Source organism: Maylandia zebra, linkage group LG23 (assembly GCF_041146795.1).
Source record: "Maylandia zebra isolate NMK-2024a linkage group LG23, Mzebra_GT3a, whole genome shotgun sequence".
In the NCBI taxonomy this organism is placed as follows: Eukaryota; Metazoa; Chordata; class Actinopteri; order Cichliformes; family Cichlidae; genus Maylandia; species Maylandia zebra.
The window spans coordinates 48,343,141-48,408,020 of NC_135188.1; the positions used below are offsets into that span (position 1 = coordinate 48,343,141).

A 64,880-nucleotide genomic window follows, 5' to 3' on the forward strand; every position below is an offset into this window, starting at 1 on the left:
GATTGTGCAAGTTCCCCCACCTAAAATGATGACAGAGGTCAGTAATTTGCACCAGAGGTACACTTCAACTGTGAGAGACAGAATGTGAAAGAAAAATCCATGAATCCACATGGTAGGATTTGTAAAGAATTTATTCGTAAATGAAACACACGTGAGCCTTCTGCCGATATGCAGTGTTTCACATGGTTACAGCTGCTGCTGAAATTCTTCATCGCTCACTAGCTTCTCTGTAAAATGGTGTGTTTAGACACTAGAGCCAAAATCTGGATAATCGCCCATATTATGCTGATTGTGTTATTTTTCTGACACCACATTCTGCTTGTGTGACTCTTTCATGTTGTAATGAATCACATTTAACTGGGGAAATACTAGATTTCTCTAAACCCTGACACAATCTCTGGACCAAGCCAGCTAATAAAAAACCCAAGGGAGGCTGGCAGAGCATCCCTGTATCCTATTCACATCTTTGTATTTGTTCTCATGCTTTCCTCTTTCAGACATTCAGTTTGGGAGCTTCTTTTTCATTGTATTCTTGTTGTTTTCATGTTTCATGATGATTTTTCTTTTTAATTTTGCTTCTTCCTTGGTTTGCTTAAAGCTTGCTTGGTATCATATCTGATATTCTTGTTGACTTTGTACGGCTATAAAATTCCAAATGAAATTGGGAGTATTTAAAGTAAAATTTTCTATGCTCGGCGTCTTTTATGAAATGAAGGTGTAAATGATGTATTTCACATTTTCTGTCACAGCCCTCTGTGTCTTTGGTCCATCCTGAGGTCTCTGCCATCAAACAGATGAATTCTCTGCACCGTTCAACATGGATTGTTTAACTGGTATTCAAATAGCTAGCGAGTAGTGTCAACAAAGGGACACTGTGGATCAGTGTGAGTCTTACAAACTCTCCTGATCTCTGCCTGGTGACAGTGGCATGAGGTGAGGTCCGGAACAAGAAGTAGTCAGGTAAATGGAGAGCTTTGCCTCGAGCCCCCAAAGCCATGTGATCATGTGTTATGATAAATAAGTAGGGTAGTATTGTGCTTACATTTTTTTGCATATGTAGTTTTCTTTCCAGACCTATTACAAGTCAGATGCTTGAACAGAAAAACATTTACAAACTGAAGGAAACGGTTTCCAGGGCCTAATCCGTGGATCGACTTCCTCTGAGGCGTGGACGTCTATCAGCAGAGAATGTACCTTAGTCTGTAACACAGTCAAATATATTCTCGGGAGCAGCTTGGGAGAACAAGAAAACAGAGACTGCTTCAGGTTGTCTTCCCAAATTGACTCAACTTTATTCACAAGTACAACAGTTTATATAGAGGGAAAAATTCATGAGTCAGCAGATTCTCAGTTTAAACCAGTACAGACCAAGATAAGGGAGCGTCTTCCTGCCCTTGGGTGAAGAAGCATCCTTTGTATAGTTTATCAGTTCAGCTACAATTGTGATTATCTCAGCGACATATTTTCAAGGCACGAAATAAAGAGTTCTTTCATTAGTGAATTCTGAAACAAACCATTTGGCCTTCAACAGGCGTCTCCTAAAAGATTAAGAAACTAATGTAGCTGAGGGAGTGATCTCTGTGGTATTTCAACCTTGTACCAGCCTGTGATTCTCACACATCAATTCTTGGGTCAAAGAGAAAAATAACTAAAACAAAGGGGCCTTATTGAATGACAGAGTTTTCCTGCATAATGTCACTATAAAACAATATCCAGTAAATGCTCCCATGGTACTAAAATACCTAACACCAACCATCTGAGCGGTGCTTTGTAAAAACAGTTTATACATCACATTAGATGCAGAGATCTATTATTATCTTTTGGATAATCAGATTTCTTCTATGTGAAATTATTAGTTTGTTATAAGCATTCAAAGATGAACTGAAGGTTGCAGAGCCATGTCCTGCTTCAGCTTTGCATTCATTTAGTTAAAGATGTTCATTTGTTTGGACCTTGCCAATATGCTTTCTATTCATGTTCATACTCTGTATTATATATTGTGGTACTTTATGTCCTAATGCCAGTGACGCAGTATTAGTTCAAAGGGCTTTGCCATAACTGGATCGTATCAGCATGCATTTGATGCCTCTCAGTTCCTTAGGTGTTTAGTAGACAGCCTGCAGGAGGATGGTGCGCTGTGTTCTCCACCCTTTGTGTAGGAGGCTGACAATGAAACAGTCTTTGAAGAGAATAAAAATTCTTTAATGCATCAGATAGCACAGACAAGAGGGGAGTGTTTTTAAGAGCTTTGCACAGTGGGGGCTGCAGAAACCTGCAGGGATGTGAATTGACTGTTCATGACGATGCTTAATAGCTGGGTTTTGAGGCAGATCAATAGTGGTGTAGTCAAGTGCTGATGGTTTATTATCTTCACTGCAAGCTACAAGATGGTCCACCTGGCCACAAAGCACTGCTTCAAGAAAGAGATGTACATGTGCACAGGCAACAGTGAACAAAACTATCCGCACGCACACTTTCTGCATATGCAGAAACGTTACTATTCCTCGTGTTAGATAAAATTCAAGATACTTTAAAACACAAACAAGTTAAATGTGTGGAGGTTGTTTAACTTAGTGAATCCTCAGAATATTAAGTGAATGTTATTTTACTAGCTTTTTGCACAATGGCAAGGTATGCCACATGGGTCAGAGATCTTAGTCTTTGAATTCAGATGTTTTCAGTCCTAATGCCACAGTTGTATAAAATCAGGCACTTAGCCACGCCTCCTCCCTTTACGGACATTCGTTTGAATGGGTCAGTATTTCCCAAATGTTTGAATGCGGGAGTGTAATGAGATGCCATTATTGCAACTAGTCAGGTTATGAATTTGCACACCTAAATATCCCACGATCAACAGTAAATGGTTTCACTGCATATTGGGAGAGTTAAAGAATCAAAGAAACTCAGACAGCCTGAGTTGGGGGGTGGCTGTGGCTCAGGTGGTAACCCCAAGTTGCCCTTCGATGCATCTATCAGACTGTGTTTATTAGTTTGCACTTGAGAAGAAGTGCATGTGTGAATGAGTCACGTTGTATAGAGCGCTTTGAAGTACTCCAGGAGAGTAGAAAAGTGCTATATAAGAATCAGTCCATTTACACAGTGGCAGACCAAGTAACGTTACAGAATTAGGTCACTGATTTGTGCACGTGTTAAGGTGCACAGTGCGTAAATGTTGCCAACTGCAGAGCTCCAAACCTACTGTGGCACTGACATCTGTGTGCCAGCAGCTGCAGGGTTTCCATGTCCACATAGTGTAGATGCAGTGATCAGAGTTTTTGTAGGCTGAGTTTCTTGTGGGCTGTACAGGTGTCGTACTGGTAAATAGGATAGTGATTATTTGGAGGGATCAGACTTGACTCATAGCTCCCCCTCTTCAGTTAGTCGTGCTGTGACAGAGCTTTGGCCGGCACTGTTTGGCTCCTCTTAGACGTAAGGTTCAAAACAAATTTGTTGGCTAACTTTAATCTTGTAATGAAAAATAATTCTATCCTGGTTGATCTTCCCACATCCATAGAGCACAAAGGCTCACTGAACAGGGCCATCTCACCCACAGGCAAATAGGAATAATGAAGAGGTGGCCAGGAAAGCTGCAGCCACTAAATAGCTCCAGGCAGTCAGGCAAGTCTGGACAACTCAGCTGAATGGGAAGAACAAGATCCAGGCAGTTAACACCTATGCCCTGCCTGCGATCAGATCCCATGCAGGGATAATAACCTGGCCAAAGGAGGAGATAGAAGAACATCAGATATCTCTGTCCAGAAGAGCGCAGTCGTAGGAACAGCTAAGATACTGCGCAGGAAGCTCAAACTCCCACACCTCTGGTAGAGGACCTCAGCTTGAAGGTTAAAGACTGCCTGCAGGGGCCAGAGGGTAATTTTACATATACCAATCAAAAGTTTTAGAACACCTCAATTTTTCCAGTTTTTATTGAAAATTATTCAGTTTAATGTCTCATTGAACTCTGAAAGGAAAGCATAGTACAAATAAGAAAGCAGAATTCATGGAATCCGTTTATAGACCAGAATGTATTCTAACCTTTGACTCATCAGGAGCCCCCTTTGACAGATATAACAGCTGAACACAGCCGTGGCTTCTTTCTACAATAGAAATCAAATATTGTCCCATATCTGTTGCAGAAGTTCCCATAAATGTGGACCTTGTAGGTTGCTTTGCTCTTCTGTCCAGTTGAAACCAGCTCGATGGGGTTTCAGTCTGGAGGCTGTGCTGGACACTCCATGTTTTCAAGTTCACCATCTTGTTCTTTTTCCTGAGGTAGTTCTGGCACAGCTTGGACTGATGTTTTGGGTCATCGTGCTGTAGGATGAACCCCTGACTAACTAGCCTCATACCAGAGGGTCCTGCACGGTGCTGCATGAATGCTGTGGTAGCTGTTTTGGTTCAAGGAGCCTCTCACTCTGTACAAGTACCCCTGAGCAAGGTACCGTCCCTACACACTGCTCCCCGGGCGCTGCATTGGTGGCTGCCCACTGCTTCACTGGGTGAATGGGTTAAATGCAGAGGAACTATTTCCCTATGGGGACTAACACATACACACCCAGCTGTATAGAAACTCCGTCATGCTAGCTAGCACGCAGTACGAAAAAGTCAGCACAACGAAAATAAACTCCACCTAAACTTGGTTCATATCTGACCCAGAGAGACTGCAGGTCATAACTTCTTACCTGAAGTTCAGTTCACACTTGGACCGGCGGCCGCTTCGGGTCTCTCCTCCTGCGTCCCTTTTCCTTCATCCACCTGCTGCCTCCATCACTTGCTAATGTTACTGAATCTGTGGAAGCTCCACGATGCCACCACACGAAGTAACGAGTAACGAGCCTATCTAAATCCCAGTAACGAGTAACGCGTTCCTGGTTTTGGCATAATAACTAGTTACCGTGCTCGTTACCACAATAATAACGTAGTTACTGTAACGCGTTACTTAATAACGTGTTACGGGGTACAGGTGTGTCACTGCGGTTCAGGGGAGGCATTCCTCCTCTGTCCCCTCTTGGCCACCTGTCTCAGTTTTATTCCACACCTTAGGCACTCACATTACTTACACTCTCATGACACACACACATAGGGCCTTGGGGGTGGGCACGCTAAACTGCGACCAGAGGACAGGCTGTTTATTCAGCCTCACCTCAGGTGCTGGTGCCCACCTCTCAATTTTAAATACATGCAGATATTGAGGATTCTTGGGAGGGGCCATGCTGACACCAGCTGTTATCTGGCAGAGGCTCGTTGGTACCACTTTAGGACAGCATGCATCAACACCACATATGAGCGGGCAGAGTGAGGTATGGGGTCTTCACACCGTTGTATATACTGTAGAATGATGTAACCGGTGATGTAACGGAGGGAAGGTGTTTATATTTCCACAGTGTTTTTTCTAAAGGGAGGAAACCTTCCTCCAAACGGACAGAGCAGTGGAGCCGCCAAGGGAAAGCACACGATTAAAAAACTGTATAATTAAAATATAATTTATTATATTTAAATAGTTAAAAATGTAAAATGAATTAAAACAACCCTGGCCAAGGGGTAACACAATAAAAATCAATAAAACACAACATTAAAAGTCCAGTGGCATCCGCCACGGTATAAAAGTCACAAAGAACTAAGAAATCCAGCGAAGTGATATAAAAGGGAAACCCAGCGGAGTCCTCGCCTTCCTCCCCTCGTTCCGCGTCCTGGTACGCTGAAGAAAGGGAGGGAGCGGCAGTCACTATTCTTTTCGGCAGTTTTCATTCAATAAAAGGGGATAAGTCGAAGACTTACCCCGGGTGGGCAGAGCTCTCGACTCCGCCCGCCGCTTCTTTAAAACTGCAAATCGGCACCAGCTGTCTCGCCGCCTCTGCTCTCCCGCAGTGCACAAGCTGGGCTCTTGTTGCTACTGCCGTCCGACTGTTCGCTCCGCGTCCCTAGTCGCTGGTGCTGTATCGTGCCCTGGAACGCCAAGCTCCAACCCGTCTTATGTGTCACTCTTTTCGTGTTGCTCTCAAACCTCATGTCAGGCCTCATGTCCCACGCCATGTGTCACGCCTCTGTGACTTCACCCTGAAGCCTCACGTCAGGCCTCTCAGGCCTCATCTCCTAAGCCTCCGTGTCACTTCAGGCTCTCGTGGGTTCCCGTGACACTCATGGGTGCCTTCATGCTTCGGTCCTCTCTTGCCTCTCGGTCGAACTGCTTCCTGTGGTCTGCCAGGCCCTCTTATTGGCCTCTCTGGGATCTCTCGCAGGTGTGATCCGTTTATTATCAGGTAGGGGCGGAGTCTTTCCAGGACAAGTCAACAAATAAATACCATTAAAACATGCAGTAAAACTCATAAAAATAACCCAATGTACAATATTAAAACATTAAAAAGATAAAACACAACAAAAACATGCACAGTAAAAAAACTTAGATAACTTGTCCCTTTCCACCCCGTGACAGTGACATAACACTCTCCACAGATTCTCCAGACCCTTTCATGTCTGTCATGTGTGCTCAGGGTGGAGCTGCTCTCATCTGTAAAAGCACAGGGTGCCAGTGATGGACCTGCCAATTCCGGTATTCTACGGCTAATACCAGTCTGGGTCCATGGTGCCAGGCTGGAGTATGTCGGGCCCTCATGAAGTCTGTTCCTGTTTGTTTGGTCAGAGACGTTCACACCAGTGGCCTGCTGGGGGTAATTTTGTAGGGTTGTGGCAGTCCTGGCATCCTGTTCTTCCTTGCACAAAGGAGGAGATCCTGGTCCTGCTGGTGGGTGAACGACCTCCTAAGGCTCTTTCCAGCTCTGATAGAGTCACTGCCTGTCCCCAGGATTCTCCTCTATGCTCTTAAGACTGTGCTGGGAGACACAGCATACCTGCCAAAGTTGCGTATTGATGTGCTATTTTGGAGTAACTGGACTACTTATGCAACCTCATTAGGGTCCAAGTCTCACCTCATGTTACCAGTAGTGATGGTGGCCTTAGCCAAATGGAAATCCAGTAAAAAAAACCCCAGAAAAGATGAGAAAATGTGACGGGCCTCCACCTGTAAAACCATTCCTATTTTAGGGAATTGTTGCCCCTTTAGTGCATCTACTGTCATTAACACTAAAGCAGTTGACACTGATTAACAACCCCCTCTGTACAATGTATTATAGTACAAGTTAATTGTCAAATGTACAACAAATGTGTGCACTTTGAGTAAATAATAAAAATATTGGTGTTTTCTTGTTTAAATGACAGGTGGTCTAATACATGTATAACAGCTGTAGGTAATTTGGTGGTTGCAGGTCTTGTCTTTCTGTATACGGAGTCAGACAGGAACACAAAGAGTCGCAGTAACCTACCTGCATGTAAAAGTATCAATTTATGTTTCATATTCATTTATTTTGCTTAAACGATGTAAAGAAACACATGAGTAGATACATTTACTACAGGGAAGAGGTAAAGCACCTAGCTATGTGGTGCTGACAATAACCTGCTCCTGAATATCAGCATAACCAAAGAGCTCATTGTGGACTTCAAGAGGGAGAAGACAGTAACCCATGTCCCCATCTACATAAATGGCAGAGCAGTTGAACGGGTCTCCGGCTTCAAGTTCTTGGGGACCCACATCTCTGAGAATCTGCCCTGGTCAACTACCACCTGCAGCCTGGTCAAGAAGGCCCATCAGAGCCCTTTTTTTTCTTGGGGACTCTGAAGAAGAATCACTTGATCCTTGGACACTCCTCCTCCCACCATCCCTCCCAATGACCATGATCATGACTGTCATTCATTCTCAACATTCACCATATGCTCAAATTGGGTACGGCTATAGTTTAGGAAGGCGGTCCCCAACGCCCGGGCCACGGGCCGGTACCAGTACTGGTACCGGCCCGTGGCCCGGGCCGGTACTGGGCCGCGAGAGTTGAGGCTCAGGTGTGAAATTTATGGTTTTCGGGTTTTTTATCAGTTTTTATTGTTATCATTTTTATCGTTAACTCGGTTTCCCTGGGTCTTTTCCCGTGTGTTATGAATAAATCTTCTTTTTTTTGGTGCCGGTACTGGTTTGTGTCATGGTCCTGGGCCGGGTTGGCCCAGTATTCTTAGTTCTCTTGTATTTTTGTATTCAGTTCCCTGTTTAGGTTCTGTTTCCGGAGTTGCCCTGTTATGTTGTTCCCTGTGTGCTTTCCCTTTGTGACTCTCACCCCCTGTGTGCCCCTCTATGTATTCATGAGCCCTTGTCCCCTTTCGTGTTTTATTCCATGTTTTCCCCAGCCTGTTATGTCTGTGTTCTCCCCGTGCTCTCTCCTCCTGTCTGAACCTCTGTGTACTTCCTGTTTGACTCTGCCCGTCTCCCGTCAGTGTTATGTTCACCCCGCCCTGTCTCGTTATGGTTATCTGTGTCAGCTGTGTTCCCCGTGTGTTCCCACTTTCCTCGTTAACCCTCTGTGTATTTCTGTCTGCGTCTCCCTCTGTTCGGCGTCGCGTTCTCCCTCATGTTGTGTGTTATTCTCCCCGTGGTTCCTGGTACATCTCATGTTTAGATTTTCCAGTTTAGTTCAGTACTGTTTTGTGTTTCACCTTTAAGCCAGCATTAAAACTGTGATCTTTAAGTTTATCCCCGTGTCTGTGAGTCTGCATCTTGGGTCCTTCTCCTGCCTGCCACACAACGAATCATGACAGAAGAACGCGACCCCGAACTGGACCCAGCAGCTCACAACCCCTCCGCGGACCTCCAGGAAGACTTGGTCTACACGGTGGAATACCACTGTGAGGAATGGGCGACGCTGCCTAGAGGCGAATACCGGGAGACCGTAGCCGTCCGTCTTCAGTGGATGGTGTCTGGGCTCCCGTGGCTATTCGGCGCGCTGCGCCCCCACATCCGGGACTTTCTTGTGTCCGCCGTGGGCATCCACCCGGGGCAGCTGTCCCAGAAAGAACCGGAAACGGTCAGGATCGGGACCATGGGGCTCACCACCGTTACGCCGCCGGTTCGCTTCTCTTCAGCTTCTACATCTTCGCCACCGCCTGTCTACACTACGTGGCGCACGGAGATGCCAGAGGCCAGCGACTTCGGTGAAGAGGAGCGGCAGCAGGTGTTACGGGCGTATCGGGAGGACGAGCTCCGTTGGAAGCCCTGGCTTATCACCGAGGAGGAGCTCTCGTCAGCTGTCCCACCACAGATCGACCACCCACCCTCGCCGCCGCGATCGGGCTACTCGTCTCCTGCTTCCTGCCTGGCACGGATGTGGTCTGAGGGCGAGGAGCCGGTCGCCACGGAAGGCCAGGCTGAGCCCACGGCCGCCCCTAAGAGGAAACGGCGTTCCCGCCGCTGTCGCGCACCGCCATGGCCCGTTTTGCCCTCCACTGAGCAACACGAGGTGGCTGTGGGGGGCGCGGATTCCGACCTCGAGGAGCGGCAGCGCACCGTATGCGCGCAACTGGAGGAAGAGCTACGAGAGGAGCCATGGCTCGCTCCCCCCTACGATGAGGTTTTCCGCGGGACACGGCTAGCCCTTGGGGGCACACGGAGTTGCCTGGGACTCCCGCCTGCCACTCCGCTTACTACCGCCTCCTCAGCCGCTGCGACGCCTCAGGAGCCTCCATCTCCCACGTCTACGGGGCCCACGGCCAAAAGAAAACGGCGTTCGCGTCGCCACCGCATCGCCCGACGCTCGGAGGTGAGTGAAACTGTCCAGTCGCTCCAAGTTACCTCTGAGCGGAAGGCATGTGAGGAGGCTACGGACTTAGCCGGTGAGGTGGCTAGCAATGAGCCATTCACCGAGCCGCAGGCCAGAGACAGTTCCGCTCCCGCTTCACTCAACCCGGCAGGGACCACAGACTCGATTCACAGACTGACAAGGTTTCCCACCGCCTTTGGTTTTAATAGCAGTAGGGAGGTGTTTCCTTTGGTGTCTCTTTCCGTGTCTGCAGTTCCAACTAAACCTGAGTTGCCTGTGGTTTCTCTCTTCCCTCCTGAGCCGGCCCTGCTCCTCCATCAGTCACTGAATGAAGGCAACGAAAGCATAGCTAGTGCTCCGGTGTGCCCAGCTACACTTGCTTTTCACGAACCAGAGACTGTGAACACTGGTCATGAACCCCTAGCATGTTACCAAGATGCACACATAACAGCAGATCATGGTGACCAGGACACTGTAATGTCACAACACGTCTCCTGTCTCCCCATAGATAACAAACCAGGTGGTTCTGAACTGTTTTGCTCCAGCACCATAACCACCACTCAGGAGATGGAAGCTGGGGTCAGGATTTATGTGACACCATTTTCTCCTGCCTCTATGAACTCGTCACTAGATAGGGTTTTGGCCCCGAACAATGTCGTAACCACCCTCTCTCAGCCTGAAGTGTCACCTGCTTCAGTTAATGGTTCACGTACCGTTTCACCTGTATCTGTCTCTCCACTCAATAGGGTTAGCACTCTGAAACCACAGATCACTGCGGGTACGGGTTCCAACAAACACATCCATCCAACACACCACAGTCATGCTACCACGGTGCCATTAGTTAGGTCCATATCTGTGTATTTACTGTTTTTCCAGGAGTCAGCTCCTGATGATCTAAGCTTTGTTTTTGTGGATCGAGTGGCGGTTCTTGTTTTCCGTATGGTCGAACCAGCTCCTCTGAGCCGCACACTACCACCGGTTGAGTCCAACCAGCTTATGTTGACCTCTCCTAGGACTACACAGACTGGGCTAGTAACCTCTGAGCCACTTTGGACTGATGCAGACTTTGGGAACCTAATGATTGCTGGCTCAGAACTGGTGGTCCCTACCACTGTCCACTTCATGGTTTCTTGTGTTAAGCTGTTAAGCCCTATGGACTGTTTTTTACCTGCTCTCTCTCTCTCTGGGTTTGTGCCTCAGCAGCCTGTGTTTCCTCAGCTCCTAGTCCAGCCAGGGGCCTTCATAACAGTTTGTCCTGCGTCTGCTGTTGGACTCCCAGGTGTGCCTATCCGGCACCCTGCGGCGACGCCACCGCTTCGCGTCACGTCAGCTGGAGGGTCCGAGGGGTCCGTTCAGCCCCCTGTCTCCGCTGGAGGGTCCGAGGGGCCCGTTCAACCTCCATCAGCCTCTGCAGCTCCGCCTGGTCCAGCCTCAGAGTCTTCGTCCTCGTCTGGCCCAGCCTCAGAGACTTCGTCCTCGTCTGGCCCAGCCTCAGAGTCTCCTGCCTCGACTGGTCCTGTGCCCACCGGGCCTCGGCCAGTACGCCTGACACTGGAGAGCCGCCGCTGCCTTCCGCGCGGCCGGCCTCCTGAACTGCTCCATCTCCTTCGCCGCCGCCGCTGCCTTCCGCGCAGCCGGCCTCCTGAACTGCTTAGTCGTCTCCTTCGCCGCCGCCGCTGCCTTCCGCGCAGCCGGCCCCCTGAACTGCTCCGTCGTCTCCTTCGTTGCCGCCGTTGCCCTCCGCGCGGCTGGCCTCCGGACCAGCTCTGTCACCTGTGCCACCCGCCCGGTCGGCCCCCCGACCGTGTGACCCGTGAACTTTTGTGCCGGTGGGCTCTGGGTCGGCCCCCTGAACTTTATTTGAACTATGGTCTTGTGCTCCTGTGTTTTCTGTTGTTCGTTTTTGTTTTTTGTTCCGGGCCCTCCGTCCTGGGCCCCCGCCACCCGCCCTGGGTCGTTTTCTGTTTGGTTTTTGTTTTCCTGTGTTTGGGCTGTCTGGAGCCAGCCCTTGTGGGGGGGGTGATGTCATGGTCCTGGGCCGGGTTGGCCCAGTATTCTTAGTTCTCTTGTATTTTTGTATTCAGTTCCCTGTTTAGGTTCTGTTTCCGGAGTTGCCCTGTTATGTTGTTCCCTGTGTGCTTTCCCTTTGTGACTCTCACCCCCTGTGTGCCCCTCTATGTATTCATGAGCCCTTGTCCCCTTTCGTGTTTTATTCCATGTTTTCCCCAGCCTGTTATGTCTGTGTTCTCCCCGTGCTCTCTCCTCCTGTCTGAACCTCTGTGTACTTCCTGTTTGACTCTGCCCGTCTCCCGTCAGTGTTATGTTCACCCCGCCCTGTCTCGTTATGGTTATCTGTGTCAGCTGTGTTCCCCGTGTGTTCCCACTTTCCTCGTTAACCCTCTGTGTATTTCTGTCTGCGTCTCCCTCTGTTCGGCGTCGCGTTCTCCCTCATGTTGTGTGTTATTCTCCCCGTGGTTCCTGGTACATCTCATGTTTAGTTTTTCCAGTTTAGTTCAGTACTGTTTTGTGTTTCACCTTTAAGCCAGCATTAAAACTGTGATCTTTAAGTTTATCCCCGTGTCTGTGAGTCTGCATCTTGGGTCCTTCTCCTGCCTGCCACACAACGAATCATGACAGTTTGATTTTGTTGTGTTTATCCGCTGCACCTTAAAGGCCGTTCCATGAAAATAGTGCCAAACCTAAACCGGTCCGTGGCGCATAAAAGGTTGGAGACCGCTGGTTTAGGACACGGACATAGTCTCTGTTATAGTGCCTACACTGTTCACTATTATAGTCTGTTCAGAGAGCTAAGCTTCCACTACTGTAGATATATTCATAGCACTTTGTAGATCTGTTTACCTCATACTGTTAGGTGGGCTGGATTACACAGATGGATTACGTGGCAGAAACACACACGGACGCAGAATAGTTAGTGATGCAAGTTTTTATATACACGAGTAAGGGGGAATATTTACAAGGGAAGGGGCTATATACAGTGATAAATAAAAATGTGCCAGGAGGTAAACACCGAGGCGATGAGACGGAGCCGAAGCATGCAGGTAGGCAGCAGACGCACCGGAGCTACCTGACAACAGGGAACAAAACAGGGCTTATGACATACCGTTGATAGCCGAACGTTAAACACAAGTGGACGGAGAGAGTTGGAGAGCTTACTTGACCACCCAAACCACAGCCGCTGCGGTGAACGCCGCCTGATGGTACGTAGCACTCCGTCGCGGATCCACAATAGTCAACACAAAATCCTAGGTAGGCGGGCAGGCGATGGAACAGGCTAAGACAAAGAAAAGTAGGCGAAACGTGGATCCTTTAAAACATACAGCTCCACAGCGTAAAACCAACAGATGCAGCCTGTGCTGACTAGTTACCACTTGTGACAGCGACAATACTCCGACACCAGACGTCCGTGACTCAGCTCCCTAAGAGCGCTCACCGATGACGTCCGATGCGTCGCAGGTGTGTTGGAATGCCATCAAGCCCAGCCTCGCCTACCTATAACCAAAAAGGAAAACAAAACCCAAACAACAACAATACACCTACCCACCACCTCCTAACACATACATCTGAATATATGTAGCACATCTGTATAATTGTTCATATTACACCTGCATATATAGCTATACAGATCATCTGTATATCTGTCTGTAGTTCATCTGTATATTTGGTCTCTTTGGACATAATCAGTGCATAACTATTCCACCATTTAAACGACCCTCAACTGTATATATCAGTACATCTGTGTATTTGCTCTCTATTTAACTTATCTGTATATAATCGGCTCTTATTGCACTTACTGCACTTTGCACTTCCTATTAGATGCAAACTGTTTTTCGTCACCCTGCATTCACACATGTGTAAAGACAATAAATTTGAATCCTAATAAGCAAAAAAGTGTGAGAGCACCACCAAGAAAGAAGCTAGTGGTATCTTTCTCTGAAATGCACTGACCAGTATCACTGTGTCGTCTTATTTACAGATACTCGTAGAATCATGCTTTAATCAAATATTTTGTGCATATGTTGACAGTGCAGAGCAAAGTTTGTGAATGGAAAGCGTGCTAGTTCCATCTATGTGGGGACGGCTGCAGCTCAGGAGGTAGACCAGGTCGTCCACTAATCTGAAGGTTCAATCCCTGGCTGCCCAAGCCTGCATGCTTAAGTATCCTTGGGCAAGATACTGAACCCCAAGTTGCTCTTTGATACGTTCATCATTGTATGAACATGTGTGAATGTTACATAGAAAGCACTTGGTGCTTGGGTGATAGTGATGTGTCGGTCGCGAACGAAACGGCTCTTAGAGCCGACTCTTTGAAGTCAACGACACGAGCCGACTCCTTATTGGGAGCCATGGTTTCTTTTTCTTTCTCTCACCCTCTCTCTCTCTCTCTCTCTCTCGCACTTTTTCCCGCTTCACTCCGCACGCGAGCCTTGTGCTTTGCGATGGGCAGGGGGGGGAGGGGCGGTAGTTACAGTCAGTAGCACAGGAACAGAGCGGGAGGGAGAGAGAGAGAGAGCCAGGGACAACAACGTCACATTAGAAAGGTATAGTAATCATCCACAACTATTTTCAGTTGGAGATGATAAAGGATTCAGAAAGTTTATTCATGCAGGTCCATATGACAGAGAATATGCATGTTCTTTTTGTTTTCATATTATCATTTATATTTAATTGTGTTGTGGTTTGCAGTGTTTTGTGTTGTTTCACTTTAAATTTGTTTAAAAGGAAAAAGCTGAAAATTTAATTAGTTAAAAGTTGAAATGTGAATAGTTGGTTTTTGTATTATATGATTTATTTATTACATTTTATGTGGAGTGAAAAAATAAAAGTATATTTAGAGAGACAAAGCACGTAAAAACTCCAAAACACATAAAAACTCCAAAACGCGTACAAAACACAACAGAAGTGCTCCAGGATGCTAGGGGGCAGTGTTGAGCTTTTGTTACCTAGTGGCTACACAAGCCAGCAAGTACCAACGACTAGTGATGGTAAATTTGATTCTTTTTACTGAATCGAGTGTTAATGAGTCACTCACCAAAGTGAATTGGATTTTTTGAGTCATTTGATTCACTGAGTCAGTTGACCAGAGAGTGCAAAAATTTTACATTTTCACTCAAACTTAATTTGTTTCCCTTTTCATGTAAATCCCACTGCTAAGATGAATGATTAAAAAAAACCAAAACTATTTTATAGAGAAAAAAAGCAAAAACATTTCTAAAATTAAGCAATTTCCTATCAAAATTGCTTAATAAACATTTATTTTGTTTATTTGTATTTTATTAGTATTTTCCTTAAGTGTGTCAAATATATATTTTCTCATCTAAATGTCCACTGCGCTGTGAGCCAGGGGGCGGTAATGCGCCTTAACATTGGCTGCCAACCAAGAAGAAGAAGAAGCTGTGAGCCAGGAGGGAGGGGGTGAGTGAGTCCTGAGTGATTCGCTTATGCTTACGATAATCGAATTAGTTTGCTAACAGCAACAGGGATGAGTCAGTGAGTCAGTTGGGCTTGTGAATCATGATTCACGAGTCAGTAAAGTGATTCTCGAGTATTGAACGATTCGTTCACGAATCAAACATCACTACCAACGACCGGATGTGGTGTGTGGTAGTAACAGGTAAATGAACTTTTTTTTAAATTATTTGAATATATATGAGTGCTTGTGTATAAACACACAAACAATACACACCTGCTTTCAACTGTGTAATTTAAGTGATCTAGGTAGCTCTGTTTGGAGGTTCAGTTAACGCTAGAAATGTGTTTTGGAGTTTGTACGTGCTTTGTCTCTAGGGGCCACCGTATATATTTATATATAAACATATAAATAAAACCACGTTTTTTTTACATTAGTAATTCATTTTGTGCATAATTTTATATTATTGTTAATAATAAATTAATTAAAGCAACAAAACAACCTGAAGATCCGGTTGGGAGCTGAAAGAGCCGGTTCTCTAAAAAGAGCCGGAAATCCCATCACTATTGGGTGAATGAGGCATGATGTATAAAGTGCTTTGAATGCTCAAGCAGAGTAGAAGGGTGCTACATAAACACTTCATTTTCTTTGTACCATCTCTGTGTATGTGTGTAGGTTTGAGACATTGGTGCTGTCAGTGACACTTCTGAAAGAAAGAAAAGTACAATAAATAATCACCGAGGTGGTGAAATAAGACAGGATCATAATCACGTTCTTGAATGACTTAAATCGAAAAAGGGCTAAAAAGTGGCCTGATTCATGACTCATATCGGTCACATATTTGTCAGTAGTTTGTACTGTGAGCAGCAGTGTAACCCTGAGCTGAGCATCAAAGACAGGCGGTGCAGGCTTAGTCAAATATGATGGGCGAATTTTTAATTACGTTTTCTCCATTGTTTTCCTTGGTCTGACTGTGGAGTTTTGTTTTGAAATTCATGACAGGAAGTACTTCTATTTTTTTTTTTTTTTTTTTTTTTAGAGTTGTAATTTTTTTATTTGTCCACCGGGTGGCGCCCTTGCTTCACATTTTTTTTTTTTTTTTTTTATTAACAATTGGAACAATACAGTCACAAACAAAATAATACATTATAGTGCAAATGAACTCTCGTGGAGGATAAAAAAAAGAACAGTCAATACAACAAAACTAACAGCAAGGATATGGGGGGAGGGGGCTAGACAAAAGATCCACAGTATTAATGGGGAAGAAATTAAAAGGAGCACAGGTTGATACACAATATAGTTAATAATCAAAACAGTAGCAAATGGGAAATGTCATCATAGATTGCGGCAAATCTGCTTGACTTCAGTTTTTTAAGTGACATGAAATAATGTTTAAAGTCATTGATGAACCAAGTAAAGGATGGTTTTCTATTCCTCCATTTACAACAATGTATATGGTATTTACCTAACAGGATGACAATGTTAATCACAGTACAGACAGATGGATGTTGTTTAGCCATATAGAAAATAATATCAGAAATACTAAACTGGGGAATATCGTTGATCTTGAGGGATAACCAGCTGTGTAGTTCTAACCAAAAGGCAGCTGACACAGGACATGAGAAAAACAAATGGTGTAATGTTTCACAGGCTGAATCACAAAATGCACACTGGTTAACCTCAAATTTAAACCTCCTCTTTAAAAATTCAGACACAGGATATATATTATTAATTATCTTGAAATGAGTTTCTTTTACTTTTGGGGAGACAGGCCACTGAATGAATTTTGAGAACGCCTTTTCCATGAGTGACTGGTCCCCATGAAGGGCCTGCAAATATCTACCTGAGTTAAACCCCTGGAAAAGAATAGATTTAAAATTTACACTGATAAATTTATTGTTACATTTACTATCATTTAGGATGCAGTTACCAATTTTTAGGTTTGGCAGCGCTGGATTGACCTCAGAGTGTAGCATTGTGTTGCGTATCAGCTGCCTTAGGGCCAAAGGGATAGCACAGCAAACTTTTCTGTATTCTTTTAATGGACAATTAAAGTTGTGTCTCTTTGAGAAAGACACGTAATCCAATAGAGCACCACTCAAATCCAGCAAGTCAGTTACAAACAAGATACCACTCTCAAACCAGTTCCTGATAAATAATGTCTTTTTGTTAGCAGTTATCACTCTATTGTTCCATAGGGTCGACATATGAGGAGAAAAGTTGTGTGTAAACATCATTTTCCAAAAATGAAGAATCTGTTTGTGAAAATTAGAGAGTGTAACAGGTATTTTACTAGTCTCAAAGTCACATTTTAATAGAAAATCAATTCCTCCTAGTTCCTTAAATAAAGATCTGGGTATATGAAACCACATGGAATCAGACTGAGATAAGCAAGCTCTGAGCCAGTTGATCTTAAAAGTTCCGATCATTGATTCAAAGTCTAAGGCTCTGACACCACCCTTCTCATAATCTTTAACCAACTGTGATCTCTTAATATAGTGGGTTTTGTTTTTCCATAGGAATTGAAAAATAATTGAGTTGGCTTTCCTAATATTTTGGGGAGAAACATAAAGAGAATGACATGGGTAAATTAATTTAGAGATACCTTCAGCTTTGGAAAGGATGACTCTGCCAAATATAGTGATATCCCTGGTCAACCAACGACTAAGGGATTTCTTCATGTCGACGATACGATTGCAGATGTTGTTGTCTTCTCTTCGGGACATATCTTTAGAAATCACTATACCTAAATATTTAACTTCCAGTTCAACTCTTATAGAAGCTATATTAGAATCAGAACACGTGTGAATAGGTAACAATTCACATTTGTTAATATTCAGACATAGTCCTGACGCCTGGGAGAATAATGAGATAGTGTTAAGCGCTTTAGCTACCATGGATTTATCTCTTAAAAACAGTGCAGTATCGTCAGCAAACTGGCTTATTTTGAATTCCTTGTCAAAAATGTTAATACCATACAAATCAGGGTCTTTTTGGATGATAAGTGCCAGCAGTTGAGTGGTTAATATGAACAATTTGGGGGAAATAGGGCATCCCTGACGGATACCTCTCTGCACTTCAAACCTAGGTGTCATTCCAGGGTTAAGCGAGACAGAGCTAGAAATGTTACTGTAAAACATTTTGATCACATTACAAAAGTTATCCCCAAAACCCAGGAAATTCAAGGCTTTAAGCAGGAAGGGATGTTCAACCGTGTCAAAAGCCTTATAAAAGTCCAAAAACAACACTAAGCTTTCTGTCTTTATATACTGGCGATAATCAAGCATATCAAAAATCTATCTAATGTGATTGTGTATATGTCTTCCTTTTATAAACGCCGACTGACATTCATCCACTAAATGTGTTAAACAATCATTTAAGCGGTTCGCATATACATGAGCCAGTAATTTATAATCATTACACAGAAGGGTTTTGGGTCTCCAATTATCCAGAAGTAGTTTGTCTTTGTTGGGTTTTGGAATTAAAGTGATTAAACCTTGTTTCATTGTAGGTGAAAGATTAGTTGATGAGATACATTCTAAGTAAGCACTGTAAAGAGTTAATCTAATGTCATGCCAGAAAAAGGAGTAAAATTCCACTGTTAGCCCATCAATACCTGGTGATTTGCCCCTGGGCATTTATCCGATTGCCTTGTCCAGCTCTTCGATTGCAAGTTTACTCTCCATACGAACCTTTATATCCACATCCAATGTCCCATTAAGGCCTCTAAGACTTTCCAGAAACACAGTGCCATTCTCCGTTGAATAGGTTGACTTGTAAAGGTTACTGTAAAAATGAAGTATTTCCACATTTATTTTGTCATGGTCCTCAGTCAAAACCCCCTTGATATTCAGTGATTGAATCTTCTTATTTGATTGTCTGTATTTTTCTAAATTAAAAAAGTAGGAAGAGTTTTTCTCACCCTCCTCAATCCACCGGGCTCTTGAACGAACATAGGCACCATTGGCTTTCTCTAAGAACATTTTGTCTAGTTGAGATTGAAAAGTGTTTAGTTGTATATGTTCGTCCAGAGATAAATCCTGTTTGCAGCATAGCCTGTTAATTCTTTCAATAATGCTTTGTTGCTCCTGTCTTTTCTGTTTAGCAATGGATTTGCTAATTTGAATTGCTACCTGTTTAACTTGGAATTTAAACCATTCCCATTTGCTCACATGTGACATATCTAGTTTATCAATTTCCACAATTAAATTTCTCACTTCAAGGCAGAAGTTGTCATTATGCAGAAGGTTGTTGTTGAATTTCCAAATAAGGGATTGATGTTTCACCTTGGTTAATGAGATGAATAAGGAAATCAAACAGTGATCAGTTAGAGGGGAAGCGGAGATTTCACACTTAGAAATGTTGTTGATCAAATTGTTAGAGACTAACCAGTAATCAATCCTGGAACACTGACCATTATTAGATGAATTAAACCAAGTAAATTGAGATACAGATGGATTTTTCAGCCTCCAAGCGTCACAGAGACTAACTTTGTTGACCAAATTAAGGATACTTTCATCGTAACTGTGGCATGAGGTCCTGGATGGAAGACGATCTACAGAGGGATCAGGAGCTATGTTAAAGTCTCCCCCCACAACAACTTTGTCAACAAGATAGCTCAATTTCCATTGCTCTAACTGTTCACAAAGGAAGGTTAGAAGTTTCTTATTCTGAGCTCTATTAGTATAACCATATACACACAGCAGAATGTATTTTGAACCATTAATCTCTGACACTATCATCAGCCAATGACCATCAGAATCACTTTTACAGTCTATGACATTTCCCGGAAACCTATTAAATAAAATCATCACTCCAGCTGAGTGAGACGTACCATGACTAAAGAAAGCAGATTCACCCCACTGTGTTTTCCAGAACTTTGTGTCTGCCTCTGCCGAATGGGTCTCTTGTAGAAAGACACAGTTAGCCTGTTGCTCCTTGCAAAAAAGAAAGATAGCCTTACGCTTCACAATGTTTCTTAGCCCCCTGACGTTCAAGGAAATAACAGATAACATATAACACTATTACAAAGGTATTGGGGAAAAGAAAAAGAAACTTAAGAAGACACGCAGGAACGAGCAGCCGTGTCCTGTATAAAATAACTATTCAGTGCAATAACCCTTAACAACCGGGAAATTTTAAATTAAATGACATGCTAAGCAATAGGCTTAATCAACAGCAGCATACCTGAGAGGTGTAAAAGGTCACACAAAAGAAAATCAGTTCGGGTCCACTCTTTGGTTATCAATCAGAGCGTAGCCGTCCTTCAAAAACGCTCTTTCCCTTACTCCTGGCATCCTGGACCAGCGGCCACAGCTTAACTCGAGCCTCCCGATCTTCCTTGGAGAAGTCTTCCTTGAAGTGGATGTTCATCTCCTTGCAAACCCTCGCATGCCTCGATTTCTTCCAGACGTCGTCCCGGACCGTTCTCATGCCAAACTGGATAATTATGGCTCTCGGGGACCCGGAAGATGCAGCGTTCCCCTTCTTTCCCAGCCGATGAACAGTATCAACAGTCTCTCTCAGTTTATCCACAGACAAGGGCACAACTCTGGTGAGAATCCCGATAACTGACTCTCTCGTGTTTTCATCATCTTTCTCAGGAAGACCAGTCAGCCTTAGGTTCCATCTCCTCTTATATCGAGCATGTTCCTCACAGGAGCTGCGCAGGGATTTGTTTTCTTTCTGCAGCTCACCAACTTTCTCCTGGAGTTCTACTATACTTTCTTTATTTTTTCTTATTTCCGCCGTGTTCATGTCAATGCGCTTTTCAAACTTACGCAGCAACGCCGTCTGTTCATCCATCTTTTGCGTTAACACATTGACTGCTTGCAAGATTGCTGCAGCGGTGTCCTCCTCCTCCAGCGGCTGCGCTCGCACCCCTCTTGCTTTCTTCGGGTTAGGGCTTTTCGTCGGAGTGTGAGCCCAGTTGATTCTGGAGTCCTTGGAAGTCATGTCAGTGATCTCCAAATCTTGAATATCCTCCTCGTCACACGCCTCCCTCAATACCGAAACGTTGTAGTCATGATCCATCGTGATCATAGAACAAGTATCAAAATTAACCCCGGACAAATTACAAATTAAAGCTGGTTTACAGTTAGTTCTCCAGTGGCTGGTTGAAGTGCACAAAAAGCGCAAAAAACGGGTTATTGCTTTTAATAAATTCAGAGTTTCAGGACAAAAAAAGCCAAAAAGTTCGGACGCCTGCAGTAAAGTTGCTGCTCACTCCGCCATCTTGTTTCCTCCTTAGGAAGTACTTCTATTTACTAAAGCTAAACAGAAAAACAGAGTAGCCCCCACTTCTCGCGTGATTCTGGCTTCACAGCAGCAGGGGCGGAGCGTGGGGGTGGCTTAATGGGCTTAAGCCCGGGTTGTTTTGTCAGAGGCCCGGGGTCTTTTGGAGTGTAATTTTTTCATAGTTAGATGCCTGGCTGACAACTGTATAAAACAAAAACTACACACAATATTCGAAGCACATAGTGCACACTGTGGGAATTTACGACTGTGCGTGAATCCCCCCTGATATTGGTATGATCCGAGCTCAGACAGTAAGCGGGGGGCGGGGCAGCTGCTGCCTGCGAGTGCGCTGTTGGAGAAACGCAGCCAGGCAGACAGAGGAGAACTGAAGTTCGACCAGGTACCAAAGCAAATCATTTGTACTGTACAAATAATGTAAATATGACGGTGCATCACGAAAGATTGATATCAAACTGATCACTTGACCAATATTACGTTACTCGCTCTTCAAGTGAATCAACAAATGGCGAAATGAAAAGCCGAACAACAACAAAGCTGTTTCTTTAGAGAGTCTCAGCTTACATGTGTTTATTTCATATTTTCAGTTGTTTCCCTCCATGGCTAAATAAATCGGTTTCAGTAATGCACTGATATACAAGAATGGACATAAGGAGCTTCTTTCAAAGAAAAAACTCTGGTAGATGTTATTTTATATATTATGCTTTGTATGTTGTTCAGTATAAAATAAATAAATATTGAAATATCTTTTGAATTAGTTAAATGTCAGAATAAAGAGAGACAGAGCTTCTATTTTTTATCACTTTCATCAAATGTAGGAGTACATGTACACTAAGTTTATTGTTAATTAATAAGAAACTGCAGACGATTCCATCCTGAGCTGAAGAAGCTTCTGATTGGTTCGTAGAGTCCATGTGAGTAAACTGGTGGCACAGCTGTGGATGCATATAAGGCAAAACACAGAGTCTGTTTCTGTGACATGGGAACATCAAGAGATGTCAACAAAACACCAGGAAGAGAACTGTGGAGCTCCATAAGTGTGGCTCAGTTTGAATACAATTTGGTGCCATTTGCAATTAAGAAATACAGATAGTTTCTCTCTTTACTCTTAAAGTTAACAAATATGTTTTTTATATTTATCAACCTAAAAAAAATAAACATTTAGTCTAATTTGATGTTACAATTAAAAAGTGTTTGTGTGTAAATATCTGGTTTCAACTGTATATTTGATGATTGTCAGCACAAAGAGGGAGAGAGGAACAGAGAGGGTGAGGGAGAGGAACACACAGAGAGAGGTGAAACAAGAGCAGGTGAGACTCACATGTTAGTCACATGGTTGTTTACCAGAAGTATCATCGTATCATAGGTCCTCATGTATCTCGTACCTAGTGTTTCTTTTTAGGTTTGTTATTTTTCAAATTCTATATTTATTAAGTTTTGCAGCTTGTTTGCACAACAAGGCTAAATAATTATATAAACTTTTCTCAATCTAAATATTGTACTTTGGTAGAATTAAAAAATAAGTGTAGTGCAGGTCTATGATGATTTTTAGTGCTGCTATCATCTAGTTTTGTTAAGTCCTCAGTACTCCTGATTTTGAACTGTTGTAGTCCTGTTTTAATTCCGGATCAGTTCTGGGTCTGGTTGAATTGGGGTTTAGTCCATGTGTCTTGATACAGCCCTGACTTTGTTCTGCCTCGCTGCTTAATTAAAAACCTAGCTTAAGGTGTCCTGCACATGTGATATTTATTTTTCCTTATATGAAGTCATTCTTTTTTGAACAAAACTCAAAACAGAGCCAATTAATCTTTCAGTCATTTCTACCTATTCTACCTATTCTAAAAAAAAAAAAAATCCCACATGCATACTACCCTTTAGGGCTAAGCCCCAGGTGTTTCAAATGTCTGGCTCCGCCTCTGCACAGCAGGAGCTCAAACAACTTTGCAAGATTTGAGAAGCGTCCCACAGAGCAACAGTACAGCCTGCGCTCCGGATCACCGTCTGTCATTCAGCAGGTGAGTAACACTTCCGTCTGTCTGCAGGAGCAAATGTGCGGATACTCGAACTCTGTTCATTTATCTGCAGGTTAGAAGTAAAACTCAAAGGCAAAAGTTATTTGCTACTAAAACTCCTCTGTTAGAGGATGGAGACCAGTAACAACAACAACAACAACAATAAATAACAACAATACATTTATAGCAGTTTGGATAAAGCCACACATTAAAGATAAATGTTCCCGCATGCAGACACACAGTCCTGAACACTGACTGAGGAAAGGACGGTCCTCTGACAACAACAACCTGACGTGATGCGTGATGTCGCGTGCTCGCCGTGTGGAAACTACAGTATGGAGAAGATGGGTGACAACATGCACATGGAATAGAATAGAATAGAATAGAATAGACCTTTGTTGTCATTGAACATGTGCCAACGAAATTGTAGAAATGCTTCACCAACGTGTTCTTACCCTGTTGATCTTTGCAGGTTACTTGGATAAGAAAAAACAATATTGATCATTTTTAGAATAAAGATTTCGAGATTTTTAAGGAGTGGCAGATGTTTTTAAAACGATTGCATAATTGGCACTTAAGCTGTGAGCGCAGTGCCAAAACTCTCTGTCCTAAATCACTCTGTGCGCAGGGTGAGGAAGTGAGGTGTGAAGAGCGCACACAGCAAGCCACGTCTGGCTGAAGAATCTGTAACGAATACAAGTGAAATGTCCTATGAATGAATCCGTGTTAGTGCGTTCGATTAATCTCCATGTGATAATGTGCTACTAAGTAACTGGAACGTCTCGTCATCTGATGGCAAATGATGTTAGGTCTGCTTTCACACACATTGCAGTTTGTAATAATAAACAGTGGTCAGAGATTTCCATCAAAACCACATTGATTTCCCTTCAGGCTCCTTTGAACTGCCTCACTGTTTTAAGAGGCAAACGTGCGTGAAGCCTGAGCTTACACTGATTTTGGATGGGACGAGACTCTCCCTGCTCAGGGCTGCAGTTTTTTGAGCCACTAGTTTTTGCTGCTCTTGGCAGAATGCGAGTTATTGCTGCAAACTGACTGCATCATAATATATAAATTATAGCACAGTAGATCCTGCCCTTTAGCCTATAAAATCAAATGCATGTTATTTTAAGATAAGATACCTTTATTAATCCCACGGGTGGGAATTTTTGTTAATATTTAAATATTATATGTAAATGTCCTGATTACTTATTTAACTGCTTTGATCTAGTGGAATGTCTTCCTTCCTCCTTGTTTAGGATTTCTGTGACGCAGTAAAATTCCCTCCATCCATCACTTACCCCACGAGACCTGAGGTAAAAATTAATTTATGATAATCACACAATTCTCACTAATTGAACTGAATGCAAATATGCATTTATAATGAACATTTACATGATCTGCACAACTTTGCTTATTATGTTGTTGTTTTCATGAATGACCGGAGGGTCTGTCCCAGTGAATCATGGGACAGCATTTTCTCCTCTCTATTAAGAAAAGATGGCCCAGTGTATGCTGCTCCAACAGAGCTGATATAGGAAGCACCAAAGCTCCTTTCCTCAGTATTTGGGGAATTGGAGCATCTCTTATTATAGCGACTACACTACCTCTGGTCATCACTCTCATTTAGGAACATTTCTAATCAAAGTGGATCATTGGGACTCGTGGCGTTACTGTCACGGCTGGCGGGGTGAGCCGTGTGGTGTAGGAGGAAAAGGACCCAAAATGCAGGCAGTTGACTGGTGATGAGAGTGATGTTTTATTTACAGAAGTGGAGCGACTTGAACAGGCAGTGAGAAAAGATGAATGACTGAAAACCTAGACTGGGAAAACTAAATGACAAACCTGAGCATGAACCGGGGAGCGGGTAATGCAGAGCGCCGTTGTTACACCGAGAAACACAGACGATCCGACGATGAACAGAAGCCAACACACACTATAAATACACACTAGGTAATGAGGAGATGACATGCAGGAGTGGACACAGCTGACACTAATGGACATGATGAGAAGCAGACATACAAAGTAAAACCGGAAACACACAGACTGTTTTACAACAAAACGCAGGGACCTGAACGGAGCACAGAGGGGAGACACAGGTAGGGATAATAGACACGACAACCAACCCAAAGAATTAATACCAAACACAAGATGAACCCAAAAAGAAACACAAAACGCATTTTTTTCCTTTTTTGGGGGGGGGTACAAATGACTGAAAGATTAATAGGCTCTGTTTTGAGTTTTGTTCAAAAAAGAATGACTTCATATAGGGAAAAATAAATATCACATATGCAGGACACCTTAAACTAGTTTTTTAATTAAGCAGTGAGGCAGAACAAAGTCGGGCTGTATCAAGACACAGGGACTGAACCCCAATTCAACCAGACCCAGAACTGATCCAGAATTAAAACAGGACTACAACAGTTCAAAATCAGGACTACTGAGGACTTAACCAAGACAGAACCAGAATCAGAACTAGATGATAGTAGCACTAAAATCATCATAGACCTGCACTACACTTATTTTTTAATTCTACCAAAGTCCAATATTTAGATTGAGAAAAGTTTATATAATTATTTAGCCTTGTTGTGCAAACAAGCCTGCAGAACTTAATAAATATAGAATTTGAAAAATAGCAAACCTAAAAAGAAACACTAGGTACGAGATACATGAGGACCTGTGATACGGTGATACTTTTGGTAAGCAACCATTTGACTAACATGTGTGTCTCACCTGCTCTTGTTCATCTGTTCTGTCCTCGTTCTGCTCTCTCTCCCTCTTTGTGCTGACAATCATCAAATATACAGTTGAAACCACATATTTACTCTTCAGATAAAAACACTTTTTTAATTGTAACATCAAATCAGACTAAAAGTTTATTTTTTTTAGATTGATAAATATAAAAACATATTTGTTAACTTTCTATCTGTATTTCTTAATTGCAATTGTATTCAAACTTGAGCCACACTTATGGAGCTCCACAGTTCTGTTCCTGGTGTTTTGTTGACATCTCCTGATGTTCCCATGTCAAAGAAACAGGCTCTGTGTTTTGCCTTATATGCATCCACAGCTGTGCCACCAGTTTACTCACATGGACTCTACTAACCTACTAACCTACCTGTTTAAGATTAGGCTGTGGCTGCTTTAAGTGTGGGGACACCATTTCCACCATGGTTTCTAAGCACTGATCCAGACAGTTCAAGTTTCCCGTGTTTCTAAAATTAAGGAACTAAGCGTGTAAATGTAAAAAAGTAATAAAAATATAATGTAAAGCAGTAAAAGGAGTTAGTAGCTTTTTCTCAGCTTTCTTGCCAGCCCGTTCTCACTCCCGAGGCGTAACATGCCGACGTTTTGTCACATCCCGCGGCGTTCCTGAGGAACGTGAAAGGAGACCTTCGGTCCTTCTTATGGTACACAGAGGGTTATGAAATCCAGTGCAATGACGCTCCCGCGTGTTTAGGGCCCTGTATTCCAGCCCTAAACATGACCTTATCCCCGACCTTAACCAGGACTTTAATGATGTTAAATAGTGTGTTTGTAAGCGATTTGAAGAAAAAGAGCGAACATGTGTAGATTGAGTCCAGACTGTTCTCATATTTCCTCATTTTTCCGAGGTCGTCATTTAGGAACGTGGTGGGTAGGTGAAAACGTAATATGTTGACGATGTGTCACCTAGCGTAAAATGTTCCGCTTTGGGAGTGAGAACGTGTTGCTAATGCTGCCTGTAACAGTCTTCATTGTCAACCTTTCACTCGACCGTGTGCTGGAATCATAACCAGTTTGTATTATTCATGATTAAAAGCACTAGAAGAAGACACGAGTACAGTCCGTGGTTAATGACTTCACCACGGTTTGTGAAATGCTTGTGAAAATGTTACTGTAGCGTCAAAGCTATGGTCAACTATGGTCAGTTAAATTATATTCATCGGTAACTGACAGCGACTGACGGACGCTTCAGAGTCATTGATGGGAAACTCCAGAATACTACTGGCTGTAATACAGGTACCTGTCAGTGTATCTTTACACTACAATTACATGTGGTTTGATTTTTCTTCCAGTGTTTCTGCTCTGACAGCATGAAGTCCACGTGGCCACTGTCCTCTCTGTTGCTGCTGCTCTTAGAGGTGAACAGTGCTTCTCTGCAGGAGACCAACAGGCCTAATTTTGTCCTGATAATGGTGGATGACCTGGGAATTGGAGACCTCGGCTGTTATGGCAATAACTCACTGAGGTAAGAACATGTTGCTTCTCACTGACGCTGGTGAAGCTTAAGTGTAATTTGGCTACTGGTTCTTAGAGACGTGATTGGCAGAAATGGGGGGAAGCTGCTACTCCCAGAACTCTTTCATTTGACCTCCTGTTATTGTAGGCCGTTTTGTTCCCATACTGGAGTGAATATCTTTGATTGTGGCTCTGATTGTTCACTGTTCAACTGTTCACAGTTGTCTGGGGGGGGTTAGACTACTGAATCTGTAGATAAACAGGACAGCAGGCTGCAGAGAGGGTAGAAGAGCACAACATGTTCCTCTGATATTTTGGATATACACTACAGGAAGCCCAGTAGAGGAGAGAGGACTCATAAAAGACTGGCAAATATAACCAGAAACAAACTAATTGAAAGAATATTCACAAACACTGGACCAACAGACCCAGGACCATGACAGGAGATATTATCATTTGGGATTACTTCACTGTATTGGATGCTGGGCAAACAACATAAATTCAGCATTTATTGCTTTATTTAATGCTACATTTAGCATTTATTATACTAAAGTGACGCTACCCAAGAATATCCGCTAATATGAAGCCTATGTGAGCTAAGTACAAAAATCAAGGGAACTTTTTTAAAAGATATTTTCAGATCAATCTCAAACTACCTCTGTCTCAATGTACTGCTCTAAAATTCTCCTTTGACTTAATTGGGGCCGACTAATTGAGAATAAAGATTTCTTTGTCTGTTCATTTGTTTCTTGTCCTGTTTCCTGTTGTGGCCTCTGTGTGAAGAGCCTTTCGTCGAGCTTGGTTTTACTCAAGGTCTCTTCCTGTCGAGTGCTGCCCATTGGGGAGTTTTGGCTTGTAGGGGCAATATTATTATAGATGACTGCTGTCGAGCAGATATTATTGCATCCAAGTGCAATAATAAAAATACATACATGCCATTTTATATTTGTTGAATGAGATTTTATTCCTGTGCTCTTGTTTCCATGCAGTAAGTTTTATTTGTCGAGGTTCTCTTTCTGATATTTCTTTCTGTCTCGCTACAGTAAAGGTGAGTGGAATTTTAATAGAGCTTTAATTCTGCAAAGACGTCGGTGCTTTCAAATATTTACGTTCATCTCCAGTGTTTGAGTAGATTCAGAATGATCACAGCGGCGTGTCCCGGTTAGTTTTGTTTACTGATTTTTATCGAAGTCATAGTTTTTCTTTGATAAGACCTTTTTTATGAAACAGGGACACTGATTTTGTAAAATAACAGTAAAGTGGTGATTTGTGATTGATTGGAAAATTTGGGCATTAAGAACTGAGCAAGAGATTCTTGGGCAACAGCTGGAGATAAGTTGCTTTAACTTTATTTCAGGCATTGACAAGTCTGACATATTTTGCTTTGATGAGAAACCTGTTCTGTAATTGCTGATGATGTGATTTGCAGGACCCCCAATATTGACCAGCTGGCAAAGGAAGGGGTGAAGCTGACCCACCACATTGCTGCAGCCAGCCTCTGCACTCCCAGCAGGGCAGCGTTTCTCACCGGACGATACCCAGTGCGATCAGGCCAGTTAAAAGCTGCAGACAGAAACAAGCTTCCCCGACAGGAGCAGTGCTCAATGTTGGCCTGGTGGAGAAGTTTCCAGAATACAGGAGCGTTAAACACCTTTAACAGAGGCCATTCATTTAGTGAATTATTTAAGATCGCTTTGAGCCCAATTACAATAAAACTGTCTATAAAACTCTTTATGCACATTGTTGTGAATTGAGTCATTTTTTTTATGCATGCTGAAGTCACACGTTTGTTTTTGTTTTTCTTTCTTTCCAGGTATCGCTGGTTATATCAGACCAGGTGTCTTTTTATTTAATGCAGCATCTGGAGGTCTCCCCAGCCAGGAGATTACGTTTGCCAAGGTTGTCAAACAACAAGGCTACGAGACTGCTCTCATAGGTATGATGCATGAATCTTATGTGTCTTATTAGCAAAAACAACAAAAAGCTTGTCAGACCCTTACACATCTGTTAGGAATGAATATGAATATGTGGAAACGCTGAAAAAGCATTATGTCACCAAGAAACATGTTTAGAAGCTGACATTATAAGTGCTGTACTTTGGTGTGATTTGTCTGATGTAGCGTCTAAGCTGGTGACTCTGTGAACTTACCAGTGCAGCTGTTTTAGACACGGCGTGAAAGAAATGAGCAATGTATACCGTGGATAGGCATTTCATTGGCAGACTCCCAGTGTCATTGGGAGTCTAACCATTGGTACACTGGTCACACTGCAGTGCAGTCCTGCTTACCTTCGACTTAGTGATTTGGAACAAGGTTTCTAACATCTGCAGTTTAGATTGTGTTGCTGATATGACTTAATGATGACAATTATGTTGCTGTGTTTGTAGACAGGTCTTAGTACAGAGACTTGATTTTTCCATCCTTCCCTGTGAATCAGATTTTTGTGTATTAGTTTAAATTTTGTTTGTGTGTATAGAGCTTGAGATCGTGACAGCACAGTGCATTTACAGGTACAAGCCAGTGCATTTTTTATTCCCTCTGGTGTAAAGTCTCTGCCAAATCAAACATGTCAATCATTAAGAGTAAGATTTCCACACTGTGGGGGGCCCAGGTTAATGATAACTGCCTTTGGTGCTGTTGGCCAACAGTGTGCTGATGGAAGGAGACCAAGTGGAAGAGAAGCAAAGCCAGGAGCACGGCAGCTTGATTCACACTTTCTACATGGAATATAATAATAATAATAATGGATTGGATTTTGTCAGTTTTGGCCGGCAGTCATAGGTTCTGTCCAATAATATGACGCGAGACTGGAGTAAAAGACATCCATGGTTTGGCACTTTATTAAAGAAGGAGCATGATAACAGCACAAACACTAACTACAACTAAACAAAATGGCTTCCTTTTATACTCTACCTTTTCAGGTGAGCATCTGGAATAGCCCAAGTATGGGGGTTAACTAATCAAAATGAACACATAACCCTCCACACAAACAAACATACAATAACATTAAAGCACATCACAAACATATACATATTTCCAACACATACTATAAACAAACCAATAACATAAGCTTCACCCATTTCTATCTAAATTAAAACCCTCTTTATCCATACTCCCTAACCTGGCACACTGGTCTGCTCCAAGAGCTCTTAAACAGGTGATTGAGCCGCTTTCACTCTTTTGCTCCACATCCTGCAAGAAGCAACTAGGACAGGTGAGTACCTTTACAAGTTCTCATTTCACATATGTTTAGGTTATTGATAAATGATTAACTGCAAACAGCTCTAACTTTGGCTCTTCTCCGACACAGGTAGGATGGCCAGTCCCACTGTCTCTTTTCTGTTACAAGCTGTCAATTTAATTGTATATCAAATAACCTAATAAAAGACTCCAAAAGATCTAATGTGTTTTCTTTATTACCCCATTTTAAATTCCCAATCCAACAATTTATTATTAACAATACCAACCAGGTAATGGAACCCCTGGTCTCCATTACATTTCCTCCCCCCTTCTCCTTAGACTACTGTACTTCAATCTTCATACATACGTGAAAGACAGTCTGCAACACAGTTAGATTTCCCTGGACGATACCGCACTGTGAAATCATAGGGTTGCAATGACAGATACCATCTCGCAACACGCATGTTAGTCTCCTTCATCTTGTGCAGCCACTGAAGGGCACGGTGGTCTGTCTCCAGGGTGAAATGTCTGCCTAGAAGATAGTACCTCAGTGACTCCACTGCCCACTTCATAGCAAGACACTCCTTTTCCACGGTGGAGTATCTAGACTCTCTGTCCTGAAGCTTTCTGCTGAGGAAAACAACTGGGCGCCTCACTCCCTCCACCTCCTGCAGCAGCACGGCTCCTAAGCCTACTCCAGAAGCATCTGTCTGCAGTGTGAAAGGCTGAGTGAAATCCGGGCTGTGTAGAACAGAATCACCTGTGATGGCTGACTTAAGGTCAATGAAAGCACTGTCACAGTCTTTTGTCCACTTGACCTTATTCGGCGCCGACGCTTTTGTCAAATCCGTGAGAGGTGCTGCCCTCTCTGCAAAGTGGGGGATGAATTTACTGTACCAGCCCACTAAGCCTATAAATGCCCGCACCTTCTTCTTGGTTGTAGGAACTGGATATGCATGGATTGCCTCCATTTTCCCCACCTGAGGCGTCACCTGTCCATGTCCAACCACATATCCAAGGTACTCCACCTGCGTCTGTGCGATCTTACACTTGTGAGGATTGATAGTAAGACCAGCAGATTTGATTAGCTTTAAAATGCGTCGCAGGTGAGCCACATGCTGCTCCCAGGTCTGACTAAATATCACAACATCATCTAAGTATGCTGCAGCAAAGTCTGACACATCCCTCAAGACCTGGTCCATCAGCCGCTGAAACGTTGCTGGTGCCCCTTGGAGACCAAACGGCATCACCCTGAACTGAAACAGCCCAAACGGGGTTTTGAAGGCCGTCAGTTCCTTTGCCTCTGGAGCTAGGGCCACCTGCCAGTAGCCCTTGCTTAGGTCAAGAGTGGTAATGAACTTACTTCTCCCCACCCTTTCCAAGAGCTCATCAATACGAGGCATTGGATAGGGGTCAAACTTTGAGACAGAGTTGAGATATCTCAAGTCAATGCAAAACCTCAATGTTCCATCCTTTTTCGGGACCAGAACAATTGGGCTGCACCATTCACTCGCTGATGTTTCAATTATCCCAAGTGACAACATTAGGTCAATTTCTTTCTTCAGCTGTGAAACCAGGCGTTCAGGAATCCTATAGAATTTTCTACGGGGTGGAGCATTATCCCTCAAGTGGACTTTGTGTTGTACCAGTTTTGTAAAACCAGGTTTTTCCTGGAACAAATGTGGATCCAGAAGAGCCCTTAAATCTCCCTGCTGGGAGGGCTTAAGATGGGCCAGTGACACTAAACTTGGCCCTGATTTGCCTGTGGGAAAAAACTGTTCTCCCTCCTCTTCGTCCTTGACTACCCGAACAAGACAATGCTGTTTTACCTGCTGCGTGGACTGCATTGGCAATTGCTGCTGCTGCTGCGTGAATTCTTTTACTTGAACTTGCATTTGCTGAAACTGGTGTTGCATACTTTTCCATCTTTGTTCTTGTCGGGCTGATTCTCTGTCCATTCTCTGGTCTCTTGTTGCTTGAGACTGCATCAATGATTTCACCAGAGCTGTCAGTTCATCCAGTCTATCGCCAGGTTTAGCTCCTGCTTTAGCCACTGGATCAGCTGTAGCACCTTCACCATCCTCTGCCCCTTCATTACTGTCATTCTTCTTTCCACTTCTCGTCATCATATTTACCTCATTCATTAGAGGCAGCACTCCTGACACCACTTGTCAGTTTTGGCCGGCGGTCATAGGTTCTGTCCAATAATATGACGCGAGACTGGAGTAAAAGACATCCATGGTTTGGCACTTTATTAAAGAAGGAGCATGATAACAGCACAAACACTAACTACAACTAAACAAAATGGCTTCCTTTTATACTCTACCTTTTCAGGTGAGCATCTGGAATAGCCCAAGTATGGGGGTTAACTAATCAAAATGAACACATAACCCTCCACACAAACAAACATACAATAACATTAAAGCACATCACAAACATATACATATTTCCAACACATACTATAAACAAACCAATAACATAAGCTTCACCCATTTCTATCTAAATTAAAACCCTCTTTATCCATACTCCCTAACCTGGCACACTGGTCTGCTCCAAGAGCTCTTAAACAGGTGATTGAGCCGCTTTCACTCTTTTGCTCCACATCCTGCAAGAAGCAACTAGGACAGGTGAGTACCTTTACAAGTTCTCATTTCACATATGTTTAGGTTATTGATAAATGATTAACTGCAAACAGCTCTAACTTTGGCTCTTCTCCGACACAGGTAGGATGGCCAGTCCCACTGTCTCTTTTCTGTTACAAGCTGTCAATTTAATTGTATATCAAATAACCTAATAAAAGACTCCAAAAGATCTAATGTGTTTTCTTTATTACCCTATTTTAAATTCCCAATCCAACAATTTATTATTAACAATACCAACCAGGTAATGGAACCCCTGGTCTCCATTACAGATTTATATAGTGCTTTTCAAGGCACCCAAAGCGCTGTACAATGCCACTATTCATTCACTCTCACATTCACACACTGGTGGAGGCAGCTACAGTTGTAGCCACAGCTGCCCTGGGGCAGACTGACAGAGGCGAGGCTGCCATATTGCGCCATCGGCCCCTCTGGCCAACACCAGTAGGCAGTAGGTGAAGCGTGTTGCCCAAGGACACAACGACCAGGACAGAGAGGCTGGGGATCGAACCGGCGACCTTCCGGTTAAGGATGGGCTTCCCAACCCCCTGAGCCACGGTGAAAGAAATAGTGTCGTGGTAATCTTTACTTTTATGTGAATAGTGTTTTGCAGGTGAAGAGAGGGTCAGACAAGATCATGAGTCTGAAGCTAGAAATCAAAAGGATGACGTTGAATGTTGCCAGCATGGTAACTGAAGCAGAATTTAATGGACATGTGTGGCGTCTTCTTTTTGAGGTCTTTACCTTACAATATAAAGCACCTTGAAGCAACTGTTGTGATTTTGTGCTATATAAATAAAAGTGAATTGAATTGAAGGAGAGAAATGGACCGATGGTGTGGATTAGAGCAGGGTGATATGGCCAAAAATATTTATCACGATATATATTTGAAAATTTGCGATAACGATATAACCGACGATATAATTGATGCGAGACAAAATACAACTCCACAACATTACTAGCGCAAAAAGACAACCTTCCATTTATTTTCACTTAAACAAGAAGCTGGTTTTTATGTACATTAAAGCTTTATAAAAATGTAACAGTGCAAATGCAAATTCCTTGCTGAAAGTTTAACCAAAAGGCATTTCCAGTAGAAATGGGCTGACATATCCTGAGCATAACCATGTATAATATCCACTGAAGTTAAAAAGAGGTGCTTTGCAACATTAAACTGCAGTGTGCAGTACGCATTTTTCGGACCATAAGGTGCACGGGATTATAAGGCACATTAAGCGAAACAAAGCAGTCAGATAAATCAAACTTTATTAAACTCATTCTTCTTGCTTCCTCCACTTCTGTACCATTGATTCATTAATGTTGAATTCTCTGCAGCGGCTCTATTCCCATGTTGCAGTATATTAATGACTAACCTGGTATTGTGGATGGATTATCTCAGTTGTTCTCCTGACTGAAGTTTGGTCCGTTTACAGCATCCTGCCATGCGATTGCATTTGTCTCTAACCATGAGGAACCTTCACGTTAACTTTTATAAGTGGAAAAGTGTTAGTGTTCGTCCTCCAGCTTCACTGTTTATGTTATGCTAACATAGCTGTGTTGCTAGCGATCACGTAGCACATCATTGTATACCAGGTAGCCCAACTTCAGTAACCCTACAAACGTCACTGCTGTTTAGTTTCCTGTCTTCATTTATGTTGGAAGTGATAACAGAGCTGTACGTTTGATTTTTTTCAGAAATCTCTCAGTCAGAACATGCTATATCATGCTTAGGTAACTAGCGAAACTAGCGAGCTAACTTCCGCTAGCTTCCTGCTAACTTCTAACTCCGTTAAATGTAATAAATTCTGTTTTCATGGATGCCTGGGAGTTAAACTTCATAGTTACACCTGGTAAAGCAGCAACGCTGATCGTTTTATTAAAGATGAAAGAATTTAGACAGTTTTTAACTCTAAGTGATGCTGCAGTGTTCGTTTGACCTGAAGTATACGGAGTTTAGGACCCAGATTACTCCCAGATTTAAGGGCATCTTAGTCCGACAAATATGACAATAACAACGGCCGCTTGCATGTTCTGCAAAAAAATGTGCTTTGTTGTGTATCTGACGGACAAACACCAAACCAGTTCCACATCACGGAAGTTGCACCATTTTTACAAACCAATTCTGGTTCATCTGTTTCACTCAACAATCGGCCATGTGCGTATGAAAACAAAGGCACTGCGCATGCGCGTTTTACTCATATTCTATCGCGATATTTCATTTTCCTATCGTTGCCTAACATTATACCGGTATTACCGTGAACGGTATAATATGGCCCAGCCCTAGTGTGGATTTTGCAAATAGGATGGAATGGCTGAATGCGGAAGTGCAGAGGTTAAGAAAGGAGGAAGTGAGGGCAGCTATGAAGGTGTATGAAGAGTGAAAAGGTGGTTGGTTGGAGATGTGTAGGAGACAGGGCAGTGGACCTTTGACTGTTTAACAGTCACAGAGAGTGAGAAGATGCCTGAGAAATGGAGAGTTTTGCAGAACAAGGGTTGTGTGCACAGATGTAGTAACTATAGAGCTTTAATGCTGATGAGCCATACCATGAAGTTGTCACGGTCTGGCTGGGGCAGACCGTATGTGTTGCAGAGGAGGACTCAAACGCAGACCAAAACGTGGTGTGGATTAACAAAACAAGCCGTTTATTGAGGCTAGCAACGAGGGTACAAAATAATAGGGCATCGGTGAAAACTAAACAATAACCTAAACTGGGTGAACTAATAACAAAACATGAAAAACCTTAACCATAGTGAAGTGACATGGGTACCTGGAGATGAGACATGGATGAGCAGTACAACAGACGAATACAACGGACGACCTGACAAAGAATGACTGAGAACACACAGACTAAATGGACACAGGAGGATAATGAGGGAAGTGGCAACACATGGGAACCCAGCTGACACATGAACATAATTACGTCACAGGGGGAGAGTAACTGAACATGATGAACACAGACACACCAGACCTCTTCACAATAAAACAGGAAACACAGTGAGATATAGACATGACAACCTGAACTGACAACATAAGCCACAGACATGAAATACATGAAAAGCAGGGGAGACTTAACATAGTGGGAACACGAGGGGTAAAATTAACTGGAAACAACTAGGCATGATAACGATGAACTTAGGAAACCTGAAGGCTACATAAACTAAACACAAAACGCTGGGTCAGCAGACCCAGGATCATGACAGAAGTACACTATGGGAAAGACTGGTTGAAGCCAGGTTAAGGAGAGAGGTGGTGAATGCCCCAGATCCCCTAGGCTCTGTCTTGAGGTATCCTGAGGTAGATGCTGAACCCTGAGTTGACCCCAGTGCCTGTGAGTGTGTGAACACGCGGGTAAAAGTGCTTAGGCACAGAAAAAGCTGGTGTATGAATGCAGACAGCAGGAAGGTGCTATGTAAGCGCCAGTCTATTAAGTACAGCTTTAAATGTTATGTCAGACAAGTTGAATAAAGAGGTCTTTGGCCGAGTGTCTCGTGTGCTCATCACAGACAGTTTTGAGCGTTATTAGCAGCTCACACTGATGTCAATATTTATACCCGTAACCGTAGTGAGATTTGTTTGTTATAGGAAGTGTACAGTTTACTCTTTTATTGTGGCTTCGAGCTTAATCGCGTTTCTACTTTCTGAGTTTTTGTTTCTTCTTCTTGTCTGCAGGAAAATGGCACCTGGGCCTGAACTGTGAGAGCCGTGACGATCACTGCCACCACCCTAATAACCACGGCTTCAATTATTTCTTCGGTATCCCTCTGACTAACCTGAAGGACTGCCAGCCTGGACATGGCACCATTTTCCACTTCCATAAAAATTTGCCATACAGAACAATGGGCATCGTTTTGCTCACTGCAGTTGTGCTGCACTACAGAGGGGTCATCGGCAGAAGGTCGATCCTGAGCTTGATGTTTCTGTTGCTTTTGGTCACTGGTTTGCCAGTAGCGTTCATCATGGCTGTCCCATACTTAAACTGTGTTCTCCTGAGGGACCACAGCATTGTGGAGCAGCCATATAAGTCTGAAAACATGACACAGAGGATGGTCCACGAGGCAGTGGACTTCATAGAGCGGTACGTGAAGCTTTCCTGATTCACCTGGATCTGAAAACTCTTGTTGCAATGTTTCATATTCATTGTTTGTTTCTGCAGAACTTCAAACAGGCCTTTCCTGCTCCTTTTCTCTTTCCTCCAAGTCCACACAGCCATCTTTGCTTCAGCCGCTTTCAGAGGAACGAGCCGCCACGGTATCTACGGGGACGCTGTGCAGGAGGTGGACTGGAGTGTGGGTAGGTCATTCTGTCTGTTTAAAGGAAAAGCTGCTTTTCTATGTCTGTCAGTTCATTCAAATCCAGTAAAAAAAGCCCAGAAGCTTCCGACCTCTCCTCTTTGCCCAGTTCAGTCAAATGACACTAAGAAAGAAAGAGCCTCCAGGAATATTCGTTAAAGTGGGAACAGAAGATAAGTGTGTAGTCATAGCAATTACATCTTGTCACGATCTTATCATGTTAGGAGGGTAGGCTCTGTGAAACCCCCCCAGCTTCACCTGCTGCTGCAGAGGAGAGAAGAACCAGTAAGTGAGGTGAGGTGGAAGATGTGAGGAGATCCACTTAAAACCTTGTGGATGGAGAACTGATCTCACTGTGCTTTGTAGTCAAAATAGGAAATATTGTTTATACATTTCTCGTCAAATCATCAGCTCAAATTATTTATCACAAATATATTAGAAAAGATTGAGCTGATTATTTTATAAAACCTGTTAAGACTGTAAATTAGTGCAGCTGTAAGCATTTCATAATATGTTATAACAGCTTTAAATGTACCCATATAGGTTTGCCCCTAATTCAAGTGTTTATCATGACCTGACCTTAGTATACTGCATGTCAGGGAGAAGCCCTAATCAGACAAATCGCTATGAGTCTCACGTGGCGACAGTGGGAAGAAAAACACCTTTTTAAAAGAAAACCTCCAGCAGAGCCAGGCTCAGGAAGCTCAACCATCTGAGCCGACTAGATTGGGGTAAGGATTACTAATAATTAAATGCAATATTGGTGTATAGAGGAGTATAAATAGGAGTGAAGAACTGCATCATCATAACTACTGTACTGACAGGGACTCAAAAGAGAGAGCAGGTTTCTCCTGCTTCCCTTCCCTCCTCACATACAAGGTCTTAAATAATCAGGCCCCATCTGATCTTAATGACCTTGTAGTACCATATCACCCTATTAGAGCACTTCGCTCTCGCTCTGCAGGCCTACTTGTTGTTCCTAGAGTATTTAAAAGTAGAATGGGAGGCAGAGCCTTCAGTTTTCAGGCCCCTCTTCTGTGGAACCAGCTTCCAGTTTGGATTCAGGAGACAGACACTATCTCTACTTTCAAGATTAGGCTTCAAACTTTCCTTTTTGCTAAAGCATATAGTTAGGGCTGGACCAGGTGACCCTGAATCCTCCCTTAGTTATGCTGCAATAGGTGTAGGCTGCCGGGGATTCCCATGATGCACTGGGAGTTTCTTCTTCAGTCACTATGTGTTAATAGGTCTCTCTGTCATTACAATTATAAGTCATTACTTCTCCATCAGCACTCTCAAAGCCAACAGTTTTTCTCTATATTAGGATCTAAAAATAAAGCCCCTTGAAGTGACAGTTGTTTTGATTTGGCGATGTATAAATAAAGTTGAATTGAATTAAAGTGTCTCTTACACAGTATTCTTTGATGTTTTTGGCGACTGAAAAAACTTAATGTCCAGTAGTAATGATGGACATGATCAATACAATCGCTGTGTCAAGGCTGATGGGCACGCTGGACTCAGGAGATAAAAGTTCAGTGTGTTTGTTTACAGTGAAAGTATATTTGCATAAAGACATAATGCAAATAGTGGAATAGTGCTCCAGGGGTCCGGGGGGAAGAGAACCCACATAAAACCGTCCACCTCAGGGTTCGACCCACCACACACCAAGGAGGGGAATCCAGGGAAATGTACAGAAGAAACACTTAGTGTTCGAGGATGTCGGAGGCACCACAAACACAGAAGGTTTAACTCATTGTGTTGTTGAACGGTCCAGTGAAGAGTGGCCTTGATGAGATGAGGACACAAACACACGTGCACAGATAGAGGAGAGAGGCACAGAAAGAAAGCAGAGCAGCCAGCGAGCACTGATCCCTACTTTGACCAATCTAATATAGAAGATGTATTTTTCCTCCTTCTTTAAGCTGCTCCGTTTAGGGGTCACCACAGTTCATCTGCATCCATCCCGCTCTGTCCCTCTGTCACACCCACTGTCCTGCATGACATCATTGACGACAAACACGAACCTCCTCTGAGGTCTTCCTCTTTTCCTCCTGCCTGGCAGCTTTAACACGTGTTGTTTTACAGTTTCTCTTTCTCGTTCTGTTATTCATACTCAAACGGAAAAATGTTTCCAAATAATTACAGACTGGAGTTTGCACTGTGTGTATTCTCAGGTCAGCTCATGGAGACGCTGGACAGACTCAGCTTGAGAGGAAAAACTCTTGTTTACTTGACTTCAGATCATGGGGCGCATCTGGAGGAAATCTCTGCCAGAGGCGATGTCCACGGGGGATCGAACGGAATATATAAAGGTACACCGAGAAGAAAAACGGAAAACTGTTCTTGGTTGTAATGACCTTTCTGCCTGTATACATCAGCAGGATTTTAACCATTTAGTTAATAATTATAATACATTTTGTTTGTGGGTGCCTTTGAAAAAAGCAAAGGTCACGTTACAAAGCATAAAAACAAATAGCGAAAGGATAGAAAACAATTAGAGTCAGTGCTTGAAGAGAGTAAGCCAGTTTGGAATAAGGAAGATATTCCTGATATCAAGAGGAAGTTCATTCCAGAGCCGGGGAACAGATCAGCTCTGCTCTGTGGTGAGACGGCCAGAGGGAACAACAAGGTGAGCGATGAACAAAGACCTAAGAAAGGAGCACAGGTAGGGAGGGACCAGGTTGAAGCAATATTTAGCAAGTGACTGTATAATCTACGGGCAGCCAGTGAAGCTGTTGAAGAACAGGCTCTCTGGAGGGCATGTAAAGCTGGGCATGCGCCGTGCTGGATTTTCTTACAACCAAACGACCGATGATCGGGAGCTGGTCGTGAGGTGATTAATCAATCAATCAAAGCCGGTTACTGATCTAATGAGGGGGCAGCCACATTGTGAATGTGGAGTTTCTGGACTTGACAACCAGGGTGGTGCAGATGGCTAAATGTGTTGAAGAGTTAACTTTGCTGAGTGTGTTTATGTCATTTCACTGCTACAGTATTACGTTTTCTTCCCGGTGACAGCTAAAGAAGTAGATTATGTAAACAGAATATAATAGAGTAGCAATATGTCTGTGCAAGCTCCTTTGACAATAATAGAGTAGCATTTGTACGACATGTTTCGAGTCTTACTGAGCGCTAAAGGTGCTTTACAATATATTACAATACGTACCAGTTATAAGCATTTACATTTAAAAGACTGGCTGTGTTAGAAAATGACCTGCAAGCAAACAGAGAAACAAAGAAATATTTAAGTGGTTTAAATTGAGTTGCTTTTAGAGTCAGTGCACTGGAATAAACTGCAAGCACGCAGGACTCAGATCATTGCCTCTGAGCTTCGTTCGGTTTCCTTCAGGAAAATTCACAAGTAATTATGAGACAATGAAGCTCTGCTGTTGGATGTGCCGAAAGCTCCATATCTAAAAATGTTAGCAATATTATTCTTCATTTGATTCACATTCACTAGTTTGCAGTGAGCAGACCCGTGTCAGGGATTCTGTTGGGACTCAGCAGGTTTGATTCAAAGAGCAGCTTTTTATAAGGCAGCCACTCGCTGCCCTTTCATCTCTGCAGGAGGCAAGTCTTAAGAAGCCAGTTGTGCCTTTAGTTACTAACCCAGCACTGTTTTCACACTGCACATGCTAAGGCAATGCTTAATGTATAGTACTGCATTAAGCTTTGCCAGCATAGCGCTCAACAGGAATACGCAGACCACTACAACTGTAATACATTCGATTGGTATGTGCTGTAAACACAATATATTGATTTCCACTGGGATTTCAACTTAATGAAGGAAAACGTAATAGCCTGGAGTGTAAGTCTAGCTCATGTTGGTAAAATAGGTGGTTCTGTGCCGTTATGCTCTCTTGTGTTTCAAATGTTGTTTAAGATTTATGAGCTCCAAGTTCAACATGATCAGCTCATTTGTAATCGTGATGCAGAGCACCGCAGACACACCGGCAGAGCAAATGTAGACAATGACAGTACCACCTGTGCAGACGGCTCAGTGGGGATTTGGTGCAGTGCTATCATTTAGGCTTAATTGGTAGCCGGATGAGAATTATTTTCATGACTTCTTGTTCTTTTTTTTCTTTTACCGAGCAGCAGGGAAGTCCACGAATTGGGAGGGAGGAATCAGGGTCCCTGGAATTTTACGTTGGCCTGGGAAAATCCCTGGTGGCAGACAGATAGATGAGCCCACCAGCCACATGGACCTGTTTCCTACTGTGGTGCAGCTGAGTGGAGCTTCAGTCCCAGAGGACAGGTGAGGCTGCACAGCGGTGAGACTGTGCTCCTTCCTTATGTCAGCCTGAAATCTAGGTCACATTTAAAGAAAGGAGAGGCAGTGAGAGTGATTCACAGTGAGGGGAATCCTGGATGTGAGCAGAGGAAACATGTTTTCTAATGAAGAGTGGGGTGTTAAGGTAATCCAGAGGCTTTGATCAGTTGCAGCCACCATTGTAATTCATGTTCACTTTCTTTCTGCAGGGAGATAGATGGTCATGACCTCATGGATTTGCTACAGGGGAGAGCTGGACGTTCCAAGCATGAATTTCTCTTTCACTACTGTAATGCCAACTTGAACGCTGTCAGATGGCATCCCCAAAACAGTAAGTGTGCAACAGAGAAAGATGAAGCCGTATTGATAACCTCTACCGTTTGTTGACAAGTGCAAACACACTTTGCACCAGGTCAGGCAGCATTTTTAACCTAACCTGCAGGGTCAGGTTCAGTCTGTCCAAGTGACACAGCATGTCGACCAGAGAGACCAGATCCATAATCCACTTGAGGTCCGAGAGCTCGAGATAGTCCTTCTCTACCATTAACAGTTTCATGGGCGACTGTGGCTCAGGGGGTTGAGAAGCGTATCTGTCGCCGGTTCGATCCCCGGGCTCTCTGTCCTGGTCGTTGTGTCCTTGGGCAAGACACTTTACCCTACCGCCTACTGGTGTTGGCCAGAGGGGCCGATGGCGCGATATGGCAGCCTCGCTTCTGTCACCAGGGCAGCTGTGGCTACAACTGTAGCTGCCTCCACCAGTGTGAGAATGTGAGAGTGACTGAATAGTGGTATTGTAAAGCGCTTTGGGTGCCTTGAAAAGCGCTATATAAATGCAATCCATTATTATTGTTATTATTATGGCATCCAAAAGCTCAAAGAAGCGAGAGAGTGCCTGGGTTTATCACAGCCACCTCACAGTGCAGTGCAGCAGCAGGTCACCTGGAAGCCTCGGGTCCAGCTCAGCGATGAGATTCTTGAATTGCATGTGGTTAAGTGCATGTGTGTGGATGCAGTTGATGATTTCCATCACAGGCTTCATGACGTTGTCTAAATTCAGTGATTTAGACGCGAGTTGCTCCCTGTGGATGATGCAGTGGAACCAAACGTGAAGCATGGGGAGGGCACAGAAACAGAAACTCCAAGCTTTGTTTGCAATAATCAAGTATAAATCAAACACAAAACACAGGGTCACACCCATCATGACACTCGCACCTACTGGGAAACTTTGCGGTATTTCCATCTCACGCACATTTGCATTTGATGAAAATACAGTGTTAAACTCAAACGAAGCGAACACGCAGATTAAAAAAACCACAAACTTCAATATAAGAGCTGCATGAAACCAGGCAAAGAGCTGCATGCGGCTCAGGAGCTGTGGGTTGGCCACTTCTGAAATAGATTAATAAACTACTAAAATGTAACATACCAAACTAAAGGACAAAGATCACTTTGTACCAGACAGATACAAACTCTGCTATTTGAGGCCATATTTCTGGTGCTATTTGAAGTCAACATACAAAGATGAAAAGAGGCTGGCTTCCTCAAGAGAACAATCATCCAAAGCAGACTTAAATATTTGTAACAGTCCCCTGGCCTGAATATCAGAGAAGGTCTCAGGGGAGATCTGACACCGCAAGACAGTCTGAAAAGATCTCTCAGCTGAACTTTCACAGATTCCACAGTTACTTATGTAGTTTTTACAAGTTAATAAAATACAGAATGGAGTTCATTAACAGCAATGGTCTCATTTGAAAACCTGAGCATGCTGCTGCATTTTTATTTATGGTCACTTTTAAAGAATAGAATAGAATAGAATTCAACTTTATTGTCATTGCACATGCACAGGTACAGGGCAACGAAATGCAGTTTGCATCCATCCAGAAGTGCTTGAGACACTGAGCCTCGCGTTGTTCACGCGCCGCCATCTTTAGACAGCAGTTTGGCCAAAGTGCCCGACCACTGCTGATCTGTATCACACTGAAACATATACTATATTACTACACATTATAGAGTTTATGGATAATAAGTATACCATGGCTCCATACCCGTGTTTGGAGTTAAAATTTAAAAAGTGAAAGCATGAAACCAGCAGGTGATGTGAGCCGTCACATGGACCAAATGATACAAGTGCATGGATGAAAACAACTTCAGACGTTTCCTGCAGATTTCTCACACTCAGCTCAGGCTGAGGCCGTCCGAGCTTCTAGAAGGCTCTTTAAGCCTTCTGCAGGAAATGTTTGACCAGAGCTTTCAACAAATGAGGAAACTGACCAACTACAATCCCAGGTGTATTGTAGCAACTGCTCATTTAGCTGAACTAGATCCAGGGGCAGCACCGTGGTGCAGTTGTTAGCGATATGACAAAAATCTCATATCAGATAGAAGACATTTATCGTCCTGACAACGATATAAATCACAAAAATGTAACATTTCTGTAAATTCTGTGAATCTCGGGCAGCTCGACTTGCGTTTAGTGTTTCCAGCTGCGCGTCATGTACCTGGAGTCGAGTGTTTTAACCGATGCATGAAACGATACATTTTTAGACATAAGCTGTAACGACGCCGTTTTCTCTCAAACTTTGAGTCTAAGCTTTATTTTTTAGCAGCTGACGGCTCTTTTTTTGCTTCTCATCCGTAAACTCTCTGCATGCTCTTTCACGTGATTCAGTTTATTTAGAAAAGTCTCAAAAGGATCTTGAGCTTTATTGTGAAAGGTTTATGTGGAAAACAAACAAGCGGACAGCGGAGCCACGATGAAAAACAATGAAAAATATTGCTGTAAACAGTTTATTTTGCGACACCACGAAACAAACGACAGCGTAAAATGAAACGATGGACGCTTTTATATCGTCATCGATATATATGGTTATATCGAACAGCTAGTTGTTAGCACTGTGTGCAGAGTGTGAGGTTAACTGATTATTCTAAATTGTGAATAGGTGTGATTGTGAGTGTGAACGGCTGTCTGCCTGTAAGTGTTAGCTCTGCGACCGAGTGGCGGCCTGTGCAGGGTGTAATTTTGTAATGTACCATATCAGGTCATGAAAAAAGGCAAATGGAAAATGTGTTTCTCTTTGATATTATTTGACAAAACATACATTACACACTTTACAAAAGGTTGATTCTGTTCATCAACCTTTTGATAACATGTGGCTGCTGCAGAGATCCAGTAGGCTGCTCATCTACAGTTAGGTCCATAACTTGTTGGACAAAGACATCATTTTTTTGTAGTTTTCAAACCATATGTGACTGAAGTATTTCAGCTTTCATTTAAGGGGTTTTACAAACATGCATTAACTGAATTACAGCCACTTTCATGCAGAGATCTAAAATGAATTAGGTAGTTCAATGACAAGCAGTTTCATGACCATGCGAGGTTATTCCCTCATCAAATGTATCAGATGTACAGTGCTGTGCATTTGCCACATCCTGTTTCAGATCATCAAACAAATTTTATATTAGACAAAGACAAAGTAAATACAAAATGCAGTTTCCAAATGATGATTTAGGAGAAAGAAACTAAACCTACGTGGCCATAGCTATTCAAGTAATCCCCCCCTCATGTCGAATCAGCAACTGACTGTGATGAATCCATTTTTATGGAAAGCTGAGTTTAACTGGATACTGTGTGACCTGATGAATCAAGGAGGATAAAAGATCTCAAAAAGTTACACATCATGACACAAAATACACTCTAGAACAGATAAGAACCAAAGTCATTAACATGTATGAGTCTGGAAAACATGACTTTGCAAAGCTATTTTTAACACTTTGGGACAGCAGCAGTAAGGCAGAGAGGGGCGTCCATGGAGAAAATATTGAATTAACAGTTTATAGCTTCTTGCTGTAATTTTAAATAAGAGGCCCAAACACGATGAAGCTAATGTTAGCTTTATTAGGGCGAGCTGTGACGTGCACAGGGCTGTACTCTGCTCAGATTCAGACAAATGCTGCAGAAACCTGATCGAAATCTTGCAGAGCAGCTTTTCAGTTGATAACCAGAAGGATCCACAAACTGAAGGTGGATGCAGTAAATGCCTGACGGAGCGTCTCTCAGGAAGAAAAGCTGCATTTGTTGATGTCCATGGGTTTTAGACTCCAGCTGGTCATTTTCTACAACAGATTTTCATCCAAGCATTAAAATAAAATTGTTAGTTTGTTGAATTAATGCATCTGAAAATGTATAAATGTTGTGCTTCCTGTGGTTTGTAAAAGTCTTACATTTAAGGCTGAAAGTCTGCACTTCAGCACCCTGCTTCATGGAGGGAAAGTGGCACTGAGTGCTTTCATTTATCGTTCTCAGGTAGCTCGGTGTGGAAAGCTTTTTACTTCACTCCAAACTTCTACCCAGAAAACAAGACGGGGTGTTTCCATACACATATCTGCTTTTGCACGCCGGAGTACGTTACCTTCCACGATCCTCCTCTGCTCTTCGATCTCTCAAAGGACCCATCAGAGAGCACACCGCTGACCCCAGACACTGAGCCTGCCTTTCACTCTGTCCTGGCCACAATGAAGGAAGCTGTGAAGATGCATCGGCGCTCACTGAAGCCAGTGGAGAACCAGTTAAGTCACGCGAACCTGATGTGGAAGCCCTGGCTGCAGCCCTGCTGCTCCACAGTCATGCAGCTCTGTCAGTGCCAGCTGTACCAGTAAGCTTCTGTGGAGGCGGCACTGGAAGATCCTTGCTGCTGTTTAGAGTCACACTAATCTGAATATGGACACTTCATATGAACTTCTCAAATCCACGATTAAACCTTTGTTTTGTCCAGGCGCAGTCATCTGTTGCACTGATTTTATGTCACTCGATGTAGTAACACAAGCTTCATATTTAGAAATCTAGTCAGCACACAGGTGGCAATTATAAAATACAATAGATTGGATAACAACAAAGCTGAGCGACTAACACAGTAAAGTTGTCAGCTGTCAAATCAGAAAATATATTATGAGACTTAGACCTCAATACAAGTTCAGAGAATCGTCTTATACAAGTCTAAGAGATACAGTACGAGCTGCAAAGGGGGGGTCATGAATGATTAACAAATGTTGTGATACCCACGATCTGATACTGATTTTCTGGTTTTGTTGAGGCAGCTGAGGTAAAGAAAATCAGGCTTGGTTGAACTAGTTTCCAGAGAATATGGTGACCATCTGTGAGCTGAGCAACAGTTTGGACTGTAAACACAACGTCAGCTAGATTTCAAAAGTGTAGTGTGGTCTGACATGTTTGTATACAGTTCAATTCAGTTTTATTTATACAGCACCAAATCACAACAACATTTGCCTCAAGACGCGTTATACTGTAAGGTCGACCCTACAATAACACAAACGAAACAGAACAAAACCCCAACAATCAGATGACCCCCTATGAGCAGCACTTTGGCGACAGTGAGAAGGAAAAACTCCCTTTTTACAGGAAGAAAGAACCAGGCTCAGGGAGGGGCGGGGCCATCTGCTGTGATTGGTTGGGGTGAGAGAAGGAAGACAGGATAAAAGACATGCTGTGGAAGAGAGACAGAGGTTAATAATAACTAATAATTGAATGCAGAGTATGAACATGATGTCAACTGTGACTGAAGTAGAAACTCCCAGTGCATCATGGGAATCCCCCGGCAGCCTACGTCTATTGCAGCATAACTAAGGGAGGATTCAGGGTCACCTGGTCCAGCACTAACTATATGCTTTAGCAAAAAGGAAAGTTTGAAGCCTAATCTTGAAAGTAGAGATAGTGTCTGTCTCCTGAATCCAAACTGGAAGCTGGTTCCACAGAAGAGGGGCCTGAAAACTGAAGGCTCTGCCTCCCATTCTACTTTTAAATACTCTAGGAACAACAAGTAGGCCTGCAGAGCGAGAGCGAAGTGCTCTAATAGGGGGATATGGTACTACAAGGTCATTAAGATAAGATGGGGCCTGATTTAAAGGTAACTAGTTCAACCAAGCCTGATTTTCTTTACCTCTGTTGGTTTAAAATGGAGCACTGTAACAAAAAACAATTTCCCCCAGGGATCAATAAAGTATTCTGATTCTGATTCTGATTATTTAAGACCTTGTATGTGAGGAGCAGGATTTTGAATTCTGGATTTAACAGGAAGCCAAAACAGGAGAAATATGCTCTCTCTTTCTAGTCCCTGTCAGGACTCTTGCTGCAGCATTTTGGATTAGCTGAAGGCTTTTCAGCGAGTTTTTAGGACTTCCTGATAATAATGAATTGCAGTCGTCCAGCCTGGAAGTAATAAATGCATGAACTAGTTTTTCAGCGTCACTCTGAGACAGGATATTTCTAACTTTAGAGATGTTGCACAAATGGAAGAAAGCAGTCTAACATATTTGTTTAATATGTGCGTTGAAGGACATGTCCTGGTCAAAAATGACTCCAAGGTTCCTCACAGTGTTACTGGAGGCCAAGGTAATGCCATCCAGAGTAAGAATCTGGTTAGATACCATATTTCTAAGATTTTCAGGGCCGAGTACAATAACCTCAGTTTGATCTGAATTAAGAAGCAGAAAGTTAGCGGCCATCCAGGTCTTTGTGTCTTTAAGACATTCCTGCAGTTTAACTCATTGCTGTGTGTTATCTGGCTTCATGGACAGATAGAGCTGGGCGTCATCTGCATAGCAGTGTAAATGTATGCTATGTCTTCTAATGATGCTGCCTAAGGGAAGCATGTATAATGTAAACAGAATTGGTCCTAGCACTGAACCCTGTGGAACTCCATAATTAACCTCAGTGTGTGAAGAGGACTCTCCATTTACATGAACAAACTGGAGTCTATTAGATAGATATGATACAAACCACTGCAGTGCAGTACCTGTAATACCTACAGCATGTTCTAATCGCTCTAATAGGATATTATGGTTGACAGTATCGAACGCTGCACTGAGGTCTAGCAGGACAAGCACAGAGATGAGTCCACTGTCAGAGGCCATAAGAAGATCATTTGTAACCTTCACTAAAGCTGTTTCTGTGCTGTGATGAGCTCTGAAACCTGACTGAAACTCTTCAAATAAACCTCTGCAGATGATCTGTTAGCTGTTTGACAACTACTCTTTCAAGGATGTTTGATATAAAGGAAGGTTGGAGATTGGCCTATAATTAGCTAAGACTGCTGGGTCTAGAGATGCTTTTTGAGTAAAGGTTTAACTACAGCCAGCTTGAAGGCCTGTGGTACATAGCCGATCATTAGAGATAGGTTGATCATATTTAAGATCGAAGCATTAATTAATGGCAGGACTTCTTTGAGCAGTTTTGTAGGAATGGGGTCTAAAAGACACGTTGAAGGTTTGGAGGAAGTAATTATTGAAGTTAACTCAGAAAGATCAATTGGAGAAAAAGAGTCTAACTTAACATCAATGGTACTAAGAGTAGCTGTAGATAATATTACATCTGTGGGATGATTACTGGTAATTTTTCCTCTAATGATAAAAATGTTATTTGTGAAGAAGTTCATGAAGTCATTACTAGTTAACGTTAAAGGGATGGTTGGCTCAACAGAGCTCTGACTGTTTGTCAGCCTGGCTACAGAGCTGAAGAGAAACCTGGGGTGTTTCTTATTTTCTTCAATCAGTGATGAATAGTAAGATGTTCTGGCTTTGCGGAGGGCTTTCTTATAAAGCAGCAAACTATTTCTCCAGGCTAAATGATGATCTTCTAAATTTGTGACTCTCCAGCTTACGAGTCATCTGCTTTCAGGTGAGTGTTTGAAAGTTATACCTCTGATGTGAGAATTTCTTTTTCAGAGGAGCAGATTCGTATACAGTAAAGAAGTGAAATTGTTAACAAGATAATCAACCTCTGTGGGATGGCATGAAACCTTTTGGAATCCAAGATAACGCTGACCTCAGCCAGGGGGACAGTGACAACCTTCAGCAGCACCAGGAAGAGAGCCATGTTGCTGCTGTTTGGGTTATTTTCCCAGAGAAGACTCATCTATAGCACCAGTTCACTGATGGTGTCAGTGGTGCTTTATAATTACAGTGAAAACTATAAATGTCTTGTGAGCAAGCACTCTACAATAGTGGGAAGGAAAAACACCCTTTTAACAGGAAGTAACCTGCAGCAGAACTATGCTCAGGGAGGGGCGGGGCTCCCGGGCCCCTGCAGCCAGTCTTATCTGAGCCCTTTTCCATACCCCACCACCCCATGTTTAAGTCAGGACCTGCCCTAGCATCTTTTTAACCATCAGTTATTGTGTCTGTGTGTTCCAGTTCAGGTTCAGTCACTGGAGCTCGAAATTCAAATAAACTTATTGGAACCACATTTAGATGTACGGCTGAAAAACATCATCTTGTGCAGCACCGTAACAGGTTCAAGCCTGACTTCTCTGAAAAGCTCCATGAACAGTGCGTCTGTGGCTGATGACAGTCGCAGGACCTCTGTGATCATATCTGGCACTGGTGGTAGTGGACTGAGAGATCAGAGAACAGCAGTATCTATTCATTCCTCAGAGCTGAGGAAAAAAGTTAATTTGAACTCATCAATATCCAAAGAAATCAGCCTAAACTGCACAGAATGTGAGCGTGTGAACAAACAACCAATGAAAGCTTAGTCTGGGGCTGAGCATCGGGGCACGTGACCTGTAAATGTGTTCAGTGTGTTTCAGGCATAAAACCTGCCCACAGCGTGGAAAGAAAAGCGTCTGGACTTCTTTAAGTTGCTTGAAGACGTTTCACCTCTCATCCGAGAAGCTTCTTCAGTTCTAGTTATTGTCTGAGTGTGTTGCTGGGTCTGAAGTACCCAGCCCTCGAGGCCTGGAGTGTGACACCCCTGGCCACACTCCAGGCCTCGAGGGCTGGTGCCCTGCAGGTTTTAGACGGGTCCTTTATCCAACACAGCTGATTCAAATGGTTAAATGACCTCCTCATCATGTCCTGAAGTTCTCCAGAGGCCTGGTAATGAACTAATCATTTGGTCAAGGTGTGCTGACCCAGGGTGACACCTAAAACCTGCAGGACACCGGCCCTCGAGGCCTGGAGTTCGACAGCCCTGTTGTAGTTGGATACACTGTCTGAATGTGCCTGCAAAAAAAAAAATAAAACCAACCCTCAGCATCGCTAACAGACCTGTAGCCTGGTGTGTTTCAGCAGTGAGCTCTTTGCTTTGAGGGAACGTGGACAGGCTGACTATGATGAGGACTGCAGACCGTAAGTCACATCAGAGCTCGTCTGTTGAGAACACAGCGTGGGATATCACGCGTCCTGATTCGCCCTCAGTTTAGGCCATATACTTTAATACGTGTCACGCTCCTTCATGCTCAGACAGTACAGTGTAGAAAACAATCAGGAAATAGCCGTTATGTTTTGCTTATTTCTTCAGCGTGCAGGCGAGGGTAACAAAGAAATCTTTGCAGCTTGTGGAGTTGTTTATTAGCCTGTGCAAAGGTACCAATCATATCTGCCGACTGGATCTCCCAGCAGCCCCGGGGCTCAGCGGGAGCTTCTACTGCAGTATTGTGGTTACAGCCCAGAATCCCATTTCCCCAAATAACTGTGGACAGAACAGCACAAAGGGCACGGATGTTCCTGGATTGCATAAATACTAGACCTCCATCCTCTTTGGGCCTTTGTAGAATCAGTTTCCACTGCATTCGTTTAGGACCAGAGGACAGTGCAGCTCGCAGATGAAAAACTTCCAGGAGCTGAAAAGCATTCTCTGCTTTCCAGTGGATCTGAACGGCTTATCACACAAATAACACATTGCAGGTGTGAACAACAGCTTTTCAGTCCCATACACTGAAGTCAGCAGCTGAATAATTACACTAACAAATGAGCTCCTTCAGCTGGCCTCCGTCCACACAGCAGTCCCCTACTGTAGTTCATTACGAGACTCAACATTAGGGAGAAAAACACAAGCTGGGGTTTCTTTGCCGCAGGCGGAAGCTTTAAATGAGCCTTATTACCACAAGCAGCAGGTGAGCTTACATAATAACACAATACGCACAAGTGGGATACGTGTGTGTGTGTGTGTGTCGAAATCAAATTTAGATGTTACAAGTTTAAAATGCAAAACAATCCTGAATCGTTTCAGTAAGAACTCAAACACAAACTCAAGCCTGTCCTGGTGACTCAGGTCATGTTTGTCTGTTGACATTAGTGTTGAAGACTTTGTTGTTAAAGGTAAGAATAAAAGTTGACTGATGACAGCAGACAGTAGGATGACCTCTGTGTTTGCAGCAGATCTTCACAGATCTCTGTTACTAATAATGTTTAACTGACTACGATACAACATTCAGGTTCTGTACTACTCAGGACTGTTCATGATGCACATCCCTGGGTGGACTTCTGCACGTCTTGAGCCTAAAATGAAGCTGCGGCGCTCCCTGTCACTTTCGTCAGTATGCACAGTATCTATGATGGATTTCATACGGCATCATGTCAGCACAGACGTGCTACATAAGAGACGATAAGGGAGCGAAGACATCCCAACAGCCGGCTCGGGTCTGAGAGAATAATGACAGCGACGACAAGAACATTATTATTTGACATTCCTTTGTTTACTCGTTCAAATCACTCATTTTACAACAAACATCATTTAAAGGACATCAAAAAACAGAACACATGGAGTTCCTGGTTTTAAAGATCAGCAGCACCGACAGCCCCATCGCAGCCTTCACACTGCTGTTCACCAAAAAGACTGTATAGAAAAGATGGAAATGCCACTGAGGGTTCCTGGAATATCCTGATCCCAGCCCGTCCTCTGCAGTCTGCTGCATGTGTGTAACTGCTGCCTCGCCTGGCTGAGTGCAGAGCAGCTCTCGCACACACCAAGTCGCTCCTGAAGGAAATCAAACGGTGACCCAGCAGCAGTCAAACCTGCACAAACATCCAACCCTTCAAAGACTCGTGCTGCCTCGTGTCCTGGGGGAGCCGCCGGCATCCACGAGGGCGGCACAAACCTTTCTGTGAGGCGGGTCACGGATATCCGATATTTTTCACTTTGCTTCAAGTCAAAAGAAAAGAAACTATGATAAAAGTCCAGGTTCACATGCTGTCACAGAGAGGACGCCTGTGTGATCAAAGTAATCTGAGTGAAGCCCACAATGTACCATCTTTCCAAACATGCACCAAGTCAAAGGCTGAATCACTTCAACATCACTGCATGCAAACATCGGTGCAGTTACTTTTCTAGCATGTGTCTGTTTCCTGGGTGAGTAAAATCACCCAGGAAGTACGTATAAATACAGAAAATGTTTATTCCTTCTTGGTAAACGACACTCCAGGCTTCACACGCTCCATTTGTCCATGTGTGACGCTCAGCCCATCCAGCCCTCTCTCTTTAAGAACCTCACGGCGTCCGTGAAACCTTCTTCACATAACGAACGCATGGCGCCGGCGGACGGAGGGAACAGAGCCTGATTCAGACGTTTGAGGTTCTCCACGGAAAGCTGAGGAAGCCAACGGAAAGACTGCGTTCACATCAACAAAGTGACAGAAACACGTCCTTCTGCACGCACACGCAGCCATTCACGGCTGGACGTGCTGCACTTTGTGCTGTGAGCTGGATCAGGTCAAATAACATCTACAGCTCGACTTCATCTTCTAACGAGATCAAAAGATTTATGGTTCTGGCAGCACATCTAAGATTACAGAACTCTTTACCTTTATTATTAACGTAATGTCAAAGACTAATATCTGAACTGTGACCGTGTGAAGGACACCGGTCAGTTCTGTCTGAACGCACCCTCCACATATCTGAACATGACTCTGTTTCATAACTGCAGCACTTTGGTTTCGGACTCTCCGGAAATTTGAAGCTGCTGAAGAAGCTGAATACAACCAGCAGGTTGGAGCACTGGGTGGTGGTGGTGGTGTGCTCCACGTGCACTGACAGGAAGTTCACAGAGTGAGAAAGCTTTGTTGCCTGGCACATATCTTTAGCACTATTAGCCGTACACGCTGCTCAGTTATGGTAAAAAGCTGAAGGTGGAGAATAATCTGGGAATCCAGGTTTCTCCTTACAGACCAATCAGATGCTCCGGTTCTCACCATTATGTTCATGTTGGCCAAGCTGAGTTGAGTTTTGAACCGCCCCCTGTGGATCGGACACACATCCTGCCGTCCAGCAAAGGGTGACACCGTGATGGTTCGTCCCACAGGCAGGATCGGCAGGCTGTCAGTGAATCCTCCATCAATCCATTTCTACAGGAAACAAAGAGCCTTCTGGTCACACAACAGCTACAAAAAGGTTTAGAGCAAAGAAAGCTGTTTAGACTTTCAGACAATCACAAACATGCTAACAGGACAGGGAAGCTGGTGTGTTTTATCTGACGTTCACACTCTGATGGATGGCCTGGAGAGAAAAGCAGCCAGGGTGGAACCACCAACCTTCTGATTAGCAGATGACCTGCTTGACATCCTGAGCTACAGCTGCATAAATAATCCTGTCATTAAATACTTTGTAGACAAGTCCTGCAAACCTGAACTTTCCTACAACCCAACCAGCACGGACACGTTCAAATCTAGTGCACGAAGCAGCCGGAGCAGAGAAAGCTGTCCGCTCTATGACTTCCACGTGATGTCAGGTTACATCCACGTGAGAACAGCACAGGCCTCGTGGATTTACAGCGAGTGGGTGTGGCGTGTACCCTCACCTGAACCAAAGGAACAGGGTTTCCACTGGTTTCCAGCAGTAAGAGCACATCTGAAGAGGACCTGTTATGTGCTATTTGAAGCAAAGGCCTCTATTAACTTCAGATGATGCATCGTCGTCCACAATTCATGTGTAAAAGTGGCTCAAGACACATTCAAATATCTTCTTTACCAGGCATTTTGGCTCGTTGTAACAAAACCTCTGGTAGGGCTGCTCAATTAATCGAATTTTAATCACGATTACGATCTGGGCTTTCAACGATCATTAAAAATGACTGAGCCGATTATTAGCCCCTCCCTCATTTATCCGCGACACCTTAAAGGCCGGTCCATGAAAATATTGCATAAACCGTCCGTGGCGCAAAAAAGGTTGGAGACCGCTGATTAAGAGGACCCGAGGGAAGCTCGGAAAGCTAAGCAGAAGTTATTTGGAGAGGAGAGTGACTGCTGTTGGTTGAAAAGAGAGGTAAAAAAAAAAACTGCAGTGGTGTTGCACACTATTTTATATTATTTTTTAAAGTCATTGTTAACCCTTTAAAGCCGGTCAGAGCAGCACGCTCCGTGTTGTGTAACTATTTTTAAATCCCTGTAGAACCTGAACCGTGTAAGCTAGCGCAATAATTTGTTTTGCATATGAAACCGGAGGAGTTGTACTTACATCTTATGTCATCAGCTTGTCCTCGGTCACGGTTTCCTTCCACATAAAGCTTTGCAAAAACTGCATAAAAAGCGCTTGCAGGAACAAAAAACATAATATTCCAGAAACACGCTTTGTGATCCGATCAGCTGTTCGTAACACTTCCCACAGTGAAACAGACGTCAGCGCGAACTGTCGCATGTCCGCCATTTCCTGGCCGAAACCGGAAGTGACGTCATTTTCGCGGAAATTGTAGTTTTTTACTTGTAGGCCTTAAAAACCTATACTGGTCATGTTTGACTTTTCTGAATAGTTTCTGGGATGCTTAGAACTCGAATTGCACTGCTGGAAATAGTTTATTTTGATGCACGTGCTGTTTTCTTTGCAAATTTGCATCATAGGATTGTTTTTTTGTTTTTCCTGCAGTATATAAAAATTGCTGTATCTCCAAAATAAAACTATGAAGACACTCAAAATAAGTTTCCTGTTGTTGTAAACTATTTTTTGCAACTTTTTTGTATTTAAAGTTTTGAGGGATAAGCCTCTTAAATTTCTCCAAGTAGAAATATATGTAAAAAACAAAAAACAAAAACGATTTTCAATTTTTTTGTAGTTTATTGCACTTTTTTGCAATTAATGTAGTTACTATGGACTTAATGCATACATATTATTAAAATATGGGCTATAACAGTTGTATAGCAACTTGAAATGCTCCCACAAATGGCACTACAGCATGTAAAAAAATAATATAAGCTCTGGCGGACTTGGTTCTATGGTAGGTCTTAAAGGGTTAAATAAATATCGTCAAATAATCGCGATCTCAATTTCAGTGAAAATAATCGTGATTATCATTTTTGCCATAATCGAGCAGCCCTAACCTCAGGTATTATTCAGAACCTCTTTCATGCCCACATGTTAAAGCTCATTTTAACCCTGGACTGTGATATCTGGCTGTTGTCTTTACCAGTAAAGAGTAGAGTTGACATGTATTCAAGCATTCCTCACACTCAATAATCTACTTTTGTATGTTTAACATTTTCTAGCACCGAACACTCTGAAGTCAGCAAAGCATTCGATTTATCAGTCTAGCAAGCTGTCGCTCGTCCCTGCGGAACATCATGAACCAATTGATTTTGTTCTGACACCGGCATAAACCCTTACCTTTCCTCTGAGCTCTACTGGTTTGAGTCCAGCATAGACTGGGACAAAGCAGCTGGCTAACAGGACCTGGACAGGTACAAGAGGGGGACAGTTATCCGGCAAAAACACTTGGTTCGGCAGCTCGTCGCTCAACATTTTGGTCACGAGGCGCGTGCAGTCAGGTAACAGCTCATATACAGCACGGTGTCATTTATAGTAGTAAAAGCACTAAACTGAAGACTGGAGAGAAACAAGGCTGTAAAACAATCATAAACATTTATGACCATGTTTGAAACGGACTGTGTGTGTTTACAGAGAGGGGTGCGAACCTTTATGAGCTCCTCCCTGGAGGTAAACGTCGACACGCTGTGGTTCGTGCCACTTTCTGAGTGTGTTATTGAGACGTAGAGGCGGTCAGTGGCCAGACTGTGAGCCTCTGTGGGGAGAATCTCTTCTATCCCCTCCCTGTGGGAAAATCCACACGCAGATGTTCATTTGTCAGAGCTTTAATGGAATCATCTCCACAGGGCATCGTAAACACTGTTTTACAGGGACGTGCGATTATTCAGCTGCCGTGTGCCTTCCTCACACCTCAGCTTACACTTCAAGCATAGATACTGACAAACTAACCGCCAGCAGCAGGTCGCCCCCTGCCTCTTTACCTGTTTTCTGTGTCTATCACAAACTCGGTCAGCAGCAAATGAAAAATCATTAAATATGAATAATTTGATGAGTTTTAATAGCATACACACACCTGAGACTAAAGCTGGAAGAATTAGGAATACTAGGCCAAGATCAGCAGCTAAGAAGCTTTGACGTGCTGCAGTCCTGGGTGCTGTTTGTCGTTCTTTGTGTGCTTTCAGCTTCAGTTACTGTGTTTGTCCTTTGAGACGTGAGACAGTTTCATCGTGGTCTTGATGGTTTCTGCGACTGCACTCGGGGACACATTCAAAGTTTGACCAGTTTTCCAGACTGAGCTTCAGTTCTTAAAGTAATGATGGGCTGTTGTTTCTCTCTACTCCGATTGGTTCTTGTCATAATATGAACTCTAACAGTTGTCAAATAGGGCTGTCAGCTGTGCACCAACCTGACTGCTGCACAACCGATGGTGCCAACGTCATTAAGAAGGCAAGAAACTCCACCAATGAACCCTGACAGGCTGTGAGGTGAAACCATGTCAGGTGACGACATCATGAAGCTCACTGAGAGAAGGCCGAGGGTTTGCAGCTGTCGACACAGCAGAGGGCGGCTACTGTCAGGAATCTAAATATATTGAATGTCTTCGGTTTATCTACGATGTAGAAAGTAGTAAAAATAATGAAAAATCATTAAATGACAAAGTGTGTCCAGACGTCTGACTGGCAGTGTATATAAATATAATAACTGCATTAAAACTAAAAAACTAAACTGAAGCATGAAACCGCACAGTGCAAGCAAACTGGAACCAAACAAAGCTGAAAACAAAAAGATGAAAATTAAAAAGCCATTATGACTCTGATTAACAGACCTGCAGCTGAGTCTTTCTGACAAACGTCCCGAGCTCACTGACAGAAAGCACGTGTTAAGAGTTCAGTCGAATCTTGTTCTTCCACAAAGTCCTGATCGCACCCGGGCCAAACACGTCTTGCTCAGGCTCCATTCAGCCAAACAGTGACTTGTTTAGAAAGAACCAAACATCTTTGCACAGCTACAGCTGACGGTGCTCCAGGGTTACGTAGTTTGTTTAGTCCTGACATGAAGTATGAACTGTGGGAATGTTTGAAACAGGCTTGTTAACCCATAGATACTACTTGTGCTTCATGCCTGCTGAATCTGAAGAGACTGACTGGTTTGGTAAAGGCTTTAGCTTTCTGACCTGATAATGGTGTAAGGTACAAAACATGAGGATCATAAAAGTAACTGCAAGTTAACCTCAGGGGATAATGAATCTGTCTATTCCACTGCTACTGTGGCATTAAACAAACTCAGTGCACCTTCCACTGCGTGACACAGAGCTATGACGCTGCAGCAGGTGGAAAATATCTCCACAGTGTTTTCAGTGTTTAAGCTGGTCATTGACCACCAACCAGTATTCACAGCAACACGTGTTGCAGGTCCACAATGGGAGACATCAACACCTCCATCGTGTAACATTGCCCGGTGATTGTTGAGGAGACTTCTGCTAAGTAGTTACCGGAGTGTGAGCATAAAGTTGTATCCTGGTGTGACGGCCCCAAACCGCTGCTGTCTCACACCGTCAGCAAACCTGTAGGTGAAGTCTTTGCAGTGCTGGAAGAAGGAAACAAAAGCACAGTCATATCATTCAGTCACTAGTGTAACAAAGCTCATTCACTCAGCTCTACACTCACAGATTCATTTTTCCTGCACAGCTGGTGATTTATCTCAATACAATCAAAGTCTGAAATCTGCAAAACTAACTGAGAACAGAGGATATATGAGCACAGTGCGCCTTGTAAATAACATTTCACTCAATCGCTTGTTGTTCATCTAGATTCCTGAATTTACAGCTAATTACTCACTCTGAGTACGCTAACATCTGAGTTGTTATTTTATAGGATCGGCTGTTACAGTGTGCATCACTAAAACAGCAAGTATCCCTGAGCATCATTCACCCTGACAAAGTCTTTAGTCCCGTACACACACATATAAAAACTGCCAGTACTAAAGAAGAAGCAAGAATCAGGAGCGAGAAATAGTTTGTCTCCATTTTGCTCAGAGACCAGAGGGTTTCACTAACCCCACATACCCCTGGACTGTACCTCCAACTTTTCAGGAGCTGTGACCATTACAGCAGCCACCAGTGCCCCAGCAGAAGCACCTGCACAGGCCCCGAGGGAGCCCAGCAGCTTGTGCCCATGCCGGAGAAAGGCCTCCATGGCACCCAAGTGATAGATCCCCAGGAAACCACACGCAGCAAAGGACAGATTCAGGACCGTCATCATTAACACCTGCACAAACATGCAAACATGACATGAGTCACACGTGGCGTTGTTGAGTCCAGCCGTGTGATTACTGCAATTTAGTGCCACATATACGAGTAGCACGAATAAACCAAGAAGGCAGGGAAGTCTGACCCCTCCGCCCTGCTGCAAACATGACTGCATGAAAGCACGTGTCCATTAGAAAGCCTTTTTTCACTCCTCATCGCGTACGCGCCAAGCTTGTTACTTGTGTAAACTTCAGCTTTAGGGCCAAATGCTTATCTCACCGTCGTGATCGTATAACAGGACAGAAAAGCAAAGCTCGCTGAAAACACACACAAAAAGTGACGAAAGCACATTTCCTATAACGCGGTTAATGCTGAAACCATCACTGTCAACATATTGAGTACCTTTTCTTGGAGAACCAGCCGTTTTCAACCTTTCTGTGTACACCGGAAGTAAACAAAGCCCTGCTCCTGAATTCAAAATAAGACCAACCTCGCGATAACGCGAGTTCAACTCTGCGGATGGGGGGCCAGGAGTGACAAAATGAATTAATTAAATACACCAATAAATTATTAATTAAATGTGTCAATAATTAAAATTAAGATGTGAAACAAATAAATAAATAATTTTTTAAATGTTTTAAATTAAATGAAGGGGCATTTAATTATTGAAATATTTATTTAATCAATTAATTCCAATTTCTTGACAAATCTTGACAAACCGACCAGATATTTCAAGACTAAAACACTACATTCCCGGCTAGAAAAATATTCACAGTATATTTGGTGACATACAAACAGGGTATTTCAAAGTACAGTTCAGTTATTTCCACATGTGCATTGTTGGCACTGAGAAACACCCACTAAAACATGGCCACCAGGCCAAAGCAATGGTGTTGACTCCACCCCCTGACTTTGATGGGTGAGGCTGACAGATAAAATAAATTCATGAAGACAGCCGCAGGGTCAGGGTAGATACACCATTAAATAATGATTTAAATCTGTTAATAAATAATTAAAAATTTAAATAAATAAATAATTTAATGTGTCAATATTGTAGTAATTAATTAATTGTTAATTAAATGTGTCATTAATTTAAAAATTGGAAATGAAGACATAAATAATTGATTACATGTTTTAAATAAAATGAATGGGCATTTAAATATTTATTGAAATATTAATTAAATTAATTAATTCCAGTTTTAATTATTTAATGAAACGTTTAATTAATTATTTAATGGCATATTTTAGTCACTCCTGGCCCTCCAAACTCTGGTGCTAAACACATGCATTCAGCTCAGTTCAGTTTTTTTCTTTTCTTTGGCTACTGCAGGTGATGGCTGTAGCTCAGGAGGTAGAGCAGGTCATCTGCTGATCAGAAGGTTGGTGGTTTGATTCCTGGCTCCCCCAGTCTTAACCCCCACCAGTATGAAAGTGTATGTTTGTTAGAAACCCCTGACAAAGTGTAGAGTGCTTGTGTGTATGATGTGGCATGCTGTATAGAGCGCTTTGAGTACTCCAGGAGAGTAGAAAAGAATCAATTTCTTTAGCTTATAATATAATAATGTTTTTGTTTGTTTGTTTTTTGATAAAGACACAAATCGCCATAGCATTATGAAATCTGTCTGCTTCTCTGAGATAGAAGAGTGGACTGATTTTTTTGTGTTGTTGTTGTTTTTCTGGTCAGCATGTATAGTCCATAAACTCATGAGAGTACTGTGCAACATACCAACCTCACAGACCATCAAAATGTATGTTCAAAAGTGAAAATCCTTCTAATGTCCACACGAAATTTAATCTGAACTCTAAATTAATGAAATTAAAATTTAATAAACCTTTGCCTGCCATTAGCAAAACTTTATAATTGAATAATCTTATTATAGAACATAATTTTGAGTATTGCTGTCTTGGCATTTTGCTACTTCAGAACGAGCACCTGGTCCTCACTGAAACTGCTTTGGAAAGTGGAACAACAGAGCAAATGTTGAAAACCCATGTTGTGTTTTTAATGTTTTATTATCTGTGTTTTATGGTGTGGCTTTATTGGATCTTTTCTTATATGTATTTTACAAGTTCTTAAATTTACTTTATTTGCACTTGCTTATTCTAGTTTCTATCAAAGACGTTTCGCTAATGATTTACTGTATACAACTCATTCTTTCTTGGCACATTTCTCTCACTCCTTCAGATTTGATGGTTTTCTGGCAAACATTATAACAAAATCATAACAGAAAACATACTCAGAATAAACAAAAGCATAAAGAAACACTGAGTCGGCAGACTCAGGACCATGACACTGACATGGTTCACATCTACTGGCTGAAGAAGCTGACTGCACTCCACAAGCATCTGGCAGCACAGATGAACCAGCTGCCAGTCGATGAGAAACACCCAGAACAGCTAACTGTAGGCCGGACAGTCATGTGTCAGGCACAGTTACACTGGCTTGCAAAAGTATTCGGCCCCCTTGAATTTTGTCACATTACAGCCACAAACATGAATCAATGTTATTTGAATTCCAGGTGAAAGACCAACACAAAATGGTGCACACGTGAGAAGTGGAACGAAAATCATACATGACTCCAAACAGCAGCACGGTGGCACGGTGGTTAGCACTGTTGCCGCACAGCAAGAAGGTCCTGAGTTCAATTCCACCATCAGGCCGGGGTCTTTCTGTGTGGAGTTTGCATGTTCTCCCTGTGTTTGCGTGGGTTCCCTCCGGGTACTCCGGCTTCCTCCCACCGTCCAAAGACATGCAGCTTGTGGGGATAGGTTAATTGGATAATCCAAATTGCCACTAGGTTTGAATGTGAGTGTGAATGGTTGTCTGTCCCTGTGTGTTGGCCCTGCGGCAGACTGGCGAGAGGCAGGGTGTACCCCGCCTCTCGCCCTATGACAGCTGGGATAGGCTCCAGTGGGGCGCTGGAGCCTGAAAAAGGATAAGCGGAAGCGAATGGATGGATGGACTCCAAACATTTTTTACAAATCAATAACTGCAAAGTGGGGTGTGCGTAATTATTCAGCCCCTTTGGTCTGAGTGCAGTCAGTTGCACATAGACGTTGCCTGATGAGTGCTAATGACTAAACAGAGAGCACCTGTGTGTAATCTAATGTCAGTACAACTACAGCTGCTCTGTGACGGCCTCAGAGGTTGTCTAAGAGAATATTGGGAGCAACAACACCATGAAGTCCAAAGAACACACCAGACAGGTCAGGGACAAAGTTATTGAGAAATTTAAAGCAGGCTTAGGCTACAAAAAGATTTCCCAAGCCTTGAAGATCCCACGGAGCACTGTTCAAGCCATCATTCAGAAATGGAAGGAGTATGGCACAACTGTAAACCTACCAAGACAAGGCCGTCCACCTAAACTCACAGGCCGAACAAGGAGAGCGCTGATCAGAAATGCAGCCAAGAGGCCCATGGTGACTCTGGACGAGCTGCAGAGATCTACAGCTCAGGTGGGGGAATCTGTCCATAGGACAACTATTAGTCGTGCACTGCACAAAGTTGGCCTTTATGGAAGAGTGGCAAGAAGAAAGCCATTGTTAACAGAAAACCAGAAGAAGTCCCGTTTGCAGTTTGCCACAAGCCATGTGGGGGACACAGCAAACATGTGGAAGAAGCTGCTCTGGTCAGATGAGACCAAAATGCAAAACGCTATGTGTGGAAAACTAACACTGCACATCACTCTGAACACACCATCCCCACTGTCAGATATGGTGGTGGCAGCATCGTGCTCTGGGGGGGCTTCTCTTCAGCAGGGACAGGGAAGCTGGTCAGAGTTGATGGGAAGATGGATGGAGCCAAGTACAGGGCAATCTTGGAAGAAAACCTGTTGGAGTCTGCAAAAGACTTGAGACTGGGGCGGAGCTTCACCTTCCAGCAGGACAACGACCCTAAACATAAAGCCAGGGCAACAATGGGATGGTTTACAACCAAACATATCCATGTGTTAGAATGGCCCAGTCAAAGTCCAGATCTAAATCCAATCCAGAATCTGTGGCAAGATCTGAAAACTGCTGTTCACAAACGCTGCCCATCTAATCTGACTGAGCTGGAGCTGTTCTGCAAAGAAGAATGGGCAAAGATTTCAGTCTGTAGATGTGCAAAGCTGGTAGAGACAGACCCTAAAAGACTGGCAGCTGGAACTGCAGCAAAAGGTGGTTCTACAAAGTATTGACTCAGGGGGCTGAATAATTACGCACACCCCACTTTGCAGTTATTTATTTGTAAAACATGTTTGGAGTCATGTCTGATGTTCGTTCCACTTCTCACGTGTGCACCACTTTGTGTTGGTCTTTCACGTGGAAGTCCAATAAAACTGATTCATGTTTGTGGCTGTAATGTGACAAAATGTGGGAAAGTTCAAGGGGGCCAAATACTTTTGCAAACCACTGTATGTGTTCTGTTTTATTTGTCCTGTTTCTTTATGAAATCTCACCAACAGGTGGTGCTATTGTTTTTTTTGATTCCCTACTTTGTGTGTTGCAGTAGCTAATAAGGCTTTTGTAAAACAGGGAGGGACTCACTTGTGCTCTCAGGGTTGAAAGTTGAAGAGGTCAGATTTGTTATTATTTTAGAGGCACCCTTCTTTATTAGGAAACAGTGCCTGTGAGAATTTGTTCGTCGAAATGACCCTAAATATCTTTCATAAAAAATCACAGCCGTATTGAAAGAAGCACAGTGATCATTAGAATTCTTTTCACCAACTTAAGACTGCATATCGTGACTATGCAGGTTCCATTGCACCTTGTCTGCTTTGTACTCTATGAGCGTGTCAGGTGTGTAGCTAAACTGTGCAAAAATTCTCAACTGCATTTGTTTTTGATCTAATCTAGCACCAATTATGTCTAATGGTAAATGGCCTGTATTTATATAGCGCTTTTCTAGTCCCTAAGGACCCCAAAGCACTTTACATATCCAGTCATCCATCCACACACACACACATTCACACACTGGTGATGGCAGCTACATTGTAGCCACAGCCACCCTGGGGCGCACTGACAGAGGAGAGGCTGCCGGACACTGGCGCCACCAGGCCCTCTGACCACCACCAGTAGGCAACGGGTGAAGTGTCTTGCCCAAAGACACAACAACCGAGACTGTCCAAGCCGGGGCTCGAACCGACAACCTTCCGATTACAAGGCGAACTCCCAACTCTTGAGCCACGATCGCCCCACCCCCTAATGTATACTTATGCAGGTCTTCTTTTATATCATATGTTTGCAGTGCATTTGCCGTTGTTCATACAGTTGTATAACTGTCCAGAAAAGGGAACATTTTGATAAAGAAGACAATGTACCTGTCACTTGTCAAAGAATTATTCGGCTGCTTCTGTGTGCTTAGATCATTGAGGGCAGGTAAATACTGAAACTGCTTTGCACCTTTAAAATAAAATGCAACGTGTTTGTATGTATGAGTGAGGCTTGTGGTGGTCAATAAGAAAATAGAAAATGCTAATCACTTTAGACTTTACAGCAATCTCTGCCCACAGGACCTTGAAAGGTTTGGGAGCGCTCATACGAGAAGGTCAGTAAATCAAGTCACACTCTAACCAGAAAGCATTTCTTTTTTCTTTTTCCTTAAGTGAATGCTCTTCACCACCGCTCACAGCACTTTCTACAAAAATTGGAGCTCACTGAAACAAATAGAGATGTTCATG

General features: G+C 43.2%; 2 protein-coding genes and 1 long non-coding RNA gene across 6 annotated transcripts; 1 reads left to right on the plus strand and 2 right to left on the minus strand.

Annotated features, from left to right (window-relative positions):
- Positions 1–12,573: 12,573 nt before the first annotated feature.
- Positions 12,574–13,086, minus strand: LOC143414958 (uncharacterized). Its single transcript, XR_013095570.1, has 3 exons — positions 13,022–13,086; positions 12,810–12,927; positions 12,574–12,720 (listed from the first exon to the last, which is right to left on the minus strand). It is a non-coding gene; the product is annotated as an uncharacterized LOC143414958 (long non-coding RNA).
- Positions 13,087–22,598: 9,512 nt separating this feature from the next.
- sts (steroid sulfatase (microsomal), isozyme S) lies at positions 22,599–49,592 on the plus strand. Of its 2 annotated transcripts, XM_076880308.1 has the most exons (12): positions 22,599–22,628; positions 23,197–23,333; positions 24,587–24,643; positions 27,386–27,558; positions 28,978–29,099; positions 29,362–29,484; positions 37,037–37,442; positions 37,521–37,657; positions 39,831–39,968; positions 41,755–41,914; positions 42,139–42,260; positions 46,233–49,592. In XM_076880308.1, the coding sequence occupies exons 4-12, from the start codon at positions 27,404–27,406 to the stop codon at positions 46,583–46,585; spliced, it is 1,716 nt and encodes a 571-aa protein (XP_076736423.1). In that variant the 5' UTR covers positions 22,599–22,628; positions 23,197–23,333; positions 24,587–24,643; positions 27,386–27,403; the 3' UTR covers positions 46,586–49,592. The 2 variants fall into 2 exon arrangements, with proteins under 2 accessions (XP_076736423.1, XP_076736422.1); XM_076880307.1 differs by lacking the exons at positions 22,599–22,628; positions 23,197–23,333; positions 24,587–24,643 and adding an exon at positions 25,283–25,426 and having other exon boundaries at positions 46,233–49,591.
- A 2,805-nt stretch (positions 49,593–52,397) lies between these two features.
- pnpla4 (patatin-like phospholipase domain containing 4) lies at positions 52,398–59,721 on the minus strand. Of its 3 annotated transcripts, XM_076880136.1 has the most exons (8): positions 59,623–59,721; positions 59,051–59,239; positions 58,465–58,559; positions 56,621–56,756; positions 56,313–56,378; positions 54,517–54,587; positions 53,912–54,064; positions 53,172–53,310 (listed from the first exon to the last, which is right to left on the minus strand). In XM_076880136.1, exons 2-7 carry the CDS (start codon positions 59,231–59,233, stop codon positions 53,920–53,922), a joined length of 696 nt encoding a protein of 231 aa, XP_076736251.1. In that variant the 5' UTR covers positions 59,234–59,239; positions 59,623–59,721; the 3' UTR covers positions 53,172–53,310; positions 53,912–53,919. The 3 variants fall into 3 exon arrangements, with proteins under 3 accessions (XP_004564170.2, XP_076736249.1, XP_076736251.1); XM_004564113.5 differs by lacking the exon at positions 54,517–54,587 and having other exon boundaries at positions 52,398–53,310; XM_076880134.1 differs by lacking the exon at positions 54,517–54,587 and having other exon boundaries at positions 52,398–54,064.
- Positions 59,722–64,880: the final 5,159 nt, after the last annotated feature.

Excerpts from the sequence above, each read along its gene's own strand:
- sts (XM_076880308.1), top strand. The coding sequence starts at position 27,404 with ATGAAGTCCACGTGGCCACTGTCCTCTCTGTTGCTGCTGCTCTTAGAG. Across the intron at positions 37,443-37,520 it reads GCAGTGGACTTCATAGAGCG|AACTTCAAACAGGCCTTTCC; the intron begins GTACGTGAAGCT and ends TTGTTTCTGCAG. Across the intron at positions 37,658-39,830 it reads GGAGGTGGACTGGAGTGTGG|GTCAGCTCATGGAGACGCTG; the intron begins GTAGGTCATTCT and ends GTGTATTCTCAG.
- pnpla4 (XM_076880134.1), bottom strand. The coding sequence starts at position 59,233 with ATGATGACGGTCCTGAATCTGTCCTTTGCTGCGTGTGGTTTCCTGGGG. Across the intron at positions 56,757-58,464 it reads AACTTTATGCTCACACTCCG|GGAGGGGATAGAAGAGATTC; the intron begins GTAACTACTTAG and ends ATTTTCCCACAG. Across the intron at positions 54,065-56,312 it reads CAGTAGAGCTCAGAGGAAAG|AAATGGATTGATGGAGGATT; the intron begins GTAAGGGTTTAT and ends TGTTTCCTGTAG.